The sequence below is a fragment of the Grammomys surdaster genome, unplaced genomic scaffold (genome assembly GCF_004785775.1).
Source record: "Grammomys surdaster isolate TR1022 unplaced genomic scaffold, NIH_TR_1.0 373, whole genome shotgun sequence".
Taxonomy (NCBI): domain Eukaryota; kingdom Metazoa; phylum Chordata; class Mammalia; order Rodentia; family Muridae; genus Grammomys; species Grammomys surdaster.
The window spans coordinates 9,213,443-9,285,531 of NW_021604792.1; the positions used below are offsets into that span (position 1 = coordinate 9,213,443).

The 72,089-nt window shown below is 34.5% G+C and overlaps 4 protein-coding genes and 5 pseudogenes across 4 annotated transcripts in view; 2 read left to right on the forward strand and 7 right to left on the reverse strand.

Annotated features, from left to right (window-relative positions):
- Positions 1-2,549: 2,549 nt before the first annotated feature.
- Positions 2,550-3,817, forward strand: LOC114632526 (annotated as a pseudogene).
- Positions 3,818-7,440: 3,623 nt separating this feature from the next.
- Positions 7,441-8,398, reverse strand: LOC114632407 (annotated as a pseudogene).
- A 7,350-nt stretch (positions 8,399-15,748) lies between these two features.
- On the reverse strand, positions 15,749-16,705 carry LOC114632408 (annotated as a pseudogene).
- A 15,857-nt stretch (positions 16,706-32,562) lies between these two features.
- LOC114632322 lies at positions 32,563-33,805 on the reverse strand (annotated as a pseudogene).
- A 564-nt stretch (positions 33,806-34,369) lies between these two features.
- LOC114632326 (taste receptor type 2 member 117-like) lies at positions 34,370-35,351 on the reverse strand. Its single transcript, XM_028780862.1, has one exon. The coding sequence runs from the start codon at positions 35,349-35,351 to the stop codon at positions 34,392-34,394; it is 960 nt and encodes a 319-aa protein (XP_028636695.1). The 3' UTR covers positions 34,370-34,391.
- An 8,751-nt stretch (positions 35,352-44,102) lies between these two features.
- On the reverse strand, positions 44,103-45,062 carry LOC114632339 (annotated as a pseudogene).
- Positions 45,063-51,620: 6,558 nt separating this feature from the next.
- On the reverse strand, positions 51,621-52,580 carry LOC114632344 (taste receptor type 2 member 117-like). The gene has a single exon (XM_028780881.1). The coding sequence runs from the start codon at positions 52,578-52,580 to the stop codon at positions 51,621-51,623; it is 960 nt and encodes a 319-aa protein (XP_028636714.1).
- Positions 52,581-63,418: 10,838 nt separating this feature from the next.
- On the reverse strand, positions 63,419-64,371 carry LOC114632327 (taste receptor type 2 member 117-like). The gene has a single exon (XM_028780863.1). It carries the CDS (start codon positions 64,369-64,371, stop codon positions 63,430-63,432), a length of 942 nt encoding a protein of 313 aa, XP_028636696.1. The 3' UTR covers positions 63,419-63,429.
- Positions 64,372-71,571: 7,200 nt separating this feature from the next.
- LOC114632325 (taste receptor type 2 member 136-like) overlaps positions 71,572-72,089 on the forward strand; it is a 993-nt gene continuing 475 nt past the window's right edge. The window contains exon 1 of the mRNA XM_028780861.1: positions 71,572-72,089. This exon is cut by the window's right edge and continues 475 nt beyond it. Coding sequence (XP_028636694.1) covers positions 71,572-72,089 — 518 coding nt within the window.

Sequence of the window (72,089 nt, forward strand, 5' to 3'; positions counted from 1 at the left end):
ATGCCGAAAGTAATAATTTGATATACATATTTCAATCAATATTTATTTTATTATACTAAAAGAGTCTCTGTCAAGATGACTCATTTGCAGATGGCGTAGGAAAACTGATTCATCTGGAAAGAAAACCCTCCAATTTGTTGGGCTGTGGCACCTACAGGTAATGCAATGAGCTCCAAGTCCCCAGCTCTAAGGACCCACAACAGAGTGAGATTTTAGTGATGTATCTGTCTTTTGGGTTGCATACGTATCTATGAGTAACCCTTCATACATATTTTCATTAGTAACACAATGAAACTCATTTTGTCCCCAAGTTAAACTTTAGAACTTTGATCTATTATCAGTATGAAATATGGGAGAGTAGATGCTTGTTCATTTCTCCAAAGAAGTATTTTCACCTCACAGTATTTAAATCCAATCTGAAAGTGGTTGGTTACTTCCACGAGTTTATGGGCAACAAGAGTAATAGAATTAATTGTTAGTTTAAGGAAAAACGATGACACAAGTTTATAAAGGTATGAAAAGGGTTGGATCTGGGAAGTCTAGCAGAAATGGGGTAAAAAGTATCGAAATACATGAAAATCTCACAAACTGATAAAAGAGTTTTAAAGCATGGTAACTCAGTGATAGCAGTTTACTTAGACAACTCTCAGACGATCATGATGCTCCTGAAAATTTTAATCTTTCTATTGTGATCTAAAGACTGGGTTTCAAGATTTTACTAGGTGATATGATAAACACAAATCATATACATGGATTTCCAAAAAGAAATCCAGCAATAAAATGCAAGATAATATTCTTTTTCTGCATGCTTGTAAACAAGATTATTATCATCATGTGAAACATTAACCTTGGAAGATGAAGAAAGCAAAACCTGATATTCATGAAGAGGGACAAATTTGTTCTCTTTTAGGAATAATAAGCCTGAATTGAAATCACTGTAAGTCACAGTGCTGTCCTTTGTGATTGAGGTTATTTAAATATCTAAGGAAAAGAACTTCAACACGTGACTAGAAAACAAATGATGAGAGAATATTACATTAAACTGAGAATCTCAGTTACATGAGCATGACAGGCAACATCTTTCAAACAAGAATCTGTATACACTCTGTTTCTTGGTTCTTACCTTCTGTTTGACAACATCCAGGAGAATATTTATATATATAATGCCCAAAAGACCTGAAAGTCACCATCTGAATGGTAGTTTTTCTCACTCAGTGAATGTAGTACAGGATCTGGAGTGAGATTTTGTCTTCCTTTCCATTTATTTGTGTAAGCCATGTCATGCCCATGAGTATGAGCTTAATTTATTTAATGTCTTATATAAAGAATAGAACTATTGCATAGGGATGTCACTCCTGGCAGTGCTTGTTTTTTTGCCTTATGCAGAAAGGCCTCAAATCATCAAACTTATCTAAACATTTGTTTCCCTACATATGAACATTATTCTATTCAGACCTTTTAAAAGGAATGAGCTCTGTTACAAGCCTTAGTATTTACAGCCAAATCCCAGTGAAAATCCGAATTTTTATAATGCTCAAGTCAATTTCAAAGTTCATTAGCTTCCACTTTTTCCCCAATGAGAAATCACAGGGAGATTTATAGATCATAAGTATATATATATATATATATATATATATATATATATATATATATATATGCTGTTGTAATTAAATTAAGATTTACCTCAATCTTGTGGCTTAAAGCTCCCTTGTTTGGGAAGTGGTTTTTCTAAAGCCATAAATAATACATACTTCAGAAGAGAGGGCTCATGATGTATGCTTATTAGTAAACCTGATATAATAGATACAAAAGTAACAGAAACAAAGCCAATCCTTTTAATTATAGAAAATTTATGTAAGTATTTTAGTTATGGCCTTGACACTGTCTGCAAGTCCCTCTATATTTGTTTAAATTCAGAAACACACTTATTAAGAAAAGAATATAGAAAACTAATCCTCTGTCATCAGTTGTCATCACAGGCTAGAGGGCATGTATATTTTTGCTGTGGATCTTGATGACTTTATTGCCCTGAAGTAGTCAAAACAAACATTAGACACTCGTTTATGAGAAAGTCACTTCAGTAATTCTCATGAACTCAGGACAGGAGTGTAAATTACCTCCATTTAGATCTCTGAATTTAGAGATCAAATTATAGGTCCTGAAATTCAAGTTCTCCAACTTGGTCTTAGATTCTACTTCATTTCAATTACATAATGCAGAGATAATTATTGCAACAAATTTAAACAATTGAATTGGTTCTTATTTTAAAACTAATTTTAAAGTCTTTTCATTATTCAACATTAAATGTGTATTATGAGACTCTGGGATTGGGTTTTAGATTTATAGACAGAATATAGTTAAGAAGAACAAGGGTTCATAAATCCAAATGAAAACTCAAAGAGAACAAAAAGTGATCATTTCAACTAATAGTTTTGCAAACCTAAATGTTATGGGCGTGCTGTGGAGGAACAGCTGTTAGTGTTTAGCTGTGAACAGCCAGAGGTTGGAGTGTCTTCTCAGTTCAGCAAAACTCTGCTTCAGGAGAAGCCATGACACTCAGGGTCACTAGGAACACAAAAATTAACACAGAAAATAAGGCCAAGATCAGTATGGCAGGAGCCAAGCGTGTGCCTGTGGCAATAGCTGCTGCCTCCAAACCCGGGCTGAGATTGAAAACTACTCTTGGAGACATTGGTAATAAAGTCAGGGAATAGGCAAGAGTGTCTCCAAGAAAGGAAGCAAAAATGTTAGGTGCTGGAAAAGGTATTTTTAAAGTCCTACCAATACCTGTGGAGAAGGTGCCTGTGTGTGAGTCAGAGGTGGAATTTCCTGAGCCTGAACATGTTACAGAAGAGAAGCTTTCTCCTGAACCTATTTTGGTTGATAATTCTTCTCCATGTCCAATGGAAACATCTGGATATGCACCTTCAGAAGAATATCTGTGTCAGGCTTTCTCTGATGTAATTCTTGCAGTGAGTGATGTTGATGCAGATGACGGAGCCGATCCAAACCTCTGTAGTGAATATGTGGAAGATATCTATGCTTATCTCAGACAACTGGAGGTAAAGCAATCAGTTAGACCAAAATACCTATTGGGTAGTGAAGTCATTGAAAATATGAGAGCCGTCCTAATTGACTAGCTAATACAGGTTCAAATGAAATTTAAGATGCTGTAGGAGAACATGTACATGACTGTGTCCATTATTGATTGGTTCATGCAGAACAGTTGTGTGCCCAAGAAGATACTACGCTGGTTGGTGTAACTGCCATGCTTATTGCAAGCAAATATGAGATGTACCCTCCAGAAATAGGTGACTTTGCTTTTGTGCCTAACAACACTCACACTAAGTATCAGATCAGACAGATGGAGATGAAGGTTCTGAGAGTTCCAAAGATCAATCTGAGTCGCCGCCCTCTGCCTCTGCACTTTCTCCATAGAGCACCTAAAATAGGAGAGGTTGTGTTTGAGCAGCATACTTTGGCCAAATACCTCATGGAGCTCTCTATGCTAGACTATGACATGGTGCATTTTGCTCCTTCTCAAATTGCAGCTGGGTGTTTTTGCTAAGCACTGAAAATTCTTGACAACAGTGAATGTACACCAACTCTGTAGCACTACCTATCCTACACTGAAAAATCCCTGCTTCCTGTTATGCAGCATCTGGCTAAGAATATAGTCATGGTGAACCGTGGCCTTACAAAGCACATGGCTATCAAGAACAAGTATGCAACATCTAAACATGCGAAGATCAGCATGCTGGCACAGCTGAACTGTACATTAGTTCAGAATTTGTCTAAGGCCATGACAAAGGTATGACTCCAATTGACTACTACATCTGCAAATGCAGTTGGCACCATGTGCCACCTGTACATAGGATACCATGTTTGTTCTTCAATAAAGGTTGTGACTTTTTACTTTGCATAGCTTGACTCATTTGAATGTGGTTGCTTCTGACTTTAAGATAACAGAAGTTGTCAAAGAATTTAGGAGTATATTAAGAACTGCTTCTAGAGCCAGGCAGTGGTGGTGCATGCCTTTAATCCCAGCAGTTGGGAGGCAGAGACAGGCAGATTTCTGAGTTCGAGGCCAGCCTGGTCTACAGAGTGAGTTCCAGGATAACCATGGCTATACAGAGAAACCCTGTCTCGGAAAATAAAGAACTGTTTCTAGTTTAACAGCTGCAACTAATGTATATGTTTGCATCCTACATGTTTATGTACTTAATTCACTGTGTGTCCTTATCATATCATCATGCAAAGTCTTCTGCCTAGCTCTGGTTTAAACTCTAAGTCTACCAGCTAGTCCTTTGTTCCGTTTTCTTAGAGGTGGTTGCCACCTTTAACCATTGTCTCTTGAGCTGTCAACTTTCAGATCTGAAACCAAGAATTTTTGTTATGTAAAATAGTATGTTCAACATTAAAGGTGTCTTTTAAAAGAAAAAAAAAGTTAGAAGTTATGGGAATTTTTTTCTTATAAAATAATATTAACTAAATGTGGGCAGTTTTGAGGATTTCTGATTCCTATCCTCTCTCTCATCTCCCTCCCTCCCTCCCTCCCTCCCTCCCTCCCTCCCTCCCTCCCTCCCTCTCTCTCTCTTTCTCTCTCTCTCTCCATCCTGTCTCTTCTATGTGTGCTCATGCTCGTTCTAACAGCTTTGTTTGAGTGGTATGATTTGGAATTACAACATGAATAACTCCTTTTATTTAGTCTGTTGAGCCTAGTGTAAGAATACCTGAGTAAATCCTGTGTCAACTGGCAGACTTATTGTCTATTTCAGATTGAAATTGCTCCACTGAGAGGGATGAGAGAAGCCCAAACTACCAGGAGAGTAAGATTTTCCAAGGTTAGGGGTGCTCCTATAATGCACAAGGCACAAAGCTCTTATCCAAGGTTATTTAGGCAACAACAACCACTGGGGAGAGGAGAATTTTTTGATTCTCAACTGCTTGCAGGCCTTCCATTTTTCCTAAGTGCTGAATTTTGCTGCAATAGACTCCTTATAGATGTAGCTATCTGGAGACACCCATGTCCCTGTAAGAAGGTAACCCTCTACCCATCCTCCCATAAGGAACTCAAATAAACGGAATGATTCAATAATTTGGATATGGGTGAAATCATTTGGTTGGTTTGCCTTTAGTGTTTTTTCTGGGCTGAATGTCTCCCCTGGAATACATCACAGTACACACTTCTACAAATGTTGTTTGGTAACGACAAACTAATTGTGCAAAAGTGTATTCATGGTAGATGGATTATATTCTACTTATGTGTGACCTGTGAAGCTATCAAAATGTGGAAGTGCAAAAATTTGTCCACCTTCATAATCACATCTTTATGTAAATTCAGTATTCTTTGAGAACTAAAATTCTTCCCTTATTTTCATAATTATTATTCTTTTATCATTTTTTATTTTATTGTCTATAGTATAAATATAATTATCACCAATTCATGATAAAAAACTAAATGAGGTAAAAGGAAAACACAAAATATATGTAAAAAATGTATTCTATTTAATTTGTAGTAAATTCCAGTTTGCTTTAACAGAACAATCTCCTCTAGAGTTACTCCCTATAATTTCTGGATGCCATGAAAACATTCTCTACATAAGAGATCTCTACAAGTCACAATTTGTGCAGACCTTTTGACATATTTTAAATAGCCAAGAAAATAATTTATCACAGAATGGAGCTTCTGATCCTGAACTCTATCTGTAATTCCCTCATGCCATTAAGTTTGCAGGTGTCAGGAAATAGACACGTTATAACATATGAAAATAGGAATTATATAGAGCCTTTTAGCTCAATAAGCTAATCTTATCAATTAATTTTAACATTCTATTTCAACTTCATATTGTCAGAAGTTCCACTTATTGTTGAACATTAATCTAAAGTTTTAAATAAGGATACAGATGTTAATTGAAGATATCATACAGAAATAATTACTGTTACATATTAATTATTGTTTAAGTCTATGCTCGTTCTTTCTAAGTATCCTTAAGTGAAATGGAGGTCTCTGTCCAGCAAAGTTGGCCTTGAATTATAGGTTCTCTTTATCTCTGCTTTTAAAGGTTGGGATACAAGCATGTGCTGTCACATCTGACAGCATTGAAGACTTTTCAAGACTCTTACTCAGTTTACTTTACCAAAGAAAATTTTATTGTAATTTTGTTTGTTTTGTGTGGGAATAATATTATTCCATAAGTTGTAAACCTGGACAAGAAGCCTTAAAATTTTAGAATATTAATACAAAATCTTACAAAAAAACCTGATAAATAGAAGAATATAACTCTCCTTGGAACTCCTTGTAAGAGATGTTAAATTTCTTCATTACAGAGCTTCTGTTTCTCATTAAATTATGGACAAATTGTACAATGAATAGATATTAACTATAAATATTTTTCAATGAATGAGTGTTTATTTTGTCAGAGATGGCAAAGTATATTATACATTTGATGCAGAAATTTTTAATAAAACTTTGGACAAAGAATTCTTCATCTCTATAAAATTCAGATTAATGTTGTATTGAAGATTTTACTGCATAAAACACTAGGTATCTCACCAAGATCTACTGCCTATGAATCATATTGTATATTTATTTGACATTAGTTCATAATTAATTTAATTTTATATGTTTTTAAATTTTAATATACAATAAATATTAGGAACAGGTATATATAAGAAGATGTACTTTTGTATTTATGTCAGCAATAAGTGATTAAACATGATATTACAGAAAATCAATCAAAAATAATATTTCACATTAATATATTAAAAGTATCATAAACTTTTATTTCTTATAATTATGCCTTAAAATAAAATAGATATTTCTTCGTTGCTTAACTTAACATACACTGCACATACAAATGTAAATTAAATTGTCTTAATAATTATGAAAGTATTTTAGAATTGTTGATAATGAAACTAATAAAATATATACATAACTCAAACACAGGAGCCTCATGTCTCCAAAGAATTGCAAAAATCATTCCAAAGTGAGATGTGTATTTAATGAACTGCCATTATTCCCACTCATTTATAATTCTATATTATACCACACATTTTTTCTATAAAGTTTTATTCACATATTTTATATTAAATGGTTTCAATTGTGTGCTTTTATCACAGATTTATGGATATTAAAACACATGCAGTATAGTCCGTAAATCAAAATCTTTGTGATTGCTGCTTTATAGAAAATTCATAAAATTTTGGTATATTTTAGTGGGTAAGAGTGAGGTTATTTTTTGATATGTATATTAAGAAAAAACCTTGTACACAACTAGCTAAATTAGTAATAGCTATAATAAGTGATAATTGCAAACAAAAATCAAATTAATGCATTCAAAGGAATGCATTTGATTTTTAAATATCAAAAATGAAAAATATAAAAGGCTTTGTATTGGTTAACATTCATTTATAATATACAACATAACCTATAGTGTTTTATAGATCTAAAGTTCCTTCATAGTTTGGCCTGAATTTCAGTCACCACAATACAGAGAGAAAGGCCTGTCTGAGGTTCATGTCTCCCAAAATCAAGTACTAAGAATGGAATGAAGGAAAAGCTATATTTAAAACATGACAAAACACAATATGAAAACATTTTTCTTCAGTAATTCATAGTTCCAAATTTGCATTAAGACAAACAGAATTAAAACGAAGTATAGTAGGAAAAATACAATAACACTTTGCAAGACTTTGTAGAGGGCCATTGTTCTGGCATCTCTGCTTCTGTGAATATGCTGTTGCATATTCTTGTGATGTGTCCACAGGGAGAAGACGAGAAGGAGAAAATTTGATAGGGACAAAACAAAGGGGACAGACAGGAATATAATGTGAATGTTTAACACCTGCCTATGACACTTTCTCTGGTAATGAGAACTGAAGCTACAAGATATGTTTCTTTGATATTCATTTATACATATGTTAATTTGTAAGTTCATTAATGTAATATTTAAAGTCAAGTGGACCAGTATCACTAGCAGTGTGACTAGAACTACCTTTTCAACTCTCCACTTTAGATAAAGAAAAAGAGAGTTAGAAAAATTGGATATCTTGAGAAAATAAAGGACACTGAGCCATGTAGCAAGCCAGATGCTGAAATGGTTGGCTATAATCCAAACATTATTAATGACTTGTATCATCCTTGAAGTCCTAGTTAAATCTGAATATGAAAAGGAGATGTCTAAATTTATAAAGAGAAAACAGAAATGAAATATTCTGGAGATTGCCAAAGCAGTGAGGATTTGATTAACTAATGACACTTTCTCTTAACCCAGTCCATATAGTGCACCAAGGCCATGAACCCATTTCCTATAATTCCAATTATTAATTCCATGAATAAAATGATTGCAAGTATGCTCTTGGAGATAACAAATATTGTTTTCAAAAGATGGTGCATTTTATATATTAGTTATACAGATTTGCTCAAAAAATAAATTTGAAATACAAGTTTTAAAACTGCTATTTAGACAATATTTAACAATTTCTGAGTTGATTCTTATAACATGCTTATTTTCTTAACTCTTTCCCACACATTAACAGAAGAGAAACCGTACAAGTGTGACAGTGATGGAGCCTGAATCTCTTTCCATGGAAGTGTGTCTCCTCACACAGCTCAGAAGTGGCAGACCAGAAATTCTTTGCTCACACACAGCTTCTGTTGTATTTTCTAGACAATGATAAAGGAAAGGTAGGAAACTCATATACTTCCATAAAAATTTACACACGTGGTATACATAACTTTTCTATATTTGTATAAATATGTATATTTTTTATGACTGTGTATTGGGCAAACACTTTTAGAAATTCTCAAATATATAATATAAACAACAAAATATTAACAGATATCATACTTTCTTAGGAAAAGGCTTTATAAGTACTGCAAATTTCAGACACCTTGCAAGATGAGTTCCTTAACTCTCATGTTATGATGTTTCACAATGTCATGATGGTCTTTATAGTTTCAATTTTAAGTAGTAAAATTAAGGTTGCCTTCTTATGCCACTTGCATGAATTCATACATACAATGCTCAAATATATGTACATATTTATTGAAATTAAAAATATTTTTAAATTTTTCTATAATGTATCCATGTTGGTCAATATTTATTGTACATATGGATCATGCTTAGTATTGTATAATTTGGTCGCTTCATGCTTTTGCTATGCTTTACATGTTACCTGATGGATTAAGTCTTCACTATTCATGAATTTAAGATGGAAAACTTCTGTGCTGTGACTAGTCAAGATGAGGGTTAGCTAATCCACAAAGCAAGACAACTCTTTATTCCTGCTGTCTCCTTTGATTGTTAGAACAGCTTCTTCATTAGCAAGATACACCATCAGATTGTATCTGACTACAGTCAACTGCATCCAGAGTCTTCATTGTAAATGTAATTCATTGTCACCAAAAGTGATGAAGGATGTCATATATTCTAGGAAAGATGAAGAATGAGAAGTTTGATATGCTGATAATTCAGTATCTAAAGAGCAATGAAGACCTTTATGAATTAAATTTAGGAATGGTTGCCAAATGTAGTGTAGATGGCAACAAACCACATAAAGTGATTTACAATTTTTGACAATAGTACATTCAGTTCCTGAAGGAATACTGAGCAAAGGAAATAAACAATTTGAAGATTCAGAATCATACATCATTTATGTGGTAGGAGCCATTCATGTAGCTACCATGTTGATAATGGGCTGCTGTGGCACATATCAAGGAAATATCTATGAACAGTACAACAAACATACCTTCAATGTAGAGGCAGGATGTTCCCTGTGGCTTGCTTCCTTCCAGGTAGCAAAGTGAGCTCAAATATGAAGAGAAACAAATAGAAACAAGACAAGGGGTGGAGCTGTGATGAATAGGTAGTGATAGTGAGACTTCATGGGCTTTCAGGAAAGTCTCAGGGTTGTGTTTCAGGCAAAAATTATACACACGTTCACAGAGTTCTTCCAGATAACATTAGTTCTGACTTGGAATCATTATAGTTTCCTCCTGACCAACAGCAGATCCTCTGGAGAGAGTCTTCCTACAGAAGCTGAGAATATCATATAGCATTATTACAACATTTCATCTACACAATAAAATTAAAAGAGTACTTGAATTCAAAATCCAGAATGCAGTGCGATGGAACTGATACACTTTACTGTTTGTCAATTTTCTGTCATTATACCAGAACTTTTTTTAAACATGAGTGCCTCAGATTAAAGTACCCTCACCTATTCCAAAGCCAGTGATAATATATCTGTTTGATTTACAATTAATTGTATACTACCTGATCTTTTATTTTTGAATGCTTGATTGAATGATTACACAAAATTCAAATATTCACAGAAAGTTTAATCAAGTATGATTTTATTTATTTTTCCGTGTCAAAATAATATGCCAGTAATAATAATTTGATGTATATTTTTCAATCAGTATTTATTTTATGATACTAAATGAGTCTCTGACAAGCTAAGTGAATTAAAACAAGGAAAATTTCCTGAACAGAACACCAATGGCTTTTGCTCTAAGATCAAGAATTGACAAATGGGACTTCATAAAATTGCAAAGTTTCTGTAAGGCAAAGGAGACTGTCCATAGGACAAAATGGCAACCAACAGATGGGAAAAGATCTTTACCAATCCCACATTGATAGAGGGGTAATATCCAATATATACAAAGAACTCATGAAATTAGACTCCAGACAACCAATTAACCTTATCTAAAAATGGAGTGTAGAGCTTAACAAAGATTTCTCAACTGAGAAAACTCGAATGATAGAGATGCACCTAAAGAAATATTCAGCATCCTTAGTCTTCAGGGAAATGCAAATCAAAAGAATCCTGAGATTCCACCTCACACCAGTCAGAATGGCTAAGATCAAAAACTCAGGTGATAGAAGATGCTGGCAAGGATGTAGAGAAAGAGGAACACTCCTCCATTAATGGTGGGATTGCAAGATGGTGCAACAACTCTGGAAATCACTCTGGCCATTACTCAAAAAATTGGACAAAGCATTACCTGAGGACTCAGCTATACCACTACTGGGTATATACCCATAAGATGCTTTAACCTATAACAAGGACATATGCTCCACTATGTTCATAGCAGCCTTATTTAAAATAGCCAGAAGCTGGAAAGAACCAAAATGTCCTTCAACAGAGGAATGGATACAAAAAATGTGGTACATTTACACAGTGGAGTATTACTCAGCTGTTAAAAACAACGAATTTGAGAAACTCTTAGGTAAATGAATGGAACTAGAAAATATCATCCTGAGTGAGGTAACCCAATCACAAATGAACACTCACGGTATTCACTCACTGATTATTGGATATTAGCCCAGAAGCTTGAAATACCCAAGATTCAACTCACAGACCACATGAAGCTTATGAAGAAGGATGACCAAGTGGGGGTGCTTTAGTCCTTCTTAGAAGGAGTAACAAAATACTGAAGGAAGCAAATATGGAGACAAATTGTGGAACAGAGACTTAAGGAGGGGCCGTCTGGAGACCATTCCTCCCAGGTATCCATCCCATGTACAGTCACCAAAGGTAGATGCTGATGTGGGTGTCAGGAATTGCATGCTGAGAGGAGCATGATATATCTGAGTCCTTAGAAGTCTGGCATAGTTTTACATATACAGAGGCAGATGCTCACAGCTTACCATTGAACTGATCAATGGGTTCCCAATGGAGGAGTTAGAGTCAAGATTGAAGGAGCAGAAAGGGTTTGCTGCCCAATGAGGAGAGCAACAATACCAACCAACCAGAGCTCCCTGGTTCTAAACCACCAGCCTCGGAGTACTTAGGGAGGGATCAAGGGCTCCAGTTGTATATGCAAGGGAGGATGGCCCTGTAGGGCATAGGTGGAAAAGGAGATCCTTGGTCCCATGAAGGCTAGATGCCACATGCAGAGAAATTCGAGGGTGGGGAGGTAGGAGTGGGAGGGAGGGAAGGAGGGAGGTAGGGGCACATCCACAAAGAAGCAGGAGAAAGGGCGATGGGATAAGGGGTTCCTGGGCAGGGAGTGGGAATGGAGTAAGGGGATAACATCTGAAATGTAAATAAAATATCTAATAAAAAAAAAAAAAAGAAACAGGTTTAGGACAACTGAATCACCTGGAAAGGAAACTCTCCAACTGGTTGAGCTGCGCGCACTGCAGGTTAAGCAATGCACTGAAGGCTCCAGCTATAAGGACCTATGTTAGGGTGAGAATTTAGTGATGATTCTGTCTTTTGAGGTACTTATGTGTATATGAGTAACCCTTTATACATATTTCCATTAGTAACGCCAATAAAGTTCATTAGGTTCCCAAGTTAAACTTTTGGAATTTTGATCTGTGCCTGTTCCAAATAGGGGAGAGTAGATGATTGTTCATTTCTCCAAAGGAGTATTTCACAACACAGTATTCAAATCCAATCTGAACGTGCTTGGTTACTCCCAAGAACTTATGGGCATCATAATATAGAATTGTTAGGTTTAAGGAAAAATATTGGGACAAGGTTTTATAGATATGAAAATGGGTGGATCTGGGAGGACTTGGGGTAGAGGGGTAAAATTTATCAAAATATAGAATATGAAATTCTCAAAACTAATAAAAGAATTTTAAAACATGGAACATCAGTGATAGCAGTTTACTTAGGCACAACTCAGATGATTATAATCCTCCCCAAAATTTTAATTTTTCTATTGTAATCTAGGTACTGGGTTTCCAAATTTTACTAGCTGACATGATAAACCCAAAAACTATGCATGGGTTTGCAAAAAGAAATGCATCAGTAAAATGAAAGATAATATGTTTCTTCAGCATGCTAGTAAGTAAGATTTTTAGCTTCAAGTAAAAGCTTAACCTTGAAAGATGAAGAAAGCAAAACATGAAATACCTGAATAGGGGCAAATTTGTTCTCTTTGAGGTATAATAAGCCTGAATTGAAATCACTGTATGTCACAGTGCTGTCCTTTTTTTGTTTGTGGTTAGTCCAATAAATAAGGAAAAGAACTTTAACACTACTAGTAACCAAACAGTGATAGAATTTCATGTTAGAGAGTGGAACTCAGTTACATGCGCATGACAGGCAACATCTTTCAAACAAGAACCTCATGCACTCTGTTTCTTTGTTTCATATAATTTATTTGACAAGACCCAGGGGGATAATTTCATATATAATGCCATAATAGACCTGAAAGTCAACATCTGAATGGTAATTTTTCTCACTCGGTGAATGTAGTAGAGGATCTGGAATGAGATTTTTCCACTTATTTGTGTAAGTTATGCCATGTCCTTGAGTGTGAGTTTGACTTACTTTACATCTAATAAAGAGAATAGAAATATTGCATAAGAATGCCACTCCTTGCAGTGCTTGCTTGTTTTATTACCTTCCTCTAGGTGGTAAGGTATTGAATTTATCTATATTTCAGTTTCTCTAAATATGATCAGTTTTCTATTGAGACCCTTTGAAGAGGGATAGGCTATGTGACAAGGCATAGGTTCTCTTGCCAAATCCTAGTGAAGATTTCAAGTCTGACATTGAGCAAGTGGACTTCAATGTTGGCTAGCCTCCACATTTTCCAAAGTAATTACAGGGAGAATTTAATCATATATATATATACAGTTTTATTTAATTAAGATTTACCCCAATCTTGTTACTTAAAGCTATCCTATTGGAGGAGTGATTTGCTTTAAAGACATAAATAATAAATACTTCAGAAGAGAGAGCTCATGATGTGTCTTTATCAATAAATATCAAATGATATAAAAATAATAGAAACAAAACAAATCCTTTTATTTTATAAACTTTTTGTAAGTATTTTCGTCATGGTCTTGATGTTCTCTACAAGAGGCTCTGCAATTTAGCAATGTCAGAAACATGGTTAGTAAGAAAATAATATAGATAAACTAATCCCCACAGGCTAGAGTGCAATCCTATACATAATTCTTATTGTGGATCTCAATTACTTTGTTGTTCTGAAGTAGTCAAAACAAACATTAGATACTGTTTTAAGAGAAAGTCACCTCAGTAATTCTGATGAACTCAGGACAGTAGTGTAAATGAGCTCCATTTAGGTCTCTGAATTCAGAGATCAATTTATATTTCCTGAAATTCAAGTTCTCTAACCTGACCTTAGATTCTACCTCATTTCAATTCCATAATGCAGAGACAATTATTGCAACAAAGTTAAACAATTGAACTGGTTCTTGTTTGCAAAAGTAGTTTTAAAGTCTTTTCATTATTTCATCCTGCCTCTTCCCTCTGCTCTCATTTTAACAGCTTTGTTTTAGTGGTATGATTTGGAATTACAACATGAATAAATCATTTTATTTAGTCTGTTGAGCATAATGTATTAATACCTGAGTAAATCCTGTGTCAAATTGGCAGACTTATTGTGTCTCGTTGTCTCCTATAGATTGAAGTTGCTCCACTGAGAGGGATGACTGAAGACCAAAATACCAGGAGAATGTGAATTTCTATGAAATGAATATGAAGGTTAGGTATGCTCCTATAGTGCACAAGGTTCTTATCCAAGGTTATTTAGGAAACAACAACCAGTGGGGAGAGGAGAATATTTTGATTCTGACCTGCCCGAAGGTCTTCCATATTTCCAAAGTGCCGACTTTTACTGGTATAGACTCTTTATATATGCTGCTATATTGAGACACCCATATCCCTTTAAGAAGGTAACCCAATACCCATCCTCCCATTAGGAACTCACATAAACAGAATGGTTCAGTAATTTGGACATGGGTGGAATCATTTGGTTGGATTGTCATTAGTACTTTATCTAGGCTGAATATCTCCCCTGGAATACATCACAATACATACTTATACAAATGTTGTTTAGTAATGACAAACTAATAGTACAAAAGCATTTTCATGGTAGGTGGATTATACTCTATCTACTTTGTGTGACCTTTGAAGCTGTCAAATTTAGAAGTGTGCCATGGGCCAGCCCCAGCTTTGTGAGTGAAGTCTTCTTTTATTCTTCCAGGTCTTCTTGAGGCAATCGAGGGGGAAGAGTGTTGACAGGGAGTAACACTTTGTTCTTACGATTTTCGGGATAAGACTTTGGTCTTATGAGATATTTAGGGTTGCTGTATAATAAAATTTTATTTATCTGTGCTAGAAAAGTTTACTTACAATGCTACTGTAGCTGATTTGCCCTCTGGTATCATCTGAGGCCAGAAACTGCAGTTTCAGGCACTTAACACCTCAGCTCCCAAACAGCCAAGGATTAAACAAGCCTTTGTACTCTCTCAGCAGGAACTGACTTTTGCCTTCTAGCCTGAGGTCTCAGGAAGAAAAAACACTTAGACAAGTTATTACAGAGTTTATTCCTAAGTGTAAAAAGTTTCCTATGAAAGCTATCTAAGGGAAAAAGTGGAAAAGTCCTTAGAAGGGAAAAAGAAAAAATTCTAATAAGGGAAAAGTTCTATGGGAAAGAAATCTAGGCAGGGGAAAAGGAAAGGAAGTGAAAAAAGACTAACTACACTCCGACTACTACTATGACTACCCTCTTTGCCTTTCTCTTCAGTACTTATGCATCTTTCAGAGTACATGGTCACATGTTACAAAGTTCAATACAAGTTCACAAGTTCAACAAGCTAAATTAGTAATAGCTTTAATCAGTAATAGTTGCAAACAGAATTCAAATTCATACAGTGAAATCAAAGAATATTTAAAATGTAAAAATTAAAAATACAAAGACATTTGTATCAGTTAATCTTTGTCTAGAATATACAACATAATCTATAGTGTTTTAAAGATCTAATGTTACTATATAGCTTGTCCTGAATTTCAGCCACCACAATACAGAGTCACGCCTGTCTCATCTTCATGTCAGTTAGAATCAGAATATATGAATGGAATGAAGGAAAAGCTGTATATACAACATAACAAAATACAATGAAAATATTTTTCTTCAGTAATTCATATTTCCAAATTTGTAATAACAGAGACAAGATAAAAATGGAGTATAGCAGGAGAAAGTCAATCACAGTTTGCAAGGCTTTGAAGTGGGCCATAGTTCTGGCATCTCTGCTTCCCTCAACATGCTGCTGCATCTTCTTGCAATGTGTCCATAGGGAGAAGATGAGCAGGAGAAAAGTTGACAGGGATAAAATAAATGGGACAGACAGGAAAATAATGTGAAGGCTTATCACATGCTTTTGACAATTTGCTTGATAATAACAAATAAAGATGCAAGATATGTTTCTTTGACATTCATTTATGCATATGTTAATTTCCAAGTTCAGTAGTAAAATATTTAAAATCAGGACGACCAAGGACACTAGCAATTTAACTGAAACAACCTTTTCAACTTTCCACTTTAGATAAAGAAAAAGAGAGTTAGAAAAATTGGATAGCTTGAGAAAATAAAGGACACTGAGGAATGTAGCAAGCCAGATGCAGAAATGGTTGACTATAATACAAACATTAGTAGTACATGTATCATTCTTGAAGTTATAGTTATATTGGGATATGTAAAGGAAATGACTAAACTTATAAACAATAAACAGAGACAAAAAATCGTGGAGATTGCCAAAGCAGTGAGGATTTATTTATCTAATGACATTTTCTTTCTCTTAACTCAGTCCATATAATGTACCAGGGCCTCAAAACCATTTCCTATAACTCCAATAACTAATTCCATGAATAAAATGATTCAAAGTGTGCTCTTGGAGATTACAAATATTATCTTCCAAAGATATTGCATTTTACATATTAGTTATAAAGATTTGCCTACGTATCCATTTGAAATAAAATTTTTAAAATGCTGTTTAGATGATTTTTAACAATTTCTGAGATTAATTTCATACCATGATCTTTCTTAACTCTCCTCCACACACAAACAAAGAAGCAAACAAACAGGTTTGACAGTGACAGAGTCTGAATAACTTTCCATGAAATTGTGTCTCCTCATACAGCTCAAGGGTGCCAGACCAGAAATTCTTGCTCCCACACAGCTCCTGTTGTATTTTCTGGACAATAATAAAGGAAAGGTTAGAAATGCACATGCTTGCAAGAAAGTGAAAATACATTATTTTTATCTCTTATGTATATTGGGTACAAACTACATATTATGTTATTATTGTGTTCTGTGCAAGACACTTTTAGAAATTCTCATATATATAATAAAAATATTAACAGATATGGGACTTTCTTAGCTATAAGGTTTTGTAAGTACTGAAAATTTTAGAGACTTTGCCATATGATGAGTTTAATGCTCACATTCTGATCTGTTTAACAATATCGTGAGGCTCTTTAATCTCTCAATGTTAAGGAATAATCATCATATTGCCTTATTATCTCACATGCATCAATTTGTATGTACAATGCTAACACATAAGAACATATTTATTGAGATTCAAATATTTTAAAATTTTTTCTATAATATATTCACATTGGTCAATATTTATTATGCATATAGATCATGCTTAGTACTGTACAAGTTGATCAGCTCATGGTTTTGGTATGTTTTACATGTTATCTAACGTAATAGGTTTTCTCTATCCCACAATTTAAGATGGAAAACACTTCTTGTGCTGTGACCAGTCAAGATGAGGATTAGCTAATCCACAAAGCAAGACAACTCCTTATTCTTGCCCTCTCCTTCCATTAGCAAGGAATACCATCAGACTGTATCCAACTACAATCAACTGCATCCAGTGTCTTCACTGTAAATGTAACTCTTGGTCATCAAAGGAGATGAAGGATGTCATAGATGCTGGAAAAATGAAAAATGAGCAATTTGCTACACTAATAGTTCAGTATCTAAAGAGCAATACAGAGCTTAATGAATTATATCTAGAAGGTTGAAAAATATAGTATAGATAGCAGTGAACAATATGAAGTGATTTAGAATCTTTGATAATAGTACATTTAGTTCTTGAAGGAAGACTAAGCAATGAAGGTCAACAATTTGAAGATTCAGAATTATTTATCATTTGTGTGGTAAGATACATTCATGTAGATAGCATGTTGGTAACTGGTGTGGCACATATCAAAGAAGCATCTAAGAATGGAAAAACACACATACCTTAATCTTAGAGGCAATCTGTTTTTTTGTGGATTGCCTCCTTCAAGGTAGCAAATGAGCTAAAGTATGAAAGAGAAACAAACAGAAACCGGACAAGGAGTGGAGCTGAGTGGAATGGTTACTGATAGTGAGACTCCATGGGATTTCAGGAAAGTCTCAGGTCTTGGATTTTCAGCAAAAATTACATTCACCTACTCTTCAAAAAACTTTCAATTTGAATTGGAATCATCATAGTTTCCACCTGACCAACAACAGATCCTGAGGAGAGAGTCTTTCTAAAGAAGAGTGACATGTATCAATATTCTCACATTTCATCTACAAAATAAAATTTAAAGTCAGGTAGTATTTTCAAAATCCAGAATACAGTACATTGGAAATAGTTCACTTTACTGTTTGTCAATTATCTGTCAATATATCAGAACTATCTTTAAAATCAAGTGCCTCAGAGCATTGTATTCTGACCTCTTCCAACACCAATGTTAATATATGTGTTTTATCTATAATTAATTATATATTATTTTAATTTTTATTTATGACCACTTAAATGACTGCCTACAAAAAGTACAAATATTCATAAAAGTACAATCAACTACAATTTTACTCATTTCTTTGTGCCAAAACACATATGATGATAATAATATATATATGATATATATATATCATATATATTATATATATATATATAATTTTCAATAAATTTTCATTTTATTACACTAAAAGAGTCTCTGACAAGCTGAGTCATTTGCAGCAGTCTTAGGAAAACTGAATCATCTGGAAAGGAAACCCTCCAACTTGTTAGGCTGTGGGCCCTACAGATAATGCAATGTGCTCCAAGTCTCCAACTCTAAGGACCCAGGATAGAGGGATATTTTAGAGATGTATCTGTCTTTTGAGTTACTGATGTTTCTATGAGTAACCCTTCATACATATTTCCATTAGGACCACAATAAAACTCATTTTGTCCTCATGTTAAAATTTTGGACTTTCATCTGTTATCTGTATAAATATTAGAGAGTAGATCCTTGTTCATTTTTCCAAAGAAGCATTTTCACCTCACAGTATTTAAATCCAATCTGAAAGTGGTTGGTTACATCCAAAAGTTTATGGGGAACATACTAACAGAAATAATTGTTAGGTTTAAGGAAAAACGATGACACAAGTTTATAAGGGTGTGAAAAGTGTTGGATCTGGGAAGTCTAGCAGGAGAGGGGTAAAAAGTATCAAAATACATGAAAATCTCACAAACTGATAAAAGAGTTTTAAAGCATGGTAACTCAGTGATAGCAGTTTACTTAGGCAAATCTCAGATGGTCATGATCCTCCTGAAAATTTTAATCTTTCTATTGTGATCTAAATACTGAGTTTCAAGATTTTACTAGGTGACATGATAAACAAAAATCATATACATGGATTTGCAAAAAAGAAATCCAGCAGTAAAATGCAAGATAATATGCTTTTTCTGCATGCTTATAAACGAGATTATTATCATCAAATGAAACATTAACCGTGAAAGATGAAAAACGTTTAACATGAAATTCACAAATAGGAAAAAATTAGGAATAATAAGCCATTATTGAAATCACTGTATGTCATAGTGTTGTCTTTTTTGTTTGAGGTTACTCAAATATTTAAGGAAAAAAAATTCAACACATGACTAGAAACCAAATGTTGAGTGAATATCACATTAAACTGGGAATCTCAGTTATAGGAGCATGACAGGCAACAGCTTTCAAAAAAGAATCTGGCCCTTCCGCCCCTACCTGGTCCTTTGGGCTGGTGCAGACACAGAGTTGGTCTGCTCCTGTCATGTGGAGATACTGAATCCTGAGTCATCCAAGAGGAGCCCCTGAACTCAGAGCAGCCTGTAAGGATTCCAACTCACTTCCTAAGCCCCAGAGATACATCTGGGAGCCAGGGACATTCAGGACACACCAGCTACCCAAACCCCGCCCCTCTGGAATTCCACTTCCCCTCCACCCCTTCCTGGTCCTTTGGGCTGGGACAGACACAGAGTTGGTCTGCTCCTGTCCTGTGGAGATACTGACTCCTGAGTCATCCTAGAGGAGCCACTGCACTCAGAGCAGCCAACAGAGAGTTAGTCTGCTCCTGTGGAGATACTGAGTCCTGAGTCATACTAGAGGAGCCACTACACTCAGAGCAGCTGAGGAGCCACTGCACTCAGAGCAGCAGACACCAAGGTGGTTTGCACTTGGGAGACATCATATCCTGAGCCATCCTAGAGGAACCACTGCACCCAGAGCAGAAGGATTTCCAGATCCAAGAGGTGGCCTGAGTCCCAGGAGTTCTTCCACCCAGGAGATTAGGATCATAAGACCACAGAGACATCTGGACTCTGAGGAGCTCTGCAACAAGCAAGATAACTGAAAATACAGACTCCAGTCCTAGACAGTGAGGGCAGGTAACACTAGAGTTAACCAGATGGGGAAAGGCAAGCACAAGAACATAAGCAACAGAAACCAAAGTTTGTTGGCATCATCAGTACCCAGTTTTCCCAATATAGCAAGCCCTGGACACCCCATCACACTGGAAAAGAAGGATTCAGAATTAAAATCACTTCTCATGATGATGATAGAGGATTATAAGGACATAAGTAACTCCCTTAAAGAAATACAGGAGAGTACAAGTAAACAGGTAGAAGCCCTTAAAGAGGAATCACAGAAATCCCTTAAAGAAATGCAAGAAAACACAAAGGAGGAATTAAACAAAAACATTCAGTATCTGAAAATGGAAATAGAAACAATAAAGAAAGCTCAAAGGGAGACAATCATGGAGATAGAAAACCTAAGAAAGAGATCAGGAGTCATAGATGCAAGCATCACCAACCGAATTCAAGAGATAGAAGAGAGAATCTCAAATGCAGAAGATATGGTGGAAATATTGACACAGTTGTCAAAGAAAATGCAAAATGCAAAAAACTCCAAACCAAAACATCCAGGAAATCCAGGACACAATGAGAAGACCAAACTTAAGGATAATAGGTATAGATGAGAATGAAGATTCCCAACTTAAAGGGCCAGTAAATATCTTCAACAAAATTATTGAGGAAAACTTCCCTAACCTAAAGAACAAGATGCCCATAAACATACAAGAAGCCTGCAGAACACCAAATAGACTAGACCAGAAAAGAAATACATCCCGTCACATAGTAATCAAAACATCAGATGCACAAAACAAAGAAAAAATACTAAAAGCAGTAAGGGAAAAAGATCAATTAACATATAAAAGCAGACCTATAAGAATTACACCAGACTTCTCACCAGAGACTATAAAAGCCAGAAGAGCCTGGACAGACATCATACAGACCCTAAGAGAACACAATTGCCAGCCCAGATTACTATACCCAGCAAAACTCTCAATCACTATAGATGGTGAAACCAAGATATTCCATGACAAAACCAAAATTGCACAATATCTTCCCACAAACCCAGCAATTCAAAGGATAATTGATGGAAAACGCCAAGACAAGGAGGGAAACTACAACCTAGAAAAAGCAAGGAAGTAATCTTCCAACAACCCCAAAAGAAGATAACTATACAAACATAATTCTACCTCTAATAACAAAAATAACAGGAAGGCACAATCACTTTTCCTTATTATCTCTTAGCATCAGTGGTCTCAATTCCCCAATAAAAAGATGCAGACTATCAGACTGGATACACAAACAAGACCCAGAATTTTGCTGCATACAAGAAACGCACCTCAGTGACAAAGACAGACACTACCTCAGAATAAAAGGGTGGAAAACAATTTTCCAAGCCAATGATCCTAAGAAACAAGCTGGAGTAGCCATTCTAATATCAAATAAAATCGACTTTCTTCCAAAATTAATCAAAAAAGATAAGGAAGGACACTTCATACTCATCAAAGGAAAAATCTTCCAAGGTGAACTCTCAATTCTGAACATCTATGCTCCAAATGCAGGGGCACCTACATAAAAGAAACATTACTGAAAGAAACTTTACTAAAGCTCAAAACACATATTACACCTCACACAATTATAGTGGGGGATTTCAACACCCCACTCTCAGCAATGTACAGATCTTGGAAACAGAAACTAAACTGAGACACTTTGACATTAACAGAAGTTATGAACCAAATGGACTTAACAGACATCTATAGAACATTTCATCCTAAAACAAAAGAATATACCTTTTTCTCAGCACCTCATGGTACCTTCTCCAAAATAGACCATATAATTGGTCACAAAGCAGGCCTCTACAGATACAAAAAGATTGAAATAATCCCTTGCATCTTATCAGTTCACCACGAACTAAGACTGGTCTTTAATAATGACAAAACCAATGGAAAACCCACTGTAGCAACCTGTTTGGGTCAGTCAGCAGGGTCTCCAGCGAAGGACTGAGGATGTAGGCTTCCAATTCCCGCTGTGTCTTTCACTGTATCCCGCTTACTGGAGCTCTAACGTTGAGGCGCCACTTTGTAACCGCCCGTTCTGCTGCTCCGGTCCGCGGGTCAGGGCCTAGCAAGAGAGAGAGAGTGGGGACGGAGACGCGAAGAATGGAGACAAGACAGGGAGTCTGACCAAGTCTCGTTTATTGGAAGGAAATCCTGGATATTTATACCCTTTACCACGTGTCTTGCCCTCGTGGACAAGCACAGCTGAAGGCACTACGTCATGTGCCTTGCAGCGTGGATATCACGTGCACCTAGCTAGCTGTGAGGAGACCACGTGCACCTAGCAGCACGTGCACCTAGCTAGCAGTGAGGAGACCACATGTACTCAGCAGCTTGGATATCACGTGCACCTTGCAGCTGGTGGCACTAAACAGCAAAACAAGATATGTGAGAAAAACAAGATGTTTTTCAGAGTGTGCTCAGCTGTTGTAGGCTGATGAAAACAAGTCTCTTGTCTCTTGGTATTTGGGTCGAGATGGCTGTAAAGATGATAGCTGCTTTCGGCTAGGAGTCGGCTCCCAACAACCCTCGTGCACATGGAAACTGAACTCTCTACTCAATGATGACTTGGTCAAGGAAGAAATCAAGAAAGAAATTAAAGACTTTTTAGAATTCAATGAAAATGAGGACACATCATACCAAAACTTGTGCGACTCCATGAAGGCAGTGCTAAGAGGAAAACTCATAGCTCTAAGTGCCTACAAAAAGAAACTGGAGAGAGCACACACTAACAACTTGACTGCACATCTAAAAGCTCTAGAACAAAAAGAAGCAAATAAACCCAGGATGAGTAGAAGGCAGGAAATAATCATACTCAGGGCAGAAATCAACCAAATAGAAACAGAAAGAAAAATACAAAATATCAACAAAACCAGGAGCTGGTTCTTTGAGAAAATCAACAAGATAGATAAACCCTTAGCCAGATTAACCAGAGGGCACAGAGACAGTATCCAAATTAATAAAATCAGAACTGAAAAGGGAAACATAACAACAGAAACTGAAGAAATTCAAAAAATCATCAGATCCTACTACAAAGGCCTATACTCAACAAAACTGGAAAACCTGGATGAAATGGACAACTTCCTAGACAGATACCAGGTACCAAAGTTAAACCAGGAGCAGATAAACCATCTAAATAGTCCCATAACCCCTAGGGAAATAGCAGCAGTCATTAAAAGTGTCCCCACTAAAAAAAGCCCAGGACCAGATGGTTTTAGTGCTGAATTCTATCGGACCTTCAAGGAAGACCTAATACCAATTCTCTTCAAACTATTCCACAAAATAGAGACAGAAGGAACACTACCCAATTCGTTCTATGAAGCTACAATTACACTCATACCCAAACCCCACAAGGACCCGACAAAGAAAGAGAACTTCAGACCAATCTCCCTTATGAACATCGATGCAAAAATACTCAATAAAATTCTATCAAACCGAATCCAAGACCACATCAAAACAATCATCCATCATGATCAAGTAGGTTTGCCCTAGGAATGCAGGGATGGTTCAATATTCGGAAATCCATCAATGTAATCCACTATATAAACAAACTCAAAGAAAAAAACCACATGATCATCTCACTAGATGCTGAGAAAGCATTTGACAAAATTCAACATCCCTTCATGATAAAAGTCTTGGAAAGATCAGGAATTCAAGGCCCCTACCTAAACATAGTAAAAGCAATTTACACCAAACCAGTAGCCAACATCAAACTAAATGGAGAAAAACTTGACGCAATCCCACTAAGATCAGGGACTAGACAAGGCTGCCCACTCTCCCCCTACCTATTCAATATAGTACTGCAAATCCTAGCCAGAGCAATTAGACAACAAAAAGAAGTCAAAGGGATGCAAATAGGAAAGGAAGAAGTCAAAATATCGCTATTTGCAGATGATATGATAGTATACTTAAGTGACCCCCAAACTTCCACCAGAGAACTCCTAAACCTGATAAACAATTTCAGCAAAGTGGCTGGTTATAAAATCAACTCAAACAAATCAGTAGCCTTCCTCTACATGAAAGATAAACAGACTGAAAAAGAAATTAGGGAAATGACACCCTTCACAATAGTTGCAAATAATATGAAATACCTTTGTGTGAATCTAACCAAGCAAGTGAAAGACCTGTACGACAAGAACTTCAAGTCCCTGAAGAAAGAAATCGAAGAAGATCTCAGAAGATGGAAAGTTCTCCCATGCTCATGGATTGGCAGGATTAATATAATAAAAATGGCCATCTTGCCAAAAGCAATCTACAGATTCAATGCAATCCCCATTAAAATCCCAACTCAATTCTTCACAGAGTTAGAAAAGTAAATTCTCAAATTCATATGGAATAACAAAAAACCCAGGATAGCGAAAACTCTTCTCAACAATAAAAGAACTTCTGGAGGAATCACCATCCCTGACCTCAAGCTGTACTACAGAGCAATAGTGATAAAAACTACCTGGTATTGGTACAGAGACAGGCAGGAAGATCAATGGAATAGAATTGAAGACCCAGAAATGAACACACACTACTATGGTCACTTGATCTTTGACAAAGGAGCTAAAAGTGTCCAGTGGCAAAAAGGACAGCATTTTCAACAAATGGTGCTGGTTCAACTGGAGGACAACATGTAGAAGAATGAAAATTGATCCATTCTTATCCCCTTGTACAAAGCTTAAGTCTAAGTGGATAAAGGACCTCCACATAAAACCAGATACACTGAAACTAATAGAAGAGAAGGTGGGGAAGACCCTCGAATACTTGGGCACAGGGGAAAAGTTCCTGAACAGAACACCAATGGCATATGCTCTAAGATCAAGAATTGACAAATGGGACTTCATAAAATTGCAAAGTTTCTGTTAGGCAAAGGACACTGTCAATAGGACAAAACGACAACCAACAAATTGGGAAAAGATCTTTACCAATCCTACATCTGATAGAGGGCTAATATCCAATATATACAAAGAACTCAAGAAATTAGACTCCAGACAACCAAATTACCCTATTAAAAATGGGGTATAGAACTTAACAAAGAATTTTCAATTTTCTGAGGAACCGCCACACTGATTTCCAAAGTGGTTGCACCATCTTGCAGTCCCACCAACAATGGAGGAGTGTTCCTCTTTCTCCACACACTCGCCAGCATCTACTATCACCTGAGTTCTTAATCTTAGCCATTCTGACTGGTGTGAGATGGAATCTCAGAGTTGTTTTGATTTGCATTTCCCTGATGACTAAGGACATTGAACATTTCTTTAGGTGCTTCTCGGCCATTTGAGTTTCTTCCATTGAAAATTCTTTGTTAAGCTCTATACCCCATTTTTTAATACCCAGAAGATGCTCGAACATATAACAAGGACATATGCTCAACTATGTTCATAGCAGCCTTATTTATAATAGCCAGGAGCTGGAAAGAACCCAGATGTCCTTCAACTGAGGAATGGATTCAAAAAATGTGGTATATTTACACAATGGAGTATTACTCAGCTATTAAAAACAATGAATTCGAGAGGTTCCTAGGTAAATGGATGGAACTAGAAATTATCATCCTGAGTGAAGTAAACCAATCACAAAAGAACACACATGGTATTCACTCACTGATTATTGGATATTAGCCCAGAACCTTGAAATGCCCAAGATGCAACTCACAGGCCACATGAAGCTCATAAAGAAGGAAGACCAAGTGGGAGGTGACTCGGTCCTTCTTTGAAGGAGCAACAAAATACTCAAGGGAGCAAATATGGAGACAAAGTGAGGGACAGAAAGTGAAGGAGGGGCCGTCTGAAGACCATTCCACCTGAGTATCCACCCCATATGCAGTCACCAAAGATAGATGCTGATGTGTAAGTCAGGAAGTACATGCTGATAAGAGCCTGATATGGATGTCTCTTCAGAGGTCTTCAAGAGTCTGACATATTCAGAGGCAGATGCTCACTCTAGCCATTGAACTGATCATGAGGTTCTCAATGGAGGAGTTAGAGGAAGGCCATTGCAGCTGAAAGGGTTTGTGACCCCATGAGGAGAGCAACAATACCAACCAACCACAGCTCCCAGGGTCTAAACCACCAGCCTGGGAGCACTTAGGGAGGGATCCAGGGCTTCAGCTGAATAAGTTAGAGTGGAGGGCCCTGCTGGGCATAGGTAGAAAAAGAGATCCTTGACCTCATGAAGGCTGGACACCCCAGGGGGTGGGAATTTTGATAGTGGGGAGGTGGGAGTGGGGGGGTAGGTAGGGGTTACATCCACAGAGAAGAAGGAGGAGGTGTCAGAGTGTAGGGGGGTTCCTGGGTAGGGGGATGGGGTAAGGGGACAACATATGAAATGTAAATAAAACATCCAATAAAAAAAAAAAGAAAAGAAAACTCCATCTGTCTTGCTGGATATAAACCCAAATAATAAAACCTGAATGTGTAAAGAAAAAAAAAAAGAATATGCATATACTCTGTTTCTTTGTTCTTAGCTTCTCTTTGACAAAATCCAGGAGAATATTTTTATATATAATGCCAAAAAGACCTGAAAGTCAACATCTGAATTGTAGTTTTTCTTACTCAGTGAGTGTAGTAGAGGATCTGGTATGAGATTGTCTCTTGCTTTCTATTTATTTGTGTAAGCCATGCCGTGCCCTTGAGTGTGAACTTGACTTAATTCACATCAAATAAAGAGAATAGTACTATTGCATAGGAATGTCACTCCTGGCAGTGCTTGTGTTGTTGCCTGTATGCAGAAAGGTCTCAAATCATCAAATTTAAGTAAACTTTAGTTTCCCTACATATGATCAGTATTCTATTCAGACCTTTAAAAAGGAATGAGCTCTGTAACAAGCCATAGTATTTCTGGCCAAACCCAGTGAAAACCTGAATTTTGACAATACCCAAGTAAATTTCAAAGTTCATTACCTTCCATTTTTTCCTCAAAGAAATCACAGGGAGATTTTAAGTTCATAAGTATAAAAAAAATAGATGTGGAAGTGGTTGATTTAAAGCTATCAATAATAAATACTTCTGAAGAGAGAACTCATGATATATGCTTATTAGTAAACCTCAGATAATAGATACAAAGATAACAGAAACAGAGCCAATCGTTTATAGAAACTTAATGTAAATAACTTAGTTATGGCCTCAATACTGTCTGCTAGTAGCTCTACATTCTTTCAATGTCAGAAACTTGCTTAGTAAGAAAAGAATATAGAAAACTAATCCCCTGTCATCAGTTGTCATCACAGGCTAGAGGGCATGTATATTTTTTGCTGTGGATCTTGATGACTTTATTGTTCTGAGTAGTCAAAACAAACATTGGGCACTGTTTTAAGAGAAAGTCACCTCAGTAATTCTAATGAAATCAGGACAGGAGTGTACATTATCTCCATTTAGATCTCTGAATTCAGAGATCAATTTATAGTTCCTGAAATTCACGTCCTCCAACCTGGCCTTAGATTCTACCTCATTTCAATTCCATAATGCAGAGACAATTATTGCAACAAATTTAAACAATTGAATTGGTTCTTGTTTGCAAAAGTAGTTTTAAGCCTTTTATTATTCAAAATATAATGTTTATTATGATATTCTGGGGTTAGGTTTTAGTTTTATAGACTGAATATAGTTAAGGAGGACAAGGCTTCATAAATCCAAATGAAAACCCAAAGAGACCCAAAGGTGATTATTTCAGCTAATATTTTTGCAAAGTTAAAAGTTATGGGAATTTTTTCTTTTAAAATGATATTAACTAAATGTGGACAGTTTTGAGTGTTTCTGATTCATATCCCCTCTCTAAGAGCTCTCTCTCTCTCTCTCTCTCTCTCTCTCTCTCTCTCTCTCTCTCTTCCCACCTCTCTCTCTCTCTCTCTCTCTCTCTCTCTCTCTCTCTCTCTCTTTCTCTGTCTGTCTCTCCTCCATCTTGTCTCTTCTATATGCTCTCATACTCATTTTAACTGCTGTGTTTGAGTGGAATGATTTGGTACTACAACATGAGTAAATCATTTTATTCAGTCTGTTGAGCATAATGTATAAATACCTGAGTAAATCCTGTGTCAAACTGGAAGACTTATTGTCTCTTGTTGTCTCCTTTAGATTGAAGTTGTTCCACTGAGTGGGATGACAGAAGCCCAAAATACCAGGAGAGTAAGAATTTCCAAGGTTAGAGATGCTCCTATAATGCACAAGGCACAAGGCTCTTATCCAGGGTTATTTCGGGAACAACACCCACTGGGGAAAAGAGAATATTTTGTTCTGAGCTGCTTGCAGGTCTTCCATTTTTCCTAAGTGCTGACTTTTGCTGGGATAGGCTCCTTATAGATGCAGCTATCTGGAGACATCCATGTATTTGTAAGAAGGTAACACAATATCCATCCTCCCATTAGGAACTCACATAAACTGAATGATTCAATAATTTGGATATGGGTGAAATCATTTGTTTGGTTTGTAATTAGTGCTTTATCTGGGTTGAATGTCTCCCCTGGAATATATCACAATACATACTTTTACAAATTTTGTTTGGTAATGACAAACTAATTGTGCAAAATCGTTTTCATGGTAGGTGGATTATACTCTATCTACTTATGAAGCTATCAAATTTTGAAATGTGCTGGGGGCCAGTCCCAGCATTGCGAGTGAAATCTTCTTCTCTTCTTCTTGGTTCTTCTTGAGGCAGTCAAGGGGGAAGAGAATTGAAAAGGGGTAAGACTTTGGTCTTAGAGATTCAGGATGAGACTTTGGTCTAATGAGATATTTAGGGTTGCTGTATAATATAATTTTACATATCTTATGCTAGAAAAGTTTACTTACTATGCTACTGTATCTGACCTGCCTTCTGGTATCCTCTGAGGCCAGAAACTGCAGTTTCTGACACTTTGTACTTCAGTCCCAAAACAGAAAAGGATTAAGTAAATAGCCTTTGTACTCTCTCAGCAGGAACTAGCTTTTGCCTGCTAGCCTTAGGTCTCAGGAAGAAAAAACTCTTAGAGCAGTTATTATAGAGTTTATTTCTAAGTGTAAAAAGTTTCCTATGAAAGCTATCTAAGGGAAAAGTGGAAAGGTCCTGAGTGGAGAAAAGGAAAAAATTGTAATAAGAGAAAAGTTCTCAGGGAAAGAAATCTAGGCGGGGAAAAGGAAAGGAGGGAAAAATGACTAACTACAACTACTACTATGACTACTCTCTTTGCCTTTCTCTTCAGTACTTATGCATCTTGCAGAGTACATGGTCACATGTTACAAAGTTCAACACAAGTTCACACCAAAAATCAAACCATAAATTGAAATAGATGTTTACAACAGAGAATGTTTACATGCACATCAATTAGGAATAATAATCTGGCTTAACATCCATCACCTGTCTAGCTCCACGGGTTCACTGAAGGTTTAAAACTATAACTAAGCAATTAGTGAAGTTTTGTATAGATCAACCCAGGAAATATTTTCTCTTCTGTCCTAGTACCTATCATAAATCGTGAGTTCCCTTTTAGTGACCTTTGGTTACTTGTTTTATGACCTCTTGGAATGTGCTCTGCTTAGGAGAAAGTCTGGTTACTATCTAAGAACAATTAGCTGATGACATTTGGAAGACTGGCAAGAGTTCTCATTGTAGTTTTCACTATCAGAAAGGGACCTAATAGCAGTCCCATTATAAAAGAGCTTAATAATCATTGATAATAATTTTAGGAATTCTTATAGGATCATCATAAAGACTTAGGAAGTCATTTATTTGTCTATATAGCATCACTACAAGACAGTACATCTTCGTGGCTCTGCAGAGGTCTGTTCTAAAGGGTTGTGCTATTGCTTAGTGATTGTTACATATGTTTAATAATAATAATAATGATGATAATAATAATAATAGGAAAAGCATATTAATTGCAGGAATCTTTCCTGAAATGAGTCTCTTACAGCCTTGCTAAATAAATAATCACATATCACAGATTATATAATAATCCAAAGCAAGCCATTTCAGGATGATTACCTGCTAATTATTAGCTTGTCCCATTATGGCTTCTGACAGAAGTGCAAAATTTTGTTCACCTTCATATTCACATCTTTATGTAAATTCAATATTCTTTGACAATTAAAATTCTTCCATTCATTACATAATTATTCTTTTATCATTTTTTTATTTTATTGTCTAGAGTATAAAAATGATCACCACTAATCCATGATAAACTACTAAATGAGGTAAAGGGAAAACATACATTATATGTTAAAATATGTATTCTATTTAATTTGTAGTAAATTTTAATTTGCTCTAACAGAACAATCTCCACTAGAGTTACTTCCTATAATTTCTGGATGCCATGAAATATTCCTCTACTTAAAAGATCTCTACAAGTTACAATTTGTAAAGATCTTTTAACATATTTTAGAAAGCCAAGAAGATAATTTTATCACAGAATGGAGAGTCTGATCCTGAACTCTGTCTGTAATTCCCTCATGCCATTATGTTTACTGGTGTCAGGAAATAGACACGTTATAACATATGAAAGTAAGAATCATATAGAATCTTATAGCTCAATAAAATAATCTTATAAATTATACTTTATAATTCCGTTTCACCTTCATATTGTCAGAAGTTTCACTTATTGTTGAGCATTAATCTAAAATTTTAAATAAGGATACAGACATTAATTGAAGATATCATACAGAAATAATTACTGTTACATACTTATTATTGTTTAGGTTTATGCTTGTTCTTTCTAAGTATCCTTAAGTGAAATGGAGGTCACTGTCCAGCAAAGCTGGCCTTGAAATGTAGTTTCTCATTATCTCTGCTTTTCAAGGGTTGGGATACAGGCATGTGCTGTCACATCTGATAGATACTAAAGAATTTTCAAGACTCTTACTCTGTTTACTTGACCAAACAAAATTTTATTAGTATGTTTTGTGTGATTTGTGTGGGAATAATATTATTCCTTAAGTTGTAAACCTGGATAAGAAGCCTTAAAATTTTAGGATATTAATACAAAATCTTATGAAAGAAAACATGCCAAATAGAAGAATATAACTCTCCTTGGAACTTCTTGTAAGAGATGTTAAGTTTCTTCATTACAGAGGTTCTGTTTCTCATTAAAATATGGTCAGATGGTACAATGGATAGATATTAACTATGAATATTGTTTAATGAAAGTGTTTATTTTGTCAGACTATGAAAATGTATATTATAATTTGATGCAGACAGTTTTAATAATAAAATTAAGACTGAGCAAAGAATTCGTCTCCATAAAATAGAGAATCATATTATATTAAAGATTTCACTCCATAAAACACTGAGTATTTCACCAACTTCTACTGTCTATGTATCATATTGTACAATTATTTCACCTTATTTCATGAATTAATTCAATTTTATAGGTTTTAAATTTTAATGTACAGTAAATATTAGGAAAAAGTACATATAAGAAGAACTTCTTTTGATTGTATTTATGTCAGCATATAAGAGATTACAAATGATATTATGGAACTCAATCAAAAATAATATTTCAAATTAATATATTAAAAGTATCATAAACTTTTATTTGTTATAATTGCCCCTTAAATTAAATAGATTATACTTTCTTGCTTAAATTAACATACACTGCACATAGGAATATAAATTACATTGTCTTAATAATTATTAAAGGATTTTAGAATGGTTGATAATGAAACTAATACAGTAAGTGATTTCACAAGATATTATTGAAAATCAATTAAAATAATATTTCAAATTAATATATTAAAAGTATCATAAACTTTTACTTCTTATAATTATGTCTTAAAATATAATAGATTGTACTTTGTTGCTTAAATTAACATGCATTGCATATACAAATATAAATTACATTGTCTTAATAATGATGAGAGTTTTTTTTAGGTAAGTTTTAGTGTTTATTTAAAAATTAATTAGTATTAAAAAAACACAAGAGCAGCTAAATGTCAAATGACAGTATTTTTGCCATATTATGTTTATACAAAAGTTAGTAGAAAAACAAATAATGAAACAACCCAAACTGAAGAATGGTGGCTCCCCTTTTAACCCTGTGTTTCTCAAAGACTGGAGGGTCAGATCATTAAGACAAATATTTACATAAGCTACTAGCAATTGTAATCAGAGTGTCAGATAACTTCGCATGCCATGACTAAGGAGGGATTCTAGAAGTCCAGGTGCTTCTTGCCTCCGGCCATCATGCTAGAGCCTGCGCCCAGCAGTTTGGCGGATGCTGCCAAATCCTGTTTGCTTGAACGGCCCATTGTGTCTGACAAGTCTGGAAGCAAATGCAGTCGCTCAATGGTGAACAGCTTCCTTTTTAACTTAAAAGCTAAGTCTTTGACATCCGATTCATCACAAGTCAAGTTATTAAGCCGAGAAATCTTCCGTATATGGATCAAACCATGATAATCCTTATACAATAGGTTGGTCTGTTTCTCTGAACCAATAAAATTTTCCAGACCAACTACTTTATCTGACACATTTCTCACACGAGTAGTAATTGATTTATTCTGGACAAGATGTGCTGGCATCGTGATAATGCAGGCTGACAGTAAGGATCTTAGAAGGCCACGGAGAATGTAGAGGAACTTGGTAAGCCTGTGACTGTTGTCACAATTTTCTTTACAGCAAATGCCATCTGCCCACAATGGTGAGCCAAGGTTCTGAATTCCTATTCTTAAAATGTTTTTAAGAAATGTTTTTCCTGGGGATTAGCTCCATCAAATCCTTCAGTATAAATGCTGTTCTGAATAAACTGAAGCAGCCTCATGTAGCCACAAGACAAAAAACAGGATTCTTCTTTAAGACCTGGAGGTACGTGTTCTGGAAGGAAGAATCCATGCCATTTTGAACTCTCTAGTAGCTTCTGAGGAATCCTTTTTGATACATCATAATAGCGACCAATTCGTGACGATGAGACCGGTCCAACCTCCATCTTGGGTTGTAACTTGTACCGCCAGGCTATCTTCGTGTTAACATCAGGCTCTGGGGTTTTACCACTATGTACATCCTCAAGCTCCTTTTTACCATTATCATCAAGTAGTGGTGCAGGGAGTTCCTGTAAAATGTTGGTGGGACTTTCTTTGGCGGATGCAATCAACAGAGTATGTCCATTCTTCTGCCAGGAAATACTTGAAGAGCAAAGGCGAATAGGTGTTATATTTATCCTCTTCAATCAGAAGAAGTGTTCCAACAGCTAATCCTCCACCTAAGAGCTGGTCCAGGGCTGGGAGCCCGGTTGACACCAGCAGTTGTCCATTCAATGGAAAGCAGCCGAGGGCCCCCTTTGGGGCCCCCAGAGGCCTTGCCCCTCCTCTGGAAGCTAGAGGTGCTGCTCTGGCCCGCTTCGGAAGCCACAGACCTGGAGCTGAGGGTACTCGCGCCGCAGGTGTCTGCCGCCACCATCTTGAAGCTCCTAATGTGACCCAATTGGAACTCTATGAGAGTATTTTAGAATGGTTGATAATGAAACTAATAAAACACATACATAACTCAAACACAGGAAACTCATGGCTCCAAAGAATTGGCAAAAATAATTTCAAATTGAGATCTGTACTTAGTAAACTACCTTTATTCCCACTCATTTACAATTCTATATTATACCACACATTTCTTCTACAAAGTTTTAGTCACACATTTTATATTATATGATTTCAATTATTTGCTTTTATTACAGTTTTTATGAATATTATAACATAGTATAGTCCATAAATCAAAATCTTTGTGATTGTTGCTTTATAGAAAATTTGTCAAATTTTGATATATTTCTGTCTTAGTGGGTAACAGTGAGGTCATTTTTGATATGTATATTATGAAATAACCTTGTACATAACAGCTAAATTAGTAATAGCTTTAATCAGTGATAATTGCAAACAAAAATCAAATTAATGCAGTCAAAGTCAAAGAATATTTAAAATGTAAAAATAAAAAATATAAAAGACTTTGTATTGGTTAACCTTCATTTAGAATATACAACATAATCTATAGTGTTTTAGAGATCTAAAGTTTCTACATAGTTTGGCCTGAATTTCAGGCACCACAATACAGAGAGACAGGCCTGTCTCAGTTTCATGTCTCCCAGAATCAAGACACATGAATGGAATGAAGGAAAAGCTATATATACAACATGACAAAATATAATGAAAATATTTTTCTTCAGTAATTCATGGTTCCAAATTTGCATTAAGACAGACAGAATTAAAACAGAGTATAGTAGGAAAAATACAATCACACTTTGCAAGGCTTTGAAGTGGGCCATGGTTCTGGCATCTCTGCTTCCCTGAACATGCTGCTTCATATTCTTGTGATGTGTCCACAGGGAGGAGATGAGCAGGAGTAAAGTTGATAGGGACAAAACAAAGGGGACAGACAGGAAAATAATGTGAATTTTTAACACGTGCTTATGACATTTTTGATAATAATGAGAACTAAAGCTGCAAGATTTGTTTCTTTGATATTCATTTATACATATGTTAATTTCTAAGTTCATTAGTGTAACATTTAAAATCAAGAGGACCAGCGATACTAGCAGAGTGACTAAAACTACCTTTTCAACTCTCCGCTTTAGATAAAGAAAAAGAGAGTTAGAAAAATTGGATATCTTGAGAAAATAAAGTACACTGAGGCATGTAGCAAGCCAGATGCTAAAATGGTTGGCTATAAACCAAATATTCCTAATGACTTGTATTATCCTTGAAGTTGTAGTTAAACCTGAATATGAAAAAAAGATGACTAAGTTTATAAACAATAAACAGAGATGAGATATTCTGGACATTGCCAAAGCAATGAGGATTTGATTAACTAATGACATTTTCTTTCTCTTAACCCAGTCCATACAGTGCACCAAGGCCATGAACCCATTTCCTATAATTCCAATTATTAATTCCATGAATAAAATGATTGCAAGTATACTCTTGGAAAAAACAAATATTGTTTTCAAAAGATGCTGCATTTTATATATTGGTTATACAGATTTGCTCACAAATCCATTTGAAATACAATTTTTAAAGTTGCTATTTAAACAATTTTTTACAATTTCTGAGTTGATTCTTATAACTTGTTTTTTTTTCTAAACTCTTTCCTACACATTAACAGATGAGGAAACATATGAGTGTCATAGTGATGGAGCCTGAATCTCTTTCCATGAAAGTGTGTCTCCTCACATAGTTCAGGAGTGCAAGACCAGAACTTCTTTGCTCACACACAGCTCTTGTATTTTCTAGACAATGATAAAAGAAAGGTAGGAAACTCACATGCTTGCATGAAAAATTAAACATGTTATTTTCATAAATTTCCTATATTTGCATCAATGTATGTATTTTGTTATGACTGTGTACTGGGCAAACCACTTTTAGAAATTCTTAAATATATAAAATAAACAACAAAATATTAACAAATATTATTTTTTCTTAGGAAAAAGCTTTATAAGTACAGGAAATTTCAGAGACTTTGTCATATGAGGTCCTTAACTCTCATGTCATGATGTTTCACAATGTCATGAGGGCCTTTATAGTTTCAATTTTAAGTAGTAAATATAAGGTTGCCTTCTTATGTCACTTGCATGAATTCATACATACAATGCTCACATATACGTACATATTTATTGAGATTCAAAATATTTTAAAATTTTTCTATAATGCATCCGTATTGGTCAATATTTATTGTACATTTAGATCACGCTTAGTATTGTATAAGTTTGTCAGTTCATACTTTTGTTATGCTTTACATGTTACCTGGTGCATTAAGTCTTCGCTTTCCATGAGTTTAAGATGGAAAACTTCTGTGCTGTGACCAGTCAAGATGAGGATTAGCTAATCCACAAAGCAAGACACCTCTTTATTCCTGCTGTCTCCTTTGATTGTTAGAACAGCTTCTTCTTAGCAAGATACACCATCTGACTGTACTGGACTCCAATCAACTGCATCCAGTGTCTTCATTGTAAATGTAATTCATTGTCACCAAAAGTGATGAAAGGTGTCATATATTCTAGGAAAGACGAAGAATGAGATATTTGATACACTGATAATTCAGTATATAAAGAGCGATACAGGACTTAATGAACTAAATTTAGGAATGGTTGCCAAATGAAGTGTAGTTGGCAACAAATGACATGAAGTGATTTAGAATTTTTGATAATAGTACTTTCAGTCCCTGAAGGAATAATGAGCAAAGAAAGTAAACAATTTGAAGATACAAAATCATCCATCATTTGTGTGGTAAGAGCTATTCATGTAGCTAACATGTTGACAATGGGCTGCTATGGCACATATCAAGGAAACTTTATGTATAGAACAATAAACATACCTCCAGTGTGGAGGCATGATGTTCCTTGTCGCTTGCTTCCTTCCAGGTAGCAAAATGATCTCAAGTATGAAGAGAAACAATTGAAACAGGACAAGGGGTGGAGCTTAGTGGAAAAGGAACTTATAGTGAGTCTTCATGGGCTTTCAGGAAAGCCTCAGGACTTGGATTTCAGGCAAGAATTATACTCACATGCACAGAGCACTTCCTGATAACTTTAATTCTGACTTGGAATCATTGTAGTTTCCTCCTGAACAACAGCAGATCCTGGGGACAGAGTCTTTCTAGAGAAGCTGAGAATGGCACACAGGATTATTCAACATTTCATCTACACGATAAAATTAAAAGTCCACTTGAATTCAAAATCTAGAATACAGTGCAATGGAAATGATACACTCTACTGTTTCTCAGTTATCTGTCACTATGCCAGAAGTTTTTCTTCTTTTTAAATTATTTTATTGGATATTTTATTTACATTTCAGATATAATCCCCTATCCTCATTCACCCCCTGACCCAGGGACAGACAATTCTATCACCTCTCCTCCTGCTTCTATGAGGATAGGCCCCCACTCACCCTCCCACTCCCACCTCCCCACTTGCAATTTCCCTCACATTGGGACCTCCAGACTTCACTGGACCAAGGAGAACTTTGTTTAAATGTGAGTGTCTCAGAGTAAAGTACCCTCACCTATTCAAAAGCCAGTGTTAATATATCTGTTTGATTTATAATTAATTGTATATTATTTTAATTTTTATTCTTGACCACTTGATCAAATGATTACAAAAAATTCAAATATTCACCGAAAGTATAATCAACTTTGATTTTATTTTCCATGCCAAAATAATATTCCAGTAATAATTTGATGTATATATATATTAATCAATATTTATTTCATGAAATTAAAAGGGTCTCTGATAAGCTAAGCGCATTGAAACAGGGTTAGGATAACCGAATCACCTGGAAAGAAAACCCTTCAACTTGTTGAGTTGTAGGCCCTGCAGGCACTCAAAGTCCCAGGTATAAGGACCCATGCTAGGGTGAGATTTTAGTTATGATTCTGTCTTTTGAGTTACTTATGTTCCTATGAAGAACCCTTCACACATATTTCCATTAGTAACACCAATAAAACTCATTAGGACCCCAAGTTAAACTTTTGCAATTTGATATGTAATCAGTTCCAAATAGGAGAAAGCAGGTACTTGTTCACTTCTCTAAAAGAGTATTTTCACATCACAGTATTTAAATCCAATCTAATATTGGTTGTTTATTCCCAAAAATTCATGGCAACATACTAAAGAATTGTTAGGATTAAGGAAAAATATTGACACAAGGTTTTATAGATATGAAAATGGGTGGATCTGGGAAGACTTGAGGTAGAGGGGTACAATTTATCAAAATATAGAATATGAAAATCTCAAAACTAATAAAATAATTTTAAAACATGGTACATCAGTGATAGCAGTTTACATAGACACATCTCAGATGATCACGATCCTCCCCAAAATTTTAATCTTTCTATTGTAATCTAGGTACTGGGTTTCCAAATTTTACTAGCTGACATGATAAACCCAAAAACTATGCATGGGTTTGCAAAAAGAAATGCACCAGTAAAATTAAAGATAATATTCTTCTTCTGCATGCTAGTAAATGAGATTATTAGCTTCGAGTGAAACCTTAACCTTGGAAGATGAAGAAAGCAAATCATGGAATACCTGAATAGGGGCAAGTTTGTTCTCTTTGAGGTATAATAAGCCTGAATTGAAATCACTGTATGTCACGGTGCTGTCCTTTTTTGTTTGTGGTTAGTCCAATAAATAAGGAAAAGAACTTTAACACTACTAGTAACCAAACAGTGATAGAATTTCATGTTAGAGAGTGGAACTCAGTTACATGAGCATGATAGGTAACATCTTTCAAACAAGAACCTCATGCACTCTGTTTCTTTGTTTCTTAGAATCTATTTGACAAAATCCAGGGCATAATTTCATATATAATGCCATAATAGACCTGAACGTCAACATCTGAATGGTAATTTTTCTCACTCGGTGGGTGTAGTAGAGGATTGGGAATGAGATTGCCTCTAGTTTTCCATTCATTTGCGTAGGCTATGCCATGCCCTTGAGTGTGAGCTTGACTTAGTTCACATCTAATAAAGAGAATAGAACTATTGCATAGGGATATCACTCCTTGCTGTGCTTGCTCATTTTATTAGCTTCCTCTAGGTGGTAATATCTTGAATTTATATAAATTTCTGTTTCTCTAAATATGATCAGTTTTCTACTGAGACCCTTTGAAGAGGGATATGCTATGTGACAAGGCATAGGTTCTCTTGCTAAAACCTAATGAAGATCTCAAGCCTGACATTGAGCAAGTGAACTTCAATGTTGGTTAGCTTCCACATTTGCCACAAAGTAATCACAAGGAGATTTCAATCATATATATATATGTAGTTTTATCTAATTAAGCTTTACACAAATCTTGTTACTTAAAGCTACGCTGTGGGAAGTGGTTTGTTTTAAAGACATAAATAATAAATACTTCAGAAGAGAGAGCTCATGATGTATCCTTATCAATAAATATTAAATAATACAAAAATAATAGAAACAAAACAAATCCTTTTTATTTTATAAACTTTATGTATTATTTTAGTAATGGCCTTGATGCTTTCTACAAGAGGCTCTGCATTTGAACAATGCCAGAAACATGTTTAGTAAGAAAAGAATATAGGTAAACTCATCCCCACAGGCTAGAGGGCAACCTTATATATAATTCTTACAGTGGATCTCGATGACTTTGTTGTTCTAAGGAAGTCAAAACAAACTTTGGACAGCTGACTTAAGAAAAAGCCACTTCAGTAATTCTCATGAGCACAGGACAAGAGGGTAAAATATCCCCATGTAGCTATGTAAAATCAGAGATAAAACCGGCTGCCTGAAATTGGCTGAACTAGTCTGCTCTTTCAGCTCCCTTTATCCTCTAGTTAAAAAACAAACAAACAATAAATCTGTAGAACCATGGAGCAGTGGTGGCACAGACCTTTAACTCCAGCGTCTTATACAGTGACTTCTAAGAAAGCCAAGGAGATACTGAGAAACCCTGGCAAAATAACAACAAAAACAAGAACAACAGCAACATCAAAATAAAAACTTGCTTCTCATATAACAAAGAAATGATCTCTCTTATGTTATGTATCTACTTTATTTACATTGCAAATCTATTCAAATCATACTAGCTTTGCAGTAATAACTACAAGCAGTAATGATTTACTGTCTTTTGAATTAAGTTATCCTGTACTGAGAGGTCCGATAGCTGGGAAAGAAAAACATCCTTGAATCAGTTCTGTTTCTGTATATTCTCTGTTTTAAACCAATTATACTGTAAGGACCCCCAAAGAGGACCGCCAACTCTAGTCCCGATCAGCTCGCACCCAAGGAGACACGAGAGACTGACTTGATGCAAATGGCAAAAGGCAGGTTACTAACGAGGGCCCTCGGATCAAAACTCATCCCACACAGGGGAGAGAGAATCGATGAAGACCCCAGGAAGTTTAGAACTTTTATAGGGGGAGGCACAAGGGGAAAAGGAAAAGTGGGAAATTCTGGCAAGGTTACATATGATTGGATATTTCAAACATCAGCAATTTGCATAAGCAACCATTTTGACAGGCTGGATGACCCACTATTTTTGACCATGAATCCTCAGACCTTCTAGGATAAACACCAGGTGGCCCATTACTCACTTGGGCATGTTTAGACTGGTCAAGATATGTCCTTGGTTGTTTCTACATTTTTTGGTCACTCTGCCCCTGGATATTTTTATTATGGCTATTCTCAGCAAGCTGAGCAAGCCGTCCGGCGGTCCTTGCCAAGTTGTTGGTGGTCTCTGCTGAGTTGTTTTAATTTTTACTCCACAAATACAAGTCATAGTTCTAGATACAGATTTGAGAAGGATTCAAGTTCTCCATCCTCGCCTTAGATTTTAGCTCATTTTATCATTCCACGATGCAGAGATGATATTATAGAACATTTAAATAACTGAATTGGTAACTATTTGAAAATCTAGTTTTAAAAGACTCTTCATTCTTCAAAATTCATTGTATACTCTGATACTTTGGTAGTGGGTATTAGTGTTATAGATAAAATATAGTTAAGGAGAACAAGTGTTCATAAATACAAAGAAAAACGAAAGAGAACAAAAAAGTGATCATTTCAAGCAAATTTTTGAAATGTTAAAAGTGAATTTTTGTTCTTTCAAAATAATGTTTACTAAATGTGGACAGTTTGGAGGATTTCTGATTCATTCATTCTGTGTGTCTCTGTGTCTCTCAGTCTCTGTGTCTCCTCTGTCTCTGTGTCTCCTCTGTCTCTGTGTCTATCTCTGTCTCTCTGCCTCTCTCTCTCTCTCTCTCTCTCTCTCTCTCTCTCTCTCTCTCTCTCTCCCTCTGTTTCCTTCCTTAATCCTGTCATCCTGTGGGAAGCCTCGTGGCCTGGTTAAGGTAGAGGGCACAGACTAGGAATCTGGTGACAGTTTAAAGTCTGAAGGATTCAGGACATTCTAATTCTCTAACTGAACAGAAATGCTGATATTTCTTTAAAAAAAATAGAATAAAATATATCCAAAAAACTTTTCCTGCTCTTTCTGAGGGTAAAAGCTTGCTGGTTTAAGCAATTAACACCTGTAGACTAACAGCAAAGGATTAGGCAATCTCACCTTTGTTCTATTTCAGCAGGAACTGCACAGCTCGAACTTTGAGCTCACTAGTCAAAAGGCTCAGAAAGAAAAAAGGACACATAGAGAAGAGATTATGGTGTTTACTAGTATGTTGTAAAAAGTTTCCTATGAAAGCTATCTAAAGGGAAAAGCAGTAAGGTCCTAAGAGAGAAAAAGGGAAACATTCTTCTAAGTAGGGAAAGATAAAACGTTCTTCTCTAAGCAGGCAAAGGCAAAAAACTTCTTTTCTTCTCCTTTCTCATCTCTTTGTCTTCAGTACTTATACATGTTTCAGAACACATGACTACATGTTAAACAGTTCACAGGTTCACAGAAAAAATCAAATCATAAATTGAAATTAAAGTTTACAACAGAGCAAGTTCACATACATATCCATTAGGAGTAATTATCTGGCTAAACATCCATCATCTGTCAGTGGTCCACAGGTTCACTGAAGGTTTAATACCATAACTAAGTTAGTAGTGAAGTGTTGTATAGATAAAAACAGTCAATATTTTATCTTCTGTCCTAGCACCTATAATAAATCCTTAGTTCCATTTTTATCAACTTTGGTTAAGTGTTTTACTACCTCTTGTAATGTTCTCTGAATAGGAGAAATTCTGGTTACTATCTAAGAGCAATTAACTGGTTACTCTTGGGAGACTGCAGAGTTCTCACTACAGTTTTGACTATCAGATAAGGACCTAGTAGCAGTGCCACTATAAAAGAGCTTAATAATCACTGATATGATTGTAGGAATTCATATAGGATCATCATTAAGACTTAAGTCATCTCTTTGTCTATATAGCTTCACTACAAGACAGTACATCTTCATGGATCTGCAGAGATCTCTTCCAAAGTGGTGGGCTATTACTTAATGATTGTCATATACACTTAATAATAATAGGAAAAGCATATTACTAGCAGGAATATTTCCTAAAATGAATTCTCTTATGGCCTTGTCTAAGAAGAATGAATTTGTCACAGATTATATAATAACTTGAAGCAGATCATCTCAGGAAGATCACCTGCTAGTATTAGCTGGTCATATTATAGGTCCAGACATAATTCTGTCTCTTTTATCAGCCCTCATGCTCATTTTATAAACTATGTTTGAGTGGAATGATGTGGAATTACAACATGAACAACTACTTTTATTCAGTCTGTTGAGCCCAGTGTAAGAAAACCTGACTAAATCCTGTGGCATATTGGGAGACATATTGTCTTGCTGTCTCTTTTTAGACTGAAGTCTCCTGCTCCCTGAGAAGAATGAGAGAAACTCATAATACCAGGAGAGTAAGAATTTACTATATTAGCTATTCTCCTAGAATGCACAAGGCACAAGTCTTTTATCCAAAATTATTTAAGAAACAACAACCACCAGGAAGAGAAGGCTTTTTTTGTGCTATCTCATTTCCCAAATGCTGACTGTTGCTGGGATAGATCCAGCTATCTTGAGAAGCCCACATGCCTGTAAGTAAGTAACTCCATATCAATCCTCCCATAAGAAACTCAAATAAACTCAATGGCTCAATAAACTGTTCATGAATGAAATCATTTCTTTGCTTTGTCATTGCTTTATCTGGGCTGAATGTTTCACTTAGAATATATCAGAGTACATCCTTCAACAAATGTGGGAGTATGGAAAATTTATTATATTATATTATATTATATTATATTATATTATATTATATTATTATATTATATTATAAATTTGATCCAGAAAATTTTAATAATAAAGTTATGACTGAACAAATAGTTATAATCTGTAATAAAATTCAGAATCACATCAAACTATATATTTAACTGGATAAAACACTAGGCATCTCACCAAGATCTACGGTATATATATCATATTGTGGAAATATTTGACATTATTTCATTAATTAATTTAATTTTATAGGATTTTACATTTTATTGCACATTAAATATTGGAAACAACTATAAATAGGAAGATCTGCTTTTAATTGTATATGGACTATCAATAAGATATTACACAAAATGTTATGGATCCATAATAATAAATAAATCAAAAAATAATATTTTAAATTAATAATTTTAACTATCATAAACTTTCATTTCTTATAATAATGCATTAAGATTAACATACTTTGCACCTATATATGTAAATTACATTATCTTAATAATCATGAAATTATTTTAGAATGGTTGATAATAAAACTAATAAAAAATATACATAACTAACACAGAGGACTCATGGCTCCAAAGAATTGACAAAAATAATTCTAAATTGAGATCTGTATTTAATAAATTATCTTTGTTTCCATCATTTATAATTTATATCATCCTACACATTTCTTCTATAAAGTTTTATTCACACATTTTATATTATATGGTTTCAATTATTTGCTTTTATCACCAGTTTTTATAGATATTAAAACACAGTACAGTCCATGAGTCAAATCTCTGTATTTGATAGAAAATTTATAAAATGTTGATGTATTTATATTTTAGTGGATAACAATTCAGTACTGTTTGATATATACATTAAGAAATAACCTTGTATATGACTAGCTAATTTAATAATTGCTTTAATCAGTGATAATTGCAAACAGAAATCAAATTCATACAGTTAAATCTATGGATATTTAAAATGTAAAAATTAAAACACAATAGATATTTGTATCAGTTAATCTTTGTCTATAGTATACAACATAATCTATACTGTTTTAAAGATCTAAAGTTTCTACATAGTTTGGCCTGAATTTCAGCCACGACAATACAGAGTGACAGGCCTGTCTCAGCTTCATGTCACTTAACATTAGAATATTTGAATGGAATCAAGGAAAAGCTGTATATACAACGTGACAAAATACAGTGAAAATAATTCTCTTCATTAATTCATATTTCCAAATTTGTAATAACAGAGACAGGATAAAAATAGAATATAGCAGGAGAAAGGCAATCACAGTTTGCAAGGCTTTGAAGTGGGCCATTGTTCTGGCATCTCTGCTTCCCTGAAAGTGCTGCTGCATCTTCTTGTCATGTGTCCATAGGGAGAAGAAGATGAGCAGGCGAAAAGTTGACAGGGACAAAATAAATGAGACAGAAAGGAAAATAATGTGAAGGTTTATCATATGCCTGTGACAATTTGCTTGATAATAAGAAACAAAGCTGCAAGATATGTTTCTTTGACGTTCATTTATGCATAAATTAATTTCTAAATTCAGCAGTGTAATATTTAAAATCAAGAGGACCAGCGACACTAGCAGTGTGATAAAACTACCTTTTCTACTCTCCACTTTAGATAAAGAAAAAGAGAGTTAGAAAAATGGAATATCTTGAGAAAATAAAGGACCCTGAGGCATGTGGCAAGCCAGATGCTGAAATGGTTGGCTATAACCCAAACATTTTTAATGACATGTATAATCCTTGAAGTTGTAGTTAAATTGGGATATAAAGGAGATGACTAAACTTATAAATAATAAACAGAGACAAAATATTCTGGAGATTACCAAAGCAGTGAGGATTTGATTAACTAAAGACATTCTCTTTCTCTTAACCCAGTCCATACAGTATATCAGGGCCACAAAACCATTTCCTATAACTCCAATTACTAATTCCATGAAAAAGATGATTGGAAATTTTCTCTTGGAGATAACGAATATTATCTTCCAAAGATATTGCATTTTATTATTATTAGTTATAAATATTTATTCATGTATCCATTTGAAATATATTTTTTTAAAATGCTGTTTAGATGAATTTAATGATTTCTTAGTTTAATTTTATAACATGATTTTTCTTAACTCTCCTCAACACACAAACAAAGGAACAAACATACAGGTTAGACAGTGACAGAGTCTAAATAACTTTCCATGAAAGTGTGTCTCTTCACACAGCTCAGGAGTGCCAGACCAGAAATTCTTTGCTCACACACAGCTCCTGTTGTATTTTCTGGACAATGATAAAGGAAAGGTTGGAAATGGACATCCTTGCATGAAAGTGAATATACGTTATTTCTATCTCTTATGTATATTTGGTACAGTCTAAATATTATGTTATGATTGTGTTCTGTGCAAGACACTTTTAGAAATTCTCAAATATATAAGAAAACAACAAAATATTAACTGATGTAGGACTTCTTAAGCTATAAGTCTTTATAAATACTGAAAATTTCAGAGACTTTGCCATATGATGTCCTTAATGCTCACATTCTGATCCGTTTAATAATATCACGAGGATCTTTAATCTTCCAATATTAAGGAAGAAAAATATCATATTGCCTTATTATCTCTCACACATCAATATGTATGTACAAGGCTCACACATAAAAACATATTTATTGAGATTCAAATATTTTAAAATTCTTTCTATAATATGTTCACATTGGTCAATATTTTTATGCATATAGATCATGCTTAGTACTGTACAAGTTCACCAGGTCATGCTTTTGGTATGTTTTACATGTTACCTGATGTAATAGGTCTTCTCTATCCCAGAACTTAAGATGGAAAACTCTTCTTGTGCTGTGAGCAGTCAAGAAGCGGATTAGCTAATCCACAAAGCAAGACAACCCTTTATTCCTTCCATTAGTAAGAAAAACCATCAGACTGTATCCAACTCCAATCAACTGCATCCAGTGTCGTCATTGTAAATGTAACTCATGGTTACCAAAGGAGATGAAGGATGTCATACATGCTGGAAAGATGAAGAGTGAACAATTTGATACGCTAATAATTCAGTATCTATAGAGCAATACACAGCTTAATGAACTATGTTTAGAAGGTTGCAAAATATAGTGGATATAGCAGTGAACAATATTAAGTGATTTAGAATCTTTGATAATAGTACATTCAGTTCTTGAAGGAAGACTAAGCAATGAAGGCCAACAATTTGAAGACTCAGAATTACTTATCATTTGTGTGGTAAGATGCATTCATGTAGATAGCATGTTGGGAACTGGTTTGGCACATATCAAGGAAGCATCTATGAATGAAACATCCCTCATGCCTTCAGTGTAGAGGCAGGATGTTCCTGTGGATTGCCTCCTTCCAAGTAGCAAATGAGCTCAAGTATGAAGAGAAACAAATAGAAACAGGACAAGGGGTGGAGCTGAGTGGAATGGGTACTGATAGTGAGACTTCATGGGATTTCAGAAAAGACTCAGGTCTTGGATTTACAGCAAAAATTATGTTCACCTGCTCTTCAAAAAACTTTCAATCTGAATTGGAATCATCATAGTTACCACCTGACCAACAATAGATCCTGAGGAGAGAGTCTTTCTAAAGAAGAATGACATGCAGTATAATTCTCACATTTCAGCTACAAAATAAAATGTAAAGTCAGCTACTTCTTTCAAACTCCAGAATACAGTACATTGGAAATGATGTACTTTACTGCTTGTCAATTATCTGTCAATATACCAGAGCTGTCTTTAAATTCAAGTGCCTCAGAGCAAAGTATTCTGACCTGTTCCAACAACAATGTTAATATATCTGTTTTATCTATAATTAATTATATATTATTTAAATTTTTATTTATGCCCACTTAATTGACTGTCTACAAAAAATTCAAATATTCACAAAAATTAGAATCAACTACAATTTTACTTATTTCTCTATGCCAAAACACATATGCCAATAATAATAATTTGATATATATATTTCAATCAATATTTATTTTATTATACTTAAAGAGTCTCTGTTAAGCTGAGTCATTTGCAGCAGGCTTAGGAAATCTGAACATCTGGAAAGGAAACCCTCCAACTTGGGCTGTGGGCCCTACAGGTAATGCAATTAGCTCCATGTCTCCAGCTCTAAGGACCCACAATAGAGTGAGATTTTAGAGATGCATCTGTCTTTTGAGTTACTTATGTTCCTATGAGGAACCCTTCATACATATTTCCATTAGTAACACAATAAAACTCATTTTGTCGCCATGTTAAACTTTAGGACTTTGATCTGTTATCTGTATGAAATACTAGAGAGTAGATGCTTGTTCATTTCTCCAAAGAAGTATTTTCACCTCACAGCATTTAAATCCAATCTGAAAGTGGTTGGTTACTTCCACGAGTTTATGGGCAACATACTATAGAATTAATTGGTAGGTTTAAGGAAAAATGATGACACAATGTTATACAGGTATGAAAATGTTTGGATCTGGAAAGTCTAGTAGGAATGGGGTAAAAAGTATTAAAATACATGAAAATCTCACAAACTGATAAAAGATTTTTAAAACATGGTAACTCAGTGATAGCAGTTTACTTAGGCAAATCTCAGGTGATCACGATCCTCCTGAAAATTTTAGTCTTTCCACTGTGATCTAAAGACTGGGTTTCAAAATTTTACTAAGTGATATGATAAACCCGAAAACTATACATGGATGTGCAAAAAGAAATTCAGCAGTAAAATGCAAGATAATATGCTTCTTCTGCATGCTTGTAAAGGAGATTATTATCATCAAGTGAAACATTAACCTTGAAAGATGAGGAAAGAAAAACATGAAATTCATGAATAGGGGCAAATTTGTTCTCTTTTAGGAATTATAAGCCATTATTGAACTCACTGTAAGTCACAGTGCTGTCCTTTGTGTTTGAGATTATTTAAATATTTAAGGAAAATAACTTCAACATGTGACTAGAAACCAAATGATGAGAGAATATCACATTAAACAGGGAAATCTCAGTTACATGAGCATGACAGGCAACATCTTTCAAACAAGAATCTGCATACACTCTGTTTCTTTGTTCTTAGCTTCTGGTTGACAACATCCAGGAGAATATTTATATATATAATGCCAAAAAGACCTGAAAGGCAACATCTGAATGGCAGTTTTTGTCGCTTAGTGAGTGTAGTAGAGGATCTGGAATGATATTGCATCTTGCTTTCTATTTATCTGTGTAAGCCATGCCATGCCCTTGAGTGTCAGATTGACTTAATTCACATCTAATAAAGAGACTAGAACCATGGCATAGGAATGTCACTACCAGCAGTGCTTGTTTTGCTGCCTGTAGGCAGAAAGGTCTCAAATCATCAAATTTATCTAAACATTAGTTTCCCTACATTAGATCATTACTCTATTCAAACCCTTTACAAGGAATGGGCTATATTACAAGCCATAGTATTTCTGGCCAAATCCCAGTAAAAATCTGAGTTTTGACAATGCCCAAGTAAATTTCAAAGTTCATTAGCTTCCAGTATTTCCTCAAAGAAATCACAGGGAGATTTTAAGTTTATAAGTGTAAAAACCAAATAGTTGCAGTTGTAATTAAATTAAAGTTTCCTCATCTTGTTGCTTAAAGCTACCCTGTTGGGGGAAGTGGTTGTTTTAAAGCCATAAATAATAAATATTTCAGAAGAGAGAGCTCATGATGTATGTTCTCTCTCTCTCTCTCTCTCTCTCTCTCTCTCTCTCTCTCTCTCTAAATCCTGTCTCTTCTATCTATTCTCATACTCATTTTATCCACTCTGTTTGAGTGGTATGATTTGGAATTACAACATGAATAATTCCTTTTACTTAGTCTGTTGAGCCTAGTGTAAGAATACCTGAGTAAATCCTGTGTCAATTGGCAGACTTATTGTCTCTTGTTGTCTCCTTTAAATTGAAGTTTCTCCAGTGAGAGGAAAAAAATACCAAAAAATACCAGTAAGAATTACCAAGGTTAGGGCTGTTCCTATAATGCACAAGGCACAAGGCTCTTATTGTAGGTTATTTAGGCAACAACAACCACTGGGGAGAGGAGAATTTTTTGATTCTCAACTGCTTGCAGGCCTTCCATTTTTCCTAAGTGCTGAATTTTGCTGCAATAGACCCCTTATAGATGTAGCTATCTGGAGACACCCATGTCCCTGTAAGAAGGTAACCCTCTACCCATCCTCGCATAAGGAACTCACGTAAACGGAATGATTCAATAATTTGGATATGGGTGAAATCATTTGGTTGGTTTGCCTTTAGTGCTTTATCTGGGCTGAATGTCTCCTCTGGAGTATATCACAGTACATATTTCTACAAATGTTGTTAGGTAATGATAAACTAATTGTGCAAAATCGTTTTCATGGTAGGTGGGTTATACTCTATCTACTTATGTGTGACCTGTGAAGCTATCAAATTTGGAAGTGTCCACCTTCATAATCACATCTTTATGTAAATTCAGTATACTTTGACAAATAAAATTCTTCCCTTATTTGCATAATTATTATTCTTTTGGAATTTTTTTATTTTATTGTCTAGAGTATAAAAATAATCATCACCAATTCATGATAAAAATCTAAATGAGGTAACAGGAAAACACAAAATATATGTAAAAATATGTGTTCTATTTAATTTGTAGTAAATTCCAGTTTGCTTTAATAGAATAATCTCCACTAGAATTACTCCCTATAATTTCTGGATGCAATGAAACCATTCTCTACACAAGAGATCTTTACAAGTGACAATTTGTGCAGATCTTTTAACAGATTTTAGAAAGCCAAGAAGATAATTTATAAGAGATTGTGGTTCTGAACTCTGTCTGTAATTCTCTCATGCCATTAAGTTTACTGGTGTCAGGAGATAGACGCTTCATAACATATGAAAGTAAGAATCATATAGAATCTTAAAGCTCAATAAACTAATCTTATCAATTATATTTTAACATTCTATTTCACTTTTTTATTGTCAGAAGTTTTACTTATTGTTGAGCATTAATCAAAAGTTTTAAATAAGGATACAGACATTAATTAAAGATATCATACAGAAATAATTACTGTTACATACTAATGATTGTTTAGGTTTATGCTGGGTCTTTCTAAGTATCCTTAAGTGAAATGGAGGTCACTGTACAGTTAAGTTGGCCTGGAATTGTAGGTTTTCGTTATCTTTGCTTTTAAAGGGTTGGGATACAGGCATGTGCTGTCCCACCTGACAGCTATTGAAGACTTTTCAAGACTCTTACTCTGTTTACTTGACCGTACAAAATTTTATTTGTATGTTTTGTGTGGGAATAATATTATTCCATAAGTAAACCTGGATAAGAAGCCTTAAAATTTTAGAATATTAATATAAAATCTTACAAAACAAAACATGACAAATAGAAGAATATAACTCTCCTCAGAACTGCTTGTAAGAGATATTAAATTCTTCATTACAGAGGTTCTGTTTCTCATTAAAATATGGTCAAATGGTGCAATGAATAGATATTAATTATAAATATTTTATAATGAATGAGTGTTTACTTTGTCAGAGATGGAAAAGTATATTATAAATTTGATGCAGAAATTTTTAGTAATAAAATTATGACTGAGCAAAGAATTCTTCATCTCCACAATATTCAGAATCGTGTTAAAGATTTTACTACATAAAACACTAGGAATCTCACCAAGATCTACTGCCTATGTATCATATTGTACAATTATTTGACATTTCATGAATTAATTTAATTTTATATGTTTATAAATTTTAATGTACAATAGATATTAGGAACAAGTATATATAAGAAAGCCTGCTTTTGATTGTATTTATGTCAGCAATAAGTGATTACACATGATATTATGGAATTCAATCAAAAATATATTTCAAATTAATATATTAAAAGTATCATAAATGTTCATTTCTTATAATTATGACTTACAATATAATAGATTGTACTTTGTTGCTTAAATTAACATATATTGCACATACAAATGTAAATTACAATGACTTAATAATTATGAAAGTAGTTTAGAATAGTTGATAATGAAACTAATAAAATATATACGTAACTCAAACACAGGAGAGTCGTGGCTCCAAAGAATTGCAAAAATAATTCCAAATTGAGGTCTGTATTTAATAAACTACTTTTACTCCCACTCATTTATAATTCTATATTATACCACACATTTCTTCTATAAACTTTTATTCACACATTTTATATTAAATGGTTTCAATTATGTGCTTTTGTCACAGTTTTTAATGGATATTAAAACCCATATAGTATAGTCCATGAATCAAAATCTCTGTAAATGTTGCTTTATAGAAAATTTGTAAAATTTTGATGAATTTATGTTTTATTGGGTAACAGTGAGTTACTTTTTTGATATGTATATAAAGAAATAACCTTGTACACAACAGCTAAATTAGTAACAGTTTTAATCAGTGACAATTGCAAACAAAAATCAAATTAATGTAGTCAAAGTAAAAGGATATTTAAAATATAAAAAATGAAAAATATAAAAGACATTTGTATTGGTTAACCTTCATCTAGAATATGCAACATAATCTATAGTGTTTTAGAGATCTAACGTATCTACGTACTTTGGCCTGAATTTCAGGCACGACAAAACAGAGAAACAGGCCTGTCTCAGCTTCATGTCTCCCAGTATCAAGAGATATGAATGGAATGAAGGAAAAGCTATATATACAACATGACAAAATACAGTGAAAATATTTTTCTTTAGTAATTTATGGTTCCAAATTTGTATTAAGACAGACAGAATAAAAATGGTGTATAATAGGAAAAATAAAATCACATTTTGCAAGGCTTTGACGTGGGCCATTGTGCTGGCATCTCTGCTTCTGTGAATATGCTGCTGCATCTTCTTGTGATGTGTCCACAGGGAGAAGATGAGCAGAAGACAAGTTGATAGGGACAAAACAAAGGGGACAGACAGGAAAATAATGTGAATGCTTAACAACTGCCTTTGACAATTTGCTTGATAATAAGAAACAAAGCTGCAAGATATGTTTCTTTGATATTCATTTATACATATATTAATTTCTAAGTTCAGTAGTATACTATTTAAAATCAAGAGGACTAGTGACATTTGCAGTGTGACTAAAACTACCTTTTCAACTCGCCACTTTAGATAAAGAAAAAGAGAGTTAGAAAAATTGGATATCTTGAGAAAATAAAATACACTGAGGCCTGTAGCAAGCCAGATGCTGAAATGGTTGGCTATAACCCAAACATTATTAATGACTTGTATCATCCTTGAAGTCCTAGTTAAACCCGAATATGAAAAGAAGATGACTAAGCTTATAAATAAAAAGCAGAGATGAAATATTCTGGAGATTGCCAAAGCAGTGAGGATTTGATTAACTAATGACATTTTCTTTCTCTTAACCCAGTCCATACAGTGCACCAAGGCCATGAACCCATTTCCTACAATTCCAACTATTAATTCCATGAATAAAATGATTGCGAGTGTGGTATGGAAAATAATAAATATTGTCTTCAAAAGATGCTGCATTTTATTTATTAGTTATAAAGATTTGCTCACATATCCATTTGAAATATAATTTTTAAAATTACTGTTTAGACAATTTTTGACAGTTTCTGAGTTGATTCTTATAACATGCTTTTTTTCTTAACTCTTTCCCACACATTAACAAAGGAGCAAAAGTTTGACAGTGATGGAGCCTGAATATCTTTCCATGAAAGTGTGTCTCCTCACATAGCTCAGGAGTGCCAGACCAGAACTTCTTTGCTCACACACAGCTCCTGTTGCATTTTCTAGACAATGAGAAAGGAAAGGTAGGAACTCACATGCTTGCATGAAAATTTAAACATACTATTTTCATAACTTTTCTATATTAGCATCAATGTATGTGTTTTGTTATGACTGTGTATTGAGCAAAACAATTTTATAAATTCTCAAATATATACAATAAACAGTAAAATATTAACAGATACTGAACTTTCTTAGGAAAAGGCTTTATAAGTACTGCAAATTTCAGACACCTTGCAAGATGAGTTCCTTAACTCTCATGTTATGATGTTTCATAATGTCATGACAGTCTTTATAGTTTCAATTTTAAGTAGTAAACATAAGGTTGCCGTTTTATGTCACTTACATGAATTCATAAATACAATACTCACATATACGTACATATTTATTGAGATTCAAAATATTTTTAAATTCTTCTATAATGTATCCATATTGGTCAATATTTATGGTACATATGGATCATGCTTAGTATTGTATAAGTTGGTCTCTTCATGCTTTTGCTATGCTTTACATGTTACCTGATGCATTAAGTCTTCGCTATCCATGAATTTAAGATGGAAAACTTTTGTGCTGTTGCCAGTCAAGATGAAGATTAGCTAAACCACAAAGCAAGACACTTCTTTATTCCTGCTGTCTCCTTTGATTGTTAGAACAGCTTCTTCATTATCAAGATACACCATCAGACTGTACGTGACTACAGTCAACTGCATCCAGAGTCTTCATTTTAAATATAACTCACTGTCACCAAAAGTGATGAAGGATGTCATATATTCTAGGAAAGATGAAGAAATGAGAAATTTGATACACTGATAATTCAGTATATAAAGAGCAATATAGGACTTAATGAACTAAATTTAGGAGTGGTTGACAAATGTAGTGTAGATGGCAACAAACCACATGAAGTGATTTAGAATTTTTGATATTAGTACATTCAGTCCATGAAGGAATACTGAGCAAAGAAAGCAAACAATTTGAAGAATCAGAATCATCCATCATTTATGTAGTAAGAACCATTCATGTAGCTAGCATGTTGATAATGGGCTGCTGTGGCACATATCAAGGAAACATCTATGAACAGAACAACACACATACCTTCAGTGTAGAGGTAGAATGTTCCCTGTGGCTTGCTTTCTTCTAAATAGCAAAGTGAGTTCAGTATGAAGACAAAAAAATAGAAACATGATAAGGGGTGGAGCTGAGTGGAATGGGTACAGATAGTGAGTCTTCATGGGCTTTCAGGAAAGCCTCAGGACTTGGATTTCAGGCAAGAATTATACTCACATTCACAGAGCTCTTCCAGATAACTTTAATTGTGACTTGGAATCATTACAGTTTCCTCCTCACCAACAGCAGATCCTGAGGAGAGAGTCTTTCTACAGAAGCTGAGAATAGTACACAGCATTATTCCAACACTTCATCTGCACAATAAAATTAAAAGACTGCTTGAATTCAAAATCCAGAATGCAGAATGCAGTACATTGGAAATGATGCACTTTTCTGTTTGTCAATTTTCTGTAATTATACCAAAACTTTCATTAAATATGAGTGCCTCAGAGTAAAGTGCCCTCACCTATTCCAAAGCCAGTGTTAATCTATCTGTTTGATTTATAATTAATTGTATATTATTTTAATTTTTATTTTTGAGTGCTTGATTGAATGATTACACAAAATTCAAATATTCACAGAAAGTTTAATCAACTATGATTTTATTTCTCCATGTCAAAATAATATGCCAATAATAATAATTTGATGTATATTTTTCAATCAATATTTATTTTATGATACTAAATGAGTCTGTGACAAGCTAAGCGAAATGAAACAGGGAAAATTTCCTGAACAGGACACCAATGGCTTTTGCTCTAATATCAAGAATTGACAAATGGGACTTCATAAAACTGCAAAGTTTCTGTAGGGCAAAGGACACAGTCAATAGGATAAAATGACAACCAACAGCTTGGGAAAAGATCTTTATCAATCCCACATCTGATAGAGGGCTAATATCCAATATATACAAAGAACTCATGAAATTAGACTCCAGACAACCAATTAACCCTATCTAAAAATGGGGTATAGAGCTTAACAAAGAATTCTCAACTGAGGAAACTGGTATGGCTGAGAAGTACCTAAAGATATATTCAGCATCCTTAGTCATCAGGGAAATGGAAATCAAAACATTCCTGAGATTCCACCTCACACCAGTAAGACTGACTAAGATCAAAATCTCATGTGATAGTAGATCCTGGCAAGGATGTGGAGAAAGAGGAACACTCCTCCATTGTTGGTGGGATTGCAAGATGGTGCAACCTCTCTGGAAATCAGTCTGGCAGTTACTCAGAAAATTGGACATAGCATTACCGGAGGACCCAGCTATACCACTCCTGGGCATATACCCAGAAGATGCTTTAACATATAACAAGGACATATGCTCCACTATGTTCATAGCAGCCTTATTTATAATAGCCAGAAGCTGGAAAGAACCCAAATGTCCTTCAACAGAGGAATGGATACAAAAAAATGTGATACACTTACACAATGGAGTATTATTCAGCTCTTAAAAACTATGAATTCGAGAAATTCTTAGTTAAATGAATGGAACTAGAAAATATCATCCTGAGTGAGGTAACCCAATCACAAAAGAACACACATGGTATTCACTCACTTATTATTGGAAATTAGCCCAGAAGCTTGAAATACCCAAGACTCAACTCACAGACCACATGAAGCTCATGAAGAAGGAAGACCAAGTGGGGGCACTTCAGTCCTTCTTAGTACAAGTAACAAATACTCAGGGGAGCATATGGTGACAAAGTTTGGAACAGAAACTGAAGGAGGTGCAGTCTGGAGACAATTCCATATGGGTATTCATCCCATGTGCAGTCACCAAAGGTAGATGCTGATTTGGATATCAGGAAGTGCATGCTGACAGGAGCCTGATATAGTTGTGTCCTTAGAGGTCTGCCAGACTTTTACATATTCAGACGTGGATGCTCACAGCTAACCATTGAACTGATCAAGGTGTTCCCAATGGATGAATTAGAGTCAAGACAGAAGCCCCATGAGGAGAGCAACAATATCAACCAACTAGAGATCCCAGGGTCTAAATCACCAGCCTGGGAGCACTTAGGGAGGGATCTAAGGCTCCAGTTCTATATGTAAGGGAGGATGGCCCTGTTGAGCATAGGTGGGAGAGGAGATCCTTGGTCCCATGAATGCTGGATGCCATGTGTAGAGGAATTTGAGGGTGGGGAGGTGGGAGTGGGGGGGTATGTAAAGGCACATCCACAGAGAAGTAGGAGGAGGGGCAATGGGATAGGGGGTTCCTGGGCAGGGGGTGGGGATTGGGTTAAGGGGATAACATCTGAAATCCAAATAAACTATCCAATAAAAAAAAGAAAGAAACAGGTTTAAGACAACTGAATCACCTGGAAAAGAAACCCTCCAACTTGTTGAGCTGCAGGATCTCCAGGTTATGCAATGCACTGAAGTCTCCAGCTATATGGACCCATGCTAGGGTGAGAATTTAGTGATGATTCTGTCTTTTGAGTTACTTATATTAATATTAGTAATCCTTCATACATATTTCCATTTGTAACACCAATAAAATTCATTAGGTCCCCAAGTTAAACTTTTGTAGTTTTGACATGTCACCAGTTCCAAATAGGGGAGAGTAGATTATTGTTCATTTCTCCAAAAGAATATTTTCACATCACAGTATTTAAATCCAATCTGAATGTGGTTGTTTACTCCCAAGAGATTATGGGCAACATACAATAGAATTGTTAGGTTTAAGGAAAAATGTTGACACAAAGTTTTATAGATATGAAAATGGGTGGATCTTGGAGGACTTGGGGTAGAGGGGTAAAATTTATCAAAATATAGAATATGAAATTCTCAAAACTAATGAAAGAATTTTAAAACATGGTACATCAGTGGTAGCAGTTTACTTAGGCACATCTCAGTTGATCACAATCCTCCCAAAATTTTTAATTTTTGTATTGTAATCTAGGTACTGGGTTTCCAAATTTTACTAGCTGACGTGATAAAACCAAAAGCTATGCATGGGTTTGCAAATAGAAGTATAGCAGTAAAATATAAGATATTATGCTTCTGCATGTGAGTAAATGAGATTATTAGCTTCAAGTGAAACCTTAACCTTGGAAGATGAAGAAAGCAAAACATGAAATACCTGAATAGGGGCAAGTTTGTTCTCTTTGAGGTATAATAAGCCTGAATTGAAATCACTGTATGTCACAGTGCTGTCCTTTTTTCTTTGTGGTTAGTCCAATAAATAAGGAAGAGAACTTTAACACTACTAGTAACCAAACAGTGATAGAATTTCATGTTCGACTGTGGACCCCTTTTACATGAGCATGACAGGCAACATCTTTCAAACAAGAACCTGCATGCACTCTGTTTCTTTGTTTCTTAGAATATATTTGACAAAACCCAGGGGGATAGTTTCATATACAATGCCATAATAGACCTGAAGGTCAACATCTGAATGGTAGTTTTTCTCACTCAATGAGTGTAGTAGAGGATCTGGAATGAGATTGCCTCTTGCTTTCCATTTGTTTGTGTAAGCTATGCCATGCTCTTGAGTGTGAGCTTGACTTAGTTCACATCTAATAAAGAGACTAGAACTATTGCATAGGGATATCACTCCTTGCAGTGCTTGCTTGTTTTATTACCTTCCTCTAGGTGGTAAGGTCTTGAATTTATCTAAATTTCATTTTCTCTAAATATGATCAGTTTTCTATTGAGACCCTTTGAAAAGGGATAGGCTATGTGACAAGGCATAGGTTCTCTTGCCAAAACCTAATGAAGATCTCAAGGTTGACATTGAGCAAGTGAACTTCAATGTTGGTTAGCTTCCACATTTTCCACAAAGTAATCACAGGGAGTTTTAATCTTATGTACATACATACACACACACACACACACACACACACACAAACATATATATATATATATATATATATATATATATATATATATATATATATATACAGTTTTATTTAATTAAGCTTTACCCAAATCTTGTTACTTAAAGCTACCTTGTGGGAAGTGGTTTGTTTTAAAGACATAAATAATAAATACTTCAGAAGAGAGAGCTCATGATGTGTTCTTATCAAAAATATCAAATAACACAAAAGTAATAGAAACAAAACAAATCTTTCTTATTTTATAAACTTTATGTATGTATTTTTGTTGTGGCCTTGATGGTCTCTACAAGAGGCTCTGCATTTTATTAATGTCAGAAACATGCTTAGTAAGAAAAGAATATAGGTAAACTCATCCCCACAGGCTAGAGGGTAACCCTATATATATTCCTTACTGTGGCTGTCAATTACTTTGTTGTTCTAAGGAAGTCAAAACAAACTTTGGACAGGTGACTTAAGAAAAAGCCACTTGAGTAATTCTCATGAGCTCAGGACAGAAGAGTAAGATATACCCATGTAGTTATGTAAAATCAGAGATTAATACCTGCTGCCTGAAATTGTCTGAATTAGTCTGCTTATTTAGCTCCCTGGTTTAACTTTATCCTCTAGTTAAAATTAAAAACAAACAAACAATAACAACAACAACAACAACAAAAACAACAGTAGAACCGCAGAGCAGTGGTGGCACAGACCTTTAACTCCAGCTGCTGTATAGAGTGACTTCTAGGAAAGCCAAGGGGATACAGAGAAACCCTCAAAATAACAACAAAAACAAGTACAACGACAACAATAATATAAAAACTTACTTCTTATATAAGAAGGGAATGAACTCTCTTATGTTAAGTATCCACTATATTTACATTGCAAATCGGTATTCAAAACATACTAGTTTTGTACTAACTGTTTTTTGAATTAAGTTTTCCTCTTCTGAGAGCTCCAATAGCTGAGAAAGAGAAGCATCTTTGAATTACTTCTATTTCTCTACATTATTTATTTTACTTCAGTATTGTAAATCATAGTTCTAGAGACAGATTTGAGAAGAATTCAAGTCCTCCATCCTGGCCTTAGATTTTTACTTCATTTTAGGTCCATGATGCAGAGAAGATATTTCAGCAGATTTAAATAATTGAAGTGGTAATTATTTGAAAGTCTAGTTTTAAAAGACTCTTCATTCTTCAAAATTCATTGTATACTCTGATACTTTGGGAGTGGGTATTAGCATTATAGATAGAATATAATTAAGGAGAACAAGTGTTCATATATACCATGGAAAAAACAAAGAGAACAAAAAGTTATCATTTCAAGTAATTTTTAATTGCAATGTTAAAAGTTAAGGGAATTTTTTTCTTTTAAAATAATATTTACTAAATGTGGACAGTTTGGGGTATTCCTGATTCATTCATTCTGTGTCTCTCTGTCTCTGTCTGTCTCTGTCTCTGTCCCTCTTTCTGTCTCTCACTCTGTCTCTCTCTCTCTGTGTCTCTCTCTGTCTCTCTCTCTCTCTCCTTCCTCCATCCTGTCATTCTGTGGGGAGCCTCCTGGCCTGAATAAGATAGAAGGCATGGAGTAGGACTCTGGTGATGGCTTAAAGTCTGAGGGTTTCAGGACATTTTAATTCTCTTACTGTACTTAACTCCTGATAATTTCTAAAAAAAAAAAAAAAAGCCTAAAATTTTTCTGGCTCTTTCTGAGGGTAAAAGGCTGCTGGTTTAGGCAATTAATACCTGTAGCCTAACAGCAGAAGATTGATTAAGCATTGTGACCTTTGTTCTATCTCAGCAGGGGCTGCACAGCTTTAACTTTGAGCTTATAGTCAAAAGTCTCAGGAAGAAAAAGGGACACTTAGAGAAGAGATTATGGTGTTTATTACTAAGTTTTAAAAAGATTCCTATGAAAGCAATCTAAAGGGAAAAGCGGTAATATCCTAAAGGGTAAAAGGGAAAAATTCTTCTAAGTAGGGAAAGATAAAAAGTTCTTCTCTAATTAGGAAAAGGCAAAAAATTTCTTTTTTTACTTCTCATCTCTTTGTCTTCAGTATTTATACATTTTTCAGAACACATGACTACATGTTAAACAGTTCATAGGTTCACACAAAAAATCAAATCATAAATCATAAATTAAAGTTTACAACAGAGCGTGTTCACATACATATGCATTATGAGTAATTATCTGACTAAACATCCATCATCTGTCACTGCTCCACAGGTTCACTGAAGGTTAAATACCATAACTAAGTTATTAGTGAAGTTTTATATAGAAAATTCCAGTCAATATTTTATCTTCTGTCCTAGCACCTATAATAAATCCTTAGTTCCATTTTTATGAACTTTGGTGAAGTGTTTTACAACCTCTTGGAATGTGCTCTGAGTAGGAGAAAGTCTGGTTACTAACTGAGAGCAATTAACTGGCTACACTTGGGAGACTGGCAGAGTTCTCATTGTAGTTTTGACTATCAGAAAAGGACCTAGTAGCAGTGCCACTATAAAAGAGCTTAATAATCACTGATATAATTTTAGGAATTCTTATAGGATTATCATTTAGACTTAAGTCATCTCTTTGTCTATATAGCTTCACTACAAGACAGTACATCTTCATGGATCTGCAGAGATCTCTTCCAAAGTGGTGGGCTATTACTTAGTGATTGTCATATACATTTAATAATAGTAGGAAAAGCATATTACTAGCAGGAATATTTTCTAAAATGAATTCTCTTATGGCCTTGTCTAAGAAGAATGAATTTGTCACAGATTATATAATAACCTGAAGCAGATCATCTCAGGAAGATCATCTGCTAGTATTAGCTTGTCATACTATAACTCTTGACATCATACTGTCTCTTTTATCAGCCCTCATGCTCATTTTATAAACTATGTTTGAGTGGAATGATGTGGAATTACATGAGCAACTAATTTTATTTAGTCTGTTGAGCCAAGTGAAAGAAAACCTGAGTAAATCCTGTGGCAAATTGGCAGACATATTGTCTTGCTGTCTCTTTTAGACTGAAGTCCCCCGTCCCCTGAGAGGAATGAGAGAAACTCATAATACCTGGAGAGTAAGAATTTACTAGGTTAGTAATCCTCCTAGAATGTACAAGGCACAAGTCTTTTATCCAAAATTATTTAAGAAAAAACAACCACCAGGGAGAGAAGGCTTTTTTGTGCTATCTCACTTCCCAAATGCTGACTGTTGCTTGGATAGATGCAGCTATCTTGAGAAGCCCATATGCCTGTAAGTAAGTAACTCCATACCTATCCTTCCATAAGAAACTCAAATAAACTCAATGGCTCAATAAGCTGGACATGAATAAAATCATTCGTTGGTTTGTCATTAGTGCTTTATCTGGGCTGAGTGTTTTACCTGGAATATATGACAGTACATCCTTCAATAAATGTTGTTTGGTAATAACAAACAATTGTGCAAAACCATTTTCATGGTAGATGTATTACACACTATCTACTTTTGTGTGACCTGTGAAACTATCAAATTAGGAAGTGCAAAAGTTTGTTTACCTTCATAATTACATCTTTATGTAAATTTATTATTACTTGACAATTACATTTCTTCCCTAAATTTCATAATTAGTATTCCTTTATAATTTTTATTTTATAGACTAGAGTATAAACATAATCACCACCAATCTATGATATATAAAAAACTAAATATGATAAAGAGGAAAGAGCAAAATATATGTAAAAAATATGTATTCTATGTAATTTGTAGTAAATTCCAGTTTACTCTAACAGAACAATCTCCACTAGAGTTACTACCTATAATTTCCAGATGAAATGAAAACATTCTCTACATAAAAAATCTCTACACGTGACAGTATGTGTAGATTTTTTATCATATATTAGAAAGCCAAGAAGTTAATTTATCAGAGAATAGAGATTCTGATTCTGAACTCTGTAAAACCCTCAGGCCAGTATGTTCACAAGTGTCAAGAAATAAGTCACTTTATAATAATGATTATATAAACCATATAGACTCTTATAGCTCAATAAATTAATCATCAATTATATTTTAACATTCCATCTCACCTTGATATTGTCATTAGTTTCATTTAGTGTTTAACATTAATCTGAAGTCTTAAATAAGGATACAGACATTAATTGAAGAATTAATATCACACAGAAATAATCACTGTTATATATTAATTATTGTTTAGGTTTATGTTGACTCTAAGTAGCCTTAAGTGTGTAGGTCACTGTCCAGCTATGTTGGCCTTGAATTCTAGTTTTCCATTATCTCTGCCTTTCAAGAGTTGAGATACAGGCATGTGCAACCACACCTGGCAGTTGAATACATTTCAAAATTTTTGTTTGGTTTGCTTGACCAAACACAATTATATTTGCATATTTTGTATTTTTGTCTGAGAATAATATTATTCCATAAGTTGTAAACTAGGACAAGAAGCCTTAAAATTATAGAATATTAATACAAAATATTACAAAAGAAAACATGACAAATAGAAGAATGTAACACTCCTTGGAACTGCTTGTAGGAGTTGTTAAATTTCTTTTTTTCAGAGGTTATGTTTCTCATTAAAATATGTTTAAATGGTGCAATGAATAGGTATTAAGTATAAATATTTTTCAATAAATGAGTAAATGTTTTCTGGGAGTATGGAAAATTATATTATAAATTTGATGCAGAAATTTTTAATAATAAAATTATGACTGAACAAAGAATTATTCATATGTAGTAAAACTCAGAATCATATCATACTGAACATTTAACTGGATAAAACACTAGGCATCTCATCAAGATCTACAGTATAGGTATCATGTTGTAGAACTATTTGACATTATTCTATTAATTAATTTAATTTTATAGGATTTTAAATTTTAATGTACATTAAATATTGAAAACAAGTACATATAAGAAGACCTGCTTTTAATTGTATGTGGGCAATCAATAAGATATTACACATTCTGTTATGGATCCAAAATAGTAAATAAATCAAAAATAATATTTCAAATTAATATTTTAAACTATCTGAAACTTTAATTTCTTATAATTATGCATTAAAATTAACATACATTGGACCTGCAAATGTAAATTACATTGTCTTAATAATCATGAAAGTATTTCAGAATGGTTGGTAATGAAACTAATAAAAAGTTTACATAACTAACACAGGAGCCTCATGGCTCCAAAGAAGCGACAAAAATAATTCTAAATTGAGATCTGTATTTAATAAACTACCTTTGTTCCCATTGCTTACAATTTATATCATCCTACACATTTCTTCTATAAAGTTTTATTCATACATTTCATATTACATGGTTTCAATTACTTGCTTTTATCACAATTTTTTAATGGATATTAAAACACACGAAGTATAGTTCCTGAGTCAAAAATCTCTGTAATTGATGGTTGATAGAAAATTTATAAAATGTTGATTTATTTATGTTTTAGTGGGTAACAATGAGGTCCTTTTTGATGTATACATTAAGAAATAGCCTTGTACATAACTAGCTAAATTAGTAGTAGCTTTAATCAGTGATAATTACAAACAGAAATCAAATTCATACAATAAAATCAAAGGATATTTAAAATGTAAAAATTAAAAATACAAAATATATTTGTATTGGTTAATCTTTGTCTAGAATATACAACATAACGTATAGTGTTTTAGAGACCTAAAATTTCTATATAATTGGCCTGAATTTCACCCACCGCAATATAGAGAGACAGGCCTGTCTCAGCTTCATGTCACCTAGAATCAGAATATATGAATGGAATGAAGGAAAAGCTGTATATACAACCTGACAAAATACAATGAAAATATTTTTCTTCAGTAATTCATATTTCCAAATTTGTAATAACAGAGACAGGATAAAAACGGAGTATAGCAGGAGAAAGGCAATCATGGTTTGCAAGGCTTTAAAGTGGGCCATTGTTCTGGCATCTCTGCTTCCATGAACATGCTGCTGCATCTTCTTGTAATGTGTCCATAGGGAGATGATGAGCAGGAGAAAAGTTGACAGGGACAAAATAAATGGGACAAACAAGAAAATAATGTGCAGGCTTATCACATGCCTTTGACAATTTGCTTGGTAATAAGAATGATAGCTGCAAGATATGTTTCTTTGGTATTCATTTATGCATTTATTAATTTCCAAGTTAATTAGTAAAATACTTAAAATCAGGAGGACTGTCGATACCAGTAGTTTAAATGAAACTACTTTTTCAACTCTCCATTTTAGATAAAGAAAAAGAGAGTTAGAAAAATTGGATATCTTGAGAAAATAAAGGACACTGAGGCATGTAACAAGCCAGATGCAGAAATGGTTGACTATAACCCAAACATTATTAATGACATGTATCATCATTGAAGTCCTAGTTAAATCAGGATATGTGAAGGAGATGACTAAACTTATAAACAAGAAACAGATATAAAAAATTCTGGAGATTGCCAAAGCAGTGAGGATTTGATTAACTAATGACATTCTCTTCCTCTTAACCCATTCCATGCAGTATACCAGGGCCATGAACCCATTTCCTATAACTCCAATTACTAATTCTATGAATAAAAGGATTAAAAGTGTACTGTGAGAAATATTGAATATTGTCTTCAAAAGATGCTGCATTTTATTGTCATAAAGGTTTGCTCATATTCATTTGAAATATAATTTTTTAAATTGTTGTTTAAGGTGATATTTTTGGCAATTTCTGAGTTGATTCCCATAACATGATTTTTCTTAACTCTGCCACACACACTAACACAGGAGCAAACATACAGGTTTGATAGATATGGAGTCTGAATCTTTTTCCATAAAAATGTGTATCTTCACACAGCTCAGGAATGCCAGACCAGAACTTCTTTGTTCACACACAGCTCCTGTTGTATTTTCTAGACAATGATAAAGAAAAGGTTGGAAATGCACATGCTTGTGTGAAAATGAAAACACATTATTTTCATGACTTATCTATATTTGCTTCAATGTATGTATTTTGTTATGATTGTGTCCTGTGCAAGACACTTTTAGAAATTCTCAAATATATAAAATAAACAACAAAATTAACAGATATATACTTTCTTAGCTAAAAGGCTTTATAATTCTGCAAATTTCAGACCTTGTCATATGAGGTCCTTAACTCTCATGTTATGATGTTTCACAATGTCAAGAGGGGATTTATTCTTCTAATATTAAGTAGTAAAAATAATAGTGCCTTGTAATCTTACATCCATAAATACCTATGTACAATGTTCACACATAAGTACATATTTATTGAGATTGAAAAATCTTTTTAAATTTTTTCTATAATGTATCCTCATTGGTCAATATTTCTTGTACATATTGATCATGCTTAGTATTCTACAAGTTGGTCATTTCATGCTTTTTATATGCTTTACATGTTACCTGATGTAATAAGTCTTGGCTATCCTTGTATTTTTGATGGAAAACTCTTCTTGTGCTGTAACCAGTCAAGAATGAGGATTAGCTAATCCACAAAGGAAGACACCTCTTTATTTGTGGCCTCTCCTTTGAAGGGATAACAGACTCTTCCATTTGCAACTTGCACCATTAGACTATCCAACTCTAATCAACTGCCTCTAGTACCTGCAATGTAAGTGTAAGTGATTGTCCCCAAAGCAGATGACAGATGTCATACATACACGCTGGGAAGATGAAGAATGAGTAATTTGATAGACAGATAATTCAGCATCTAAAGAGCAATACAGTGCTTAATGAACTAAATTTAGCAATGGTTACCAAATATAGTGTAGGTGGTAGTGAACAACATGAAGTGATTTAGTGGTTTTAACTATTAGGACATTCTCTACCTGAAGGAATACTGCTCTCTCTCTCTCTCTCTCTCTCTCTCTCTCTCTCTCTCTCACACACACACACACACACACACACACACACACACAGATAAACAATTTGAAGACTCAGAATTTTTCATCATTTGCATGGAAAGATCCATCCATGTAGATAACATGTTGGTAACAGGCTGGTTTGGGAGATGTCAGAGAAACATCTAAGAACGGAAAAACACACATACCTTCAGTGTAGAGGCAGGATGTTCCCTGTGACTTGGATCCATCCAGGTAGCAAATGAGCTCAAGTATGAAGAGAAACAAATAGAAACAGGACAAAGGGTGGAGCTGAGTGGAATGGGTACTGATAGTGAGACTTTCAGGAAAGCCCCAGAACTTGGATTTCCAACAAGAATTACACTCACCTGCATGGGACACTTCCTGATAACTTTCATTCTGACTTAGAATCATCATAGTTTCATCCTGAGCAACAGCAGATCCTGGAGAGAGAGTCTTTCTCAGAAGCTGAGAATGGCACACAGCATTATTCTAACATTTCATCTACAAAATAAAATTAAAAGTCAGCTTGAATTCAAAATCCAGGATACAGTGCATTGGAAATGATATACTTCACTGTTTGTCAATTATCTGTCAATATACCCGAACTTTGTTTAAATCTAAATGTCTCAGAGCAAACTCCCCTCACCCATTCCAAAGCCAGTGTTAATAATATAATTGTTATATCTAGAATTTATTGTATTTTATATTATTTTTATTTATTACACTTGATACACTGATTGAAACAATGCCAAATATTCACAAATTTTATTTATTCCTCCATGATAAAGTAAATACGCCCATAGTGATAATTTGAGGTATATAATTCTATCAGTACTTGCTTCTTGATATTAAAAGTGTATCAGATATCAGAGGGTTGAACAAGGCTTTGATTCCAACTGAGTCATCTCATCTGGAAAGTAAACCCTTCAACTCTCATTGCTGTCGCCAATGCTAGGGTGAGCTTTTAGTGATGTATTTGTCTTTGAGTCACTTATGTTCCCATCAATAACCCTTTAAACATATTTCCATTGGTAAGCACAGTAAAACTCATTGTGTTATCACACTGGAATAAGGTACTTTAAACTGTCACCCATTCCAGTTTTGGGTTAGTAGATGTTTGTTCCTATTACATAACAGGACTTAAATCCATTCTGAAAATGGTTGGTTCCAACATTTTATGGAAAACACACTATAGACTTGATAAGTTTAAGGAAAACTGATAACACAAAGTTAGATATGTTTAAAAAGGGGTGGATCTCTGATGATGTGGGGGAGAGGAATACATAGTATCAAACTGTAATATATGAAAATCTTTAATAATAATAAAATATTTTTACACCATGGAAAAACAGTGATAGGTTAATTAGACAAAGCTCCGATGATCCTTCTCTAAATTTAAATGTTTCTACTGTGATCAAGGTACTGGATTTCAAAATTTTCCTAGCTGACATGAAGAACCCAAAAATTATGCATGGGATAGCAAAATTACAGCAGTAAAATGCAAGGCAGTATGCTTCTTTTACATGCTAATAATGAGACTTTATCTTCCACTGAAGCTTTAACTTTGAAAGATAAAGAAAGTGAAACATTAAATTCATAAATAAGACCAAATTTCTTCTCTTTTAAGAATAATAAACCAGCATTGAAAAAGTTGTATAACACATCGCTATACTTTTCTGATCGAAGGTAGTCAAATAATTAAGGAAAAGAACTTAAACACATGACTAGTAAACAAATGAAGATAGAATTTCATTTTAGACATTGGATCCCAATGCATGAGCATGACAGACAACAACTTTCAAACAAGAATCTGCATGTACTCTGTTTCTTTGTTTTTAGCTTCTATTTGATAAAAACCAGGAGAATATTTTTATATTTATAAGCAAATATTGACCTGAAAGCCAACAACTGAATGATGTGTTCTCTCTCTCAGTGAGTGTAGTAGGGAATTGAGAATGAGATTGCCTCTTGCTTTCCGTTTATATGGATAAGCCATGCCATGAGTGTGAGCTTGACTTACTTCATTTTTAATAAATAGAACAAAATTATTGTATAGGGATTTCACTTCAGGCTGTGTTAGATTTGGGTGCTTCCTGTAGCCTGAAATGTCTTAATTCTTTAAGTTTATATAAATTGCCATTTCTAGTCAGACCCTTTGAAAAGAAATGGGCTATGGGACAAGACTTGGGTTCTCTGGCTAACATCCAAGTAAACTTAAAAGTGGGTTATCCTCCACATTTTTCTCAAAATAACTGCAGGGAGTTTAAAAGGCTTTAAAAATAAATGGAGTCAGTTATATATAGTTAAGATGTACTTCAACCTTGTTCTTAAAACTACCTTGTTGGATGAGTGGTTTGTTTTGATAAGAGACTAAAAAAATACACCAGAATAAAGCCATCATGATGTGTGCTTATAATTTAATGTCTACTAATAAATAAAAAAAAGAGAGACAAAATCAGTCATTTTTTTGTATTTTGTTTTTGTTTTTTGATAGAAACTCCGTGTAAGTAATTTGGTTATGGCCTTGACAGTCTCTCAAAGTCTCCCTACTGTTGATCAATGCCAGAAACAAGCTTAGTAAGAACAAAAATACAGGAAAACTAATCCCTTCTCATGAGTTAGATCTCAGGCTAGACGGCAACCCTATATATAACCTTTGCTGTGGATCTTAATGACAATATTGACTTGAAGTCAGGACATAATTTGGACAGCTTATTTAGGAGAAAGCCACCTCAGTAGCTCTCAAAACATCAGGAGTGGAGACTAAAGTATTCCCAGGTAGTTCTCCAAAATCAGAGATCAGTTTCTGCTGCCTGAAATTGTATAACTCAGTCTGATTATTTAGTTCCATGCAGTTTATCCTTATCCTCTAGTTAAAATTAAAAACTAGAGAACCATGGACTAATGCTGACACAAGCCTTGACCCCAGCACTCAGGAGGCAGTGGAGTGGGAGTGTCTCTGAATTCAAGGCGAGCCTCGTCTATAGTGTAGGTTATAGGAAAACCAAGACTACACAGAGAAATCCTGTCTAAAAAAAAAAGGAAAAAAAAAACAAACAGAAACAAAAAAGAAAAAACCTTCTATTTACAAAAAGTGATCCCTCTTATGTCAGGCATTAAATCTACATTAAAAAAACACTTAAATCATAGTGAATTTTCACTAATAGCCAGAAACACAGTTATTGTGTTTCTGTGATTTATGTTTTTCTCCCCCAAGAGTTTCAAGAACAGGGAAGGGAAGGATCATTGTACAAACTCTATTTCTCTATATTCTATATACCATTCCACATTGCGAGTCAGAACTCTAGAAACAGATTTGACAAGAATCCAAGTTATAAACCTGGCCTTAGATTCAACCTATTTCATTTCCATGATACAGATGGCAACACATTTAAATAATTGAATTGGTTTTATTTGCAAACATAGTTTTGAAAGTCTCTTCATTCTGCAAAATTAAATATGTTTTCTGATGCTCTAGGAGTGTATGTTAGTTTTATAGACAGAATATAGTTAAGGAAAACGAGGGTTCATTAACACAAATGAAAAACAAAAAAAATAAAAAGTTATTTCAAATAATGTAAAAGCTGAGAGACCTTTTCTTTTAAGATGATATTTACTGAAACTCAAGAGTTGTGGTTATTTCTGACTCATTCCTACTGTCTGTGTTTATATCTGTCTGTCTCTGTCTCTGAATGCCTGTCTCTTTCCCATCTTCCTCTCCCTCCCCCCTCTCTTCCTCTATCTATCTATCTCTATCCCTCTCCTCCTGTCTGAGTAGCCTTAGGTGACATGGGAATTACTGCTAAGTTAGCAGACTTATAGTTATCTCTGCCTTTCAAGTGTTGGGATACAGGCATGCATTATTACGTTTGACAAGTATTGAAGATATTTTTAAATTCTTATTTTGTTTACTTGACCAAACACATTTATATTTGTATGTTTCCTGAGGAAATAGTATCTCTCTACCAGTAATTAACCATGATGAGAATCTTTAAAATTTTAGGTTAGTAATACTAAACCTTATAAAAGAAAACTTGCCAAATTAAAAAAAAAATGTAAACCCACTCTTCAAAGCAAATATGCTATGTCTGCTCTGTATGTTAGCAAGATAATTATTTTTATAATTTTATTTCCTATATAAAAATGTTCTCTAGCAGCATTTTCTAGGCAAACTATTTTAAGATTTTGTTTGTTTCAACCTTGGAAGGTGGTTGTCAGTATTGTTGTAAATAAAGATAATATTATTTTTGGTTGCATTTTACGGATAAACTGTATTGAAGTAGCAAGCTGTTGTGAGAGAGTCCATATCTCAGCTATGTAAATCAGAGGGCCTTGATTTCCATCTTCATAGTGTGGCACCCACAGCATTCTCTAAAGTCAATTATATTATAAAATCCTGAAAAAAGAAAGCCCACAACTGAAACTACTTTTAACATTTATTAATCTTAAAAATAAAATCATAAAAACAAAGTGCATAAAAACTGAACATTTCTATGCAAAGCGTTAATGTCACAGTAACCAATACAGTTTCTTTTGGTAAATATTTGGAAAACTGTTGGGACTGGGGCGTTGGTTCAGTGAGGGCAAGCATTTCTTGTTCTTGAAAAGGATTCAGGTTTGATTCCTAGCACCCATGCGGAGGTTCTGACCTCCTCATATGCAGCAGCCACACATGTGATACTTAGACATACATGTAGGCAAAGGACTCATACACAGAATAGTATGAAATAAATTTACAAAATGTAAAAGAAATACTTAGAAAAGTATTGATTATTTGAATGCAACTATACTTATTCATTTTTATTAATCATTTTATTCATTTACATTTCAAATGATATCCCCCTTCCCAGTTACCCTTCCACAACCCCCTCATTGGATCAACTCTCTCTCCCAAGTCCCTTGCTTCTATGAGAGTGCTCCCCCATCCATTCACCCCCTCCCCTCTTGACCCCCTAGTATGCCTCTATGCTGGGGCATCAAGCTTTCCTCCCCTCCCATTGATGTTAGAAAAGGCCATTCTTTGCTACATATGTATCTGGAATACTAGCTCCCTCCATGTATACTCTTTGCTTGGTAGTTTAGTCCCTGGGAGCTCTGGGTGGTTCAATTAGTTGATGTTCTTTTATGGGGTTGCAATCCTCTTCAACTCCTTTAATCCTTCCTCTAGCTCTTCCATTGTGGTCCCCAGGCTCAGTCTGATGATTGGTTGTGAGTGTCTGCATCTATATTGGCCAGGTGCTGGTAGAAACTCTCAGGGAACAGAGATATCAGCCTCCTGTTAGCATAGACTTCTTGGCATCAGCAGTAGTATAGGGGTTTGTTGTCTGTGTACGTGATGGATCTCTAGGTGGGGAGGTTTCTGGATAAGCTCCTTTTAGCTTTGCAAGAAAAAATATGCATAGGTGTTTATTTACATCAATCATCAGACTTTATGAACTATTTGCCTACTTCATGTCTTGGCAAAATCTTTGACAATATTCTTTAGATATTTTGGGATTTTTTATACATAAATCTCACAATTAATAATGAATCCACATTGGTAATCATTCTTTCTATATAATACCAAGATAGAGCACATGATTTACAAACTCATTGCATATTTTGTGTACTGCGTTTTAAAAATTTTAATAACAAATTATTTAAAAGGATAAATACAAATTATGGAGGAGTTTTGCAGAAGATTCTTTTTAACTCTAAAACTATATATTTGTTTATTTACATGCTTGCAAACGAGAATGTATCTTCACTCCAACATCAACTCTGAAATTCAGTAGCTCTTAGAAGGCTGTATAAACAAACATCCATTTGAACTGTTTTATAAACATTCTTATTACTTCTATATAACCTGTATCAAATCCATCCACCAGCACACAAGGATGCTTTCCCACTAGAAAATAGCCATGGGATATCCACAAAGCAAGATTTTCACTGACCATAAATGAAGACCACACGAATCAGTGTGTTCATGAAACCACAACTAGTGACACAAGAGCTACATTTCATTTTTCCTCTTTTCAAAACAATTTGTTCAGACATCATGAGTTTCTTGGAAATTATTGTGACCATTGCAATTCTGTTAGAAATCATTCTTGGAACCTTTGCCAATGTCTTTATTGTTTTGGTGAACTGCATTGACTGCATCAAGAGAAGGACATTCTCCTTACCTGATCGAATTCTCATTGCTCTGGCCTTCTTCAGGATTGGTGTGCTTTCGATAATATTAATGAATTGGTGCTTAACTGTGTTTCATTTAGCTTTGTCTTTACAAGTAAGGTTTAGCATTTGTGTTGGCTGGGCGGTAACCAACCATTTTAATACATGGCTTGCAGCTATACTCAGCATACTTTATTTGTTGAAGATAGGTAATTTCTCTAATCTTATTTTTCTTGTCCTGAAAGGAAAAATCAAGAGTGTCCTTATTGGTGTACTTTTGTTGAGTTTGGTGCTTTTATCTCCTAATCTTATGATGGTAAACACGTCTGA

Bases quoted from the DNA above. Each gene is read 5' to 3' on its own strand.
- LOC114632326 (XM_028780862.1), bottom strand. From the start codon at position 35,351: ATGCAGCATCTTTTGAAAACAATATTTGTTTTTTCCAAGAGTATACTT.
- LOC114632344 (XM_028780881.1), bottom strand. From the start codon at position 52,580: ATGCAGCATCTTTTGAAGACAATATTTATTATTTTCCATACCACACTC.
- LOC114632327 (XM_028780863.1), bottom strand. From the start codon at position 64,371: ATGCAGCATCTTTTGAAGACAATATTCAATATTTCTCACAGTACACTT.